Source organism: Microtus pennsylvanicus, chromosome 10 (genome assembly GCF_037038515.1).
Source record: "Microtus pennsylvanicus isolate mMicPen1 chromosome 10, mMicPen1.hap1, whole genome shotgun sequence".
Taxonomy (NCBI): Eukaryota; Metazoa; Chordata; class Mammalia; order Rodentia; family Cricetidae; genus Microtus; species Microtus pennsylvanicus.
Window position 1 is genome coordinate 4,905,511 of NC_134588.1, and position 72,089 is coordinate 4,977,599.

The following is a 72,089-nucleotide window of genomic DNA, read 5'->3' on the forward strand; positions in this document are numbered from 1 at the left end:
CAGTCATACACACATACAGAGAGAGGGAGACTACAGTCATACACACATACAGAGAGGGAGACTACAGTCATACACACATACAGAGAGGGAGACTACAGTCATACACACATACAGAGAGAGGGAGACTACAGTCATACACACATACAGAGAGGGAGACTACAGTCATACACACATACAGAGAGAGGGAGACTACAGTCATACACACATACAGAGATGGAGACTACATTCATATACACATACAGAGAGTGAGACTACAGTCATACACACATACAGAGAGAGGGAGACTACAGTCATACACACATACAGAGAGAGGGAGACTACAGTCATACACACATACAGAGAGGGAGACTACAGTCATACACACATACAGAGAGGGAGACTACAGTCATACACACATACAGAGAGGGAGACTACAGTCATACACACATACAGAGAGGGAGACTACAGTCATACACACATACAGAGAGAGGGAGACTACAGTCATACACACATACAGAGAGAGGGAGACTACAGTCATACACACATACAGAGAGGGAGACTACAGTCATACACACATGCAGAGAGAAAGACTACAGTCATACACAAATACAGAGAGGGAGACTACAGTCATAAACACATACAGAGAGGGAGACTACAGTCATGCACACATACAGAGAGAGGGAGACTACAGTCATACACACATACAGAGAGGGAGACTACAGTCATACACACATACAGAGAGAGGGAGACTATAGTCATACACATATACAGAGATGGAGACTACATTCATACACACATACAGAGAGGGAGACTATAGTCATACACACATACAGAGAGAGGGAGACTACAGTCATACACACATACAGAGAGGGAGACTACAGTCATACACACATACAGAGAGAGGGAGACTACAGTCATACACACATACAGAGAGGGAGACTACAGTCATACACACATACAGAGAGAGGGAGACTATAGTCATACACATATACAGAGATGGAGACTACATTCATACACACATACAGAGAGGGAGACTATAGTCATACACACATACAGAGAGAGGGAGACTACAGTCATACACACATACAGAGAGGGAGACTACAGTCATACACACATACAGAGAGAGGGAGACTACAGTCATACACACATACAGAGAGAGGGAGACTACAGTCATACACACATGCAGAGATAGGGAGACTACAGTCATACACACATACAGAGAGGGAGACTACAGTCATACACACATACAGAGAGAGGGAGACTACAGTCATACACACATACAGAGAGAGGGAGACTACAGTCATACACACATACAGAGAGGGAGACTACAGTCATACACACATACAGAGAGAGGGAGACTACAGTCATACACACATACAGAGAGAGGGAGACTACAGTCATACACACATACAGAGAGAGGGAGACTACAGTCATACACACATACAGAGAGAGAGACTACAGCCATACACACATACAGAGAGGGAGACCACAGGCACACACACATACTGAGAGGGAGACCACAGGCACACACACACGCAGAGAAGGGGGAGACTACAGTCATACACACATACAGAGAGGGAGACTACAGTCATACACACATACAGTGAGAGGGAGACTACAGTCATACACACATACAGAGAGGGAGACTACAGTCATACACACATACAGAGAGGGAGACTACAGTCATACACACATACAGAGAGAGGGAGACTACAGTCATACACACATACAGAGAGAAAGACTACAGTCATACACACATGCAGAGAGAAAGACTACAGTCATACACACATACAGAGAGGGAGACCACAGGCACACACACATACAGAGAGGGAGACCACAGGCACACACACATACAGAGAGGGAGACTACAGTCATACACACATACAGAGAGGGAGACCACAGGCACACACACATACAGAGAGGGAGACCACAGGCACACACACATACAGAGAGGGAGACCACAGGCACACACACACACAGAGAAGGGGGAGACTACAGGCATCCACACAGGCAGAGAAGGGAAGACTGCAGGCTATACACATGCAGAGGGAGAAGATTTCAGGTGTACACACACGCAGAGAGTGAGGAGATTACAGGCATATACACATGCAAAGCAGAAGATGACTGTGAGATAATATGCTTGTGCACCTTAAGAGTAAAAGCTATTAAAGAAAATGATCGGTACAAGTGGGCATCTGGGTAGCTGATGCTGCCCTATTCAAACAAAGGGAAGTGAGGAGGAGGAGCAAGCATGTGGGAGAGATTATTAATTCAATGTATGTCATATACACAGAAGTCCACAGAGATGCTGAGCACTGCAGAAACTCCAAAGGAACACCTGATGATAAATACGGTGGAGAGGTCATAAAAATCAGGGAGTTAGATCATACAAAAGGTCCCAGTAGTTCAATCACTGAAATATAGAAGAAGCTTCTGCAGCTCAATAGTAATAACAACCTGATTTTAATATGTGCTAATGACTTGAAAAGACATTTCTCCAAATTAGACACACAGATGCCAACAGGTATATGGAAAGTGTCTGACTTCACTAATCAGCAGAAAGTGTCAATCAAAGCCACAGTGGGAGAGCCGCACACCTGCTTGGACAACAAGTAGGTGTGAGGAAGTCGGGAAATTGGAAGCTGTGTGCATAGCTAGTGAGAATGTAAGATAGTGTCATCACGTGGGAACTGTGTTAAGGCATCTCAAAAGATAAAACAGAACTGCACGACCTAGCAATTCCACTTCTGAGTATAGATCTGAAATAACGCAAAGGTTTTCAACCCCAGTGTCCATTGCAGCCCTATCACAATAGCCAAGAAGCTCGGACAACTTGAAAGCTGGGGACAAAAAGAGCTTCAATACAGCCGTACAATATGCTGAGAAGGAGTAGCCAACCGTGTTACAGACTGTCGTAAACCCCTCTACAAGGAGGAATCCATGACTAGTACTGTGGTTGGGGCCAAGAATCTGTGGCTAGATGGATTATAGGCCCCAGGGGAGAACCTAGTGCTTCTCTTTTCTGTAAGTCAGCTTCTGATGACGTATCTCTATGCCCAGATTAGTGCTCATTAGTGAAGCTCTTCCTTTCCTGGCAGAGGGGGATTGACATGGTGCGGAGAATAAGAGACTGTGGAATCTGCAGCTCTAACTGTGATATCTAAATCACACTAGTACTCCAGGGCTTAGGCTTCACTGTGGACGACAAGGCAGAAAGAGTGTAAGGGCCAGGCATTGTGGATAATTACCAGGAAACTGTTTTCTGGACACAATATGGCAGTGACACCCATAAACACACAGTGGCTCTGACAGAATGCGTGAGATCGCTACAAGATCCAGCCAGAGTCCGGTCATGGGGGGGAAGGGGCTCGTGAAGTCCCAGCCCTGGCTGTAAGTTGTTGGCAGGAGATGGCTACAGGTGGAGGTGGAGACAGTTTTATTTAAGGCATGACACTCACCCACCTCTGGCAGGGCAACCACGCTCCAGTGGATGGACCCACATCCGGGATTATGTGGAAACAAAAACTGGACTCAACGTTTTTTGTTTCTTTTAAGGAAAAAAAGAAAGAAAGTAAATGTGAGCTTGGATCTGAAAGAAGATGGAGGAGTGGGAAATTAATATGATCAAAACACATTGTACTAAAATTTCAATGATTAACAATAAAAAAATATTTAAGACGCTCTCAGGATTTTTTTAAAGAAAGGAAATCCTACAGTGCGAATATCACTGAACAAATGACAAAATATAAGTGACAAACCAGCCCAGAAAGACAAATACAGCAGGATTTCACCACCTGCAAATCTAAAACAGCCGAATATAAGGAATCCACATGTGATTCAAAACTACGTGCAATTTCCATGCATAAATGAAAAGTTGGGATCAGCCTTATCAATATCGTGAAATCCTAGATAGTTCTTGTCAGGGGTTGAGGTGGAGGAGGAAAATGCTAAGCTGGTAACCAAGAGGCATGAAAGGTCAACTAGGAAAGAAGGATTCGATCGATAGATCCGCTGAGCAGCGCTGTACTGAGTCCGCGACACCGTACTGTTGCACCCTTGACAATGCTTGAAGATAGAGCTCATGTAGAGACTCGCATGGATTAAAACAGATGCCTAGTATAAAACTTCAAGACGTGTTACCATTTAAGAGAAGGAGCCGCACCATCCGTTTCTTATTTGAAAAAAATAAAAATGTCCTCACAGAAGCAGGGCAGACAGCATAAGGCACTGCAGAGCTGACAGACCTTGAAGGAATTAGGGCGGTTGCGTCAGTGGGCAGCCCATCCATAGCCTGACGAATGTCGCCATCTAGTGGAAGATGAGAAACTGGCAGGTGATGAATATTCTTCATAAGCATAGAGTTCGGGCTGCAACAAACCCTGTGGGGAGAAAACAGGCCACAGAGACAATTTCACAAGTTCCCGGGTTCTCAAATGATAAACTTTGATTAATACCTGGATCCCAAGTACCGGGTCATCGAAGAGGCTGTAAACCCGAAGCCGGCAGAACAGAACGGACTACAGCCTGGATGTGAGCTGTGGTGTCAGACTCCCCGGTGCTTTGTGAGTTAGCTCCTGGACCTCTGTGGCTCAAAGCCCTCCTGCCTTAGCCTGAGCCCCTCCCTTATTCATCCTGACGTCCACACAAATGTGCGGAAACAACCCTTTCTGTTGTGACCTAGCTGAGTAAACAGCCCCAAATAGTTCACATCAGACAAACCGCTTTTGCGGAAGCCGGTACAGCACAAAGGAGTATTTAAAAGCTTTCAGGTTCAATCCAGTGGTCACAGATAACCCTGGCTAAACCAATACAAAACCAAGTCATGAACCTACTAAAGGGACAGGTGGAGATGAAGGGGTGTGGTTGGTAGGGATGGGAAGGAGGTAAGAGTGGGTAATCAGAATACCTTACACGTCTGTGTGGAATTCTCAAATACAAATAAATGAAAAGCCTAGCCCAATTGCCATCAGAGAGGCTTCACCCAGCAGCTGATGGAAATAGATACAGACCCATAACCAAACATTAAAGGCAGGTCAGGGAATTTTTCAGAAGTGGGGGAGGAAGGACCGTAGCAGCCAGTGGAGTCAAGGACACCACAAGAACGTCCACAGTATCAGCTAACCTGGATGCACGGGGGCTCACAGGGACTGAAGCGACAACCAGGGAGCCTGAGGGGACTGACTGACCTCGGCCCTCTGCGTATGTGTTACAGATCTGTAGCTTGGTCTTCCTGTGGGACTCCTAACAATGGGAGCAGGGGCTGACTCTGACTCTTTGGCTGGCTTTTAGGACCCTGTTCCTCATACTGGGTTGGCTTGTTGGGTCTTAATACAAGGGGCCGTGCCAAGTCTTACTGTAACTTGATATGCTATATTTGATTGATTTCTACAGGACACCTGCCCTTTTCTAAGCAGAAACAGAGAAGTAGATGGGGGGAAGAGGGGGCAGAAGGAGGTTGGGGGGAAGGATTAGGAGGGGAGGAGGGGGGAAACTGCTGGGATGTAAAACTAATAGTAATTCATCATCAACCATTGATTAAAATTAAATAAATAAAAGTCCCTTCTTCCCAATAATTTAACATTTCCACCCTATTGCAGAGAATACTTTCTCAAACCAAAATTTCACTCTTTAAAAGAGTGAAGAGTACCAAAGAAATTTAAATTACAGATAAAGGAACACATACAGTGATAAAATATTTTATTGATTGACAATTGATTTGATTTTAGTGGTATAGTTCTACACCAAAAAAGAACATTTTTCAAAAATATTTTTTAAAACCAGCCTGCCTTTGTTTTCACAAGCGAAGTATGAAAAGCACTTAAATTAATCACCTAAATGTTAAAAAATGCACAAACATAAGCAGATGTTATTTAAATATCTTAAATATTATTTAAATATTTTTAAATAATATTTTTAAAATCTGTCTCTAAATAAGTCACTATCATCTTTTAAATGAAATATTAATTTTTAAAAAGTCTCTAGAAGTCCTCTTCAAAGTCACACCACATTTATTTCAAACTTTGAACTTGTTGAAAAGATCGTCTGGAGTCTCTGTGTGCTCAGGGCAAATCCTACCCAGCAGTCCTGCAGCTGATTGTTTCCCTAAGAGAGAAAAAGCCAAGTGAATTATCTTTCTGAGGGGCTGCGGCCTGACAACACTGTGCAGGCAGAGGACGTAAGCCAGGAGCCCCAGAAACACCAGTAAGACCTGCATGCCTGTAACTGCGGGCAGTGGGAAGTGGTGAAGCAGGACACCCTCTTCCTCTTCTAATCTCCTCACACTCACTCACATGTGTGCACACTACGGACCCCCATACAGAAATCACACACACACACACACACACACACACACACACACAAAGAAATTTTTGTGAGCAGGGTCTCACTGTGTAACCTTGGCTACCATGGAACTCACAATATAGAACAAGCTGGTCTCAAAATCCTGGGGCTCCACCTGCCCCTGCCTCCTGAATGCTGAAATTGACCATCACCACCACCATACATACATACATACATACATACATACATACTACATACATACATACATACAACTTTAGGATCTTTTGATTTAAAAAATTGATCAAAATTAATCAGTTAAAGAACATAAAGTATATCAAGAGCTTTCTCATACATTGAGATATTTCCAAAACAAGCTACAGAATTTGAAAAGCGTCTTCTACACATTTGAGGAATTTGTGTTTCTTAATCACACCTCATTTAGTGTGGTGATATTTTGTTTGTAATCTAACAAATAAAGCTTGCCTGGAGATCAGAATGCAGAGCTAAGCCACTAGTTAGCCACAGAGGCCAAGCAGTGGTGGTCCCAGCACTTGTGAAACAGAGGCAGATGGATTTCTGTGAGTTCAAAGTCACCCTGGGCTACACTAGATTGATCCAGTCTCAAAGAGAAACAGAGCCAGTGGTGGTGGCTCACAGCTTTAATCTCAGTACTTGCGAGTCACTTGCCTTTAATCCTAGCACTAGGGAGGTGGAGACAGGAAGGGATACCACTGAGCAAGAGAGGAATGTAAGGCAGGAGGCTGGGCTGCAGTGTGGGGACTGGGTACAGGTAAAAGCCACTCTCTAGTGTCTGGCTGCTCTGCTTCTCTGACCTCTCAGCTTTCACCCCCTAATATCTGCTCTGGGTTTTTATTATTAAGAACATTTATAATTTGTGCTACAATTTAGTTTTCATTAACCATTGTTAATAATATCTTTTTGCCTGTCCACTCTGCTTTTGATAATGACAGTTACCTGATAGTACCTGGTAGGGGGAATCATTAAATGCTTTGGGGCATCTGACATGTGGCCCTCAGGCTAGAAATGAGGCCTGATGCATTTTGTTTGCAGTGAGGATGAATGGCTTTTAGACAATTACAATCAAAATGTAAAGTATTTGCTCAACAAAACATAAGACCTTAGCATAATTATTAAGACCTGAGTCATTTTACAGCATAGTTCTGCAAAGTTTGAGACATTCCTAAAACCCAGTGGAAGATGGTTTCACTAAAACCCTGGAGCTATTTTTATAATCACACCTGCTATTTTGGTGGAATAAAACTGTGTGTGAACATGAATATGCATTTCCAAATGTTGGAAGGCATAATTTCTTCTAGTCTAACGCTGAAGTTATCAAACCCTCTGTATACGCTGGAGCCATAGAAGTATGTGATTTTATCTTCAACAGTGAACTTTTACTGATATGTCCCATTTTCTGGACATTCTAAACGCTTTATGAATCACATGGTTGGAAGCATCTTGAAATGATCTTTAAGTGACTCTATTTGTACCAGCTTGAGGTCCTCAGCTTTTATTCCAGTGGTGTCCCAACGATTACAGCCATTGCTACAAGGCTTCTGTGCAAACTTGGAATTATAAATGAGCTGATTCATTGTTTAAAAATAGTCATATGATCAGAGTTTTAAAGAAAAAAATCACATTTCCCAGGAAGTTGCTTAGGGAGCCCTTCTGCAGCTTTATGGGCAAAATTGTGAAGCCAAAAGAGACTCTTGTGGTTCTTCAAAAAGTTTGTGTCTCTGGCTTCACATGATCAGTGATTTTAGTAAGTCTGCTTTGTGTGGTGTTATGTTCTTGTAGCTTTAGAGTGCTAAGTCTTGCACATGTTAGTCAAATACTCTACCGCTGAGATATACTTATATGGGAAACTTCTGTATAAACTACATGTTAATTCTCAATGTGTTAAATGAAAATTATTGTGGTGATTTGAATAGGAATGGCCCCCATAAGCTCATAGATTTGAATCCTTGGTCACTAGGGAGTAGCACTATTTTAAATGATTGGAAGTGTGACCTTGTTAAAGGAAGTGTGTCACTAGGAGTGGGCTTTGAGGTTTCACTGCTGCCTTTGGCACCAAGTGTAGACCTATTAGCTCCCATGCCTGCTTGCATGCCACCATGCTCCTCCCCATCGTGAGGATAATGAACTAAATTTTTGAATCTGCAAGCAAGACCCAATTAAACACTTCCTTTTCACAAGAGTTGCTATGATCAACTCATGATCATATGCTCTTCCTTCTTGTGCTTCCTGCACATCCCTGAGGCCTGATGGGCATCTCAGACTCAGCCAGTTCTCAAAAGGTCCTTCACACTGAGCAGGGACCTCAAAGACTCAAGTCACATGCTGACTCCTGTCACCAGCCTCAACAGGATTGTGACCTTCATGGCTTATTGCTATCTCACCACAACTTTGACAGAATGGAACACAATAAACTTTTATCCTATGTGCTAATGGATAAATTAATTATCCATATTCATCCTTGGCAGTCTGGCTTGGTGGTTTAACAGTTATGTGGTTGAGCAGCTTCCTAATAGATGTTCTCTTGGATCTTTAACTTCACTGAGTGACAAAATTATTATCATTGAACATAGTGTGCTTAAAACTATTAGATATAGAAGTATGAGTCTCATACCCTGCTAACTATTGGTTCTCACCTAAATAAGTTTTGATAAGGAATAGAACGCTCAGGATAGTTTCTTGTGCAGTAGCTTAAGCAGGCTGACTCTCACACCAGTGATTTTGCAATGATGCCTCCCCAAGGATGGTAAAACCTGTTCACTACATGGAAAAACACTGACCCAATTACCCTGCCCATTGAGTTCTATCTTTCCCATAAGTCAGCAAAGAAGATGAATTAAGAGCCGCAGAAAAGAGCTCATCCTAACTTCCCATGTCCTGCCCTCAAGTAACTGGTCCAATTTAGCAATAACAAACAGGCTTTTGACAAAGGAAAACTGCCTGTTTGCTTGTGTGCCTTACACAAGTACCTCAGCTCTAAGGACACACTCTTGGTTCTTAAGCAAGAAACTCACTTTGAGCAAAAGGCCTTACTAAGGGATGATGGCGTTAGAAAAAGCAATGACTTCTTTTGAACCACAGGTTGAGCAAGTTAGATGAAGGGATAAAAATCAAGCCATTTAGATAGGTCTCAACTGGTCATCACAGCAAATAGGTTGCTGATTGCAACAGTCTCTAATGCTATCAGTGCCCCGTGTGCATAGAGATCTACCCTGTGCTCCTCATTAGTCCTCTGTCTTCAAGGTATGCTTGCCCCCCAAGCACAGGCTATTCCACCTCACCTTATACTCCCCAGACATGCTTACTTCTAGCTAAGCCCATTTTATGTAAAATTTTTTAATTAAAAGTAAATGGTTGAATTGGTGGATATGATGTCAGCTATTATAATTGGTGACATTGATTATGATACAACACTTTCATTACTTTGACCAGTTTTGCTGAATAATAAACAGGTTGTTGCCAGCCTACAAGTGCCTTTCTGTGAATTCAAAAGAGGGAAATCTTTGTTTAAAAGATACAGATCAAAACATGAGAATTAGACACAAGCTTGCTTTCAGCCTCCTTTACCCTTTTTTCTAGAGGATCCACTTTTACAGGGATCATCCTACACAACTGTATGCAGTGGCTCCCACATGAGAAAAAGCACAAAGGAAGAAGGAAAGACTGGTACCTACAGGTGAAGAAACAGATCTGTGCTCATAAATGGGCAGATAAAACAAGTGTGTAGCAGCTGCCAAGAGTTAACTGCAATCCCTTGACTTCCCCCTACCTCAACAACCATTTGGGGCTTACTGGAGAAAAGTCTTTTAACCACTAATGTATGGTTCTAGAACTGGCATAGGGAATCCTTATCATAGGTGCCCAACTTCCTTCTAAAGTGTGAAGGGGTCTCTACAGTAACCAGGCTTCTTCATCTTGGGGACCAGGGACATGCCTAGTATCAAGACTGAATGCTTTGGAAGATGGAGAGGACAGATGTGGGGCTTATATTGGCTCTGTGGTGTACTGGTACCAAGAGGAGCATCAGAGATCACTAAGATAAAAGTCCTTTCCTGTTAAAGTTAAAGCCTTCCTTTTCTTTTTAAACAGAAAAGGGGAAATGGTGTAGGAGGTCCTTCTGTTTGTGTTGCTCTCATTGGTTAATCAATAAAAAAACTCCTTGGCCTAATAGGGCAGAACTTAGGTAGGCAGAAAAGACAGAACTGAATTCTGGGAGGAAAAAAGCAGAGATAGAGAGACTCTTTGGAGACACCAGGTCAGACATGCTGAATCTTTCCTAATAAGCCACGACCTTGTGGTGATATACAGATTATTAGAAATGGGTTAAATCAAGGTGTGAGAGTTAGCCAATAAGAGGCTAAAAGTAATGGGCCAAGCAGTGTTTAAATGTATACAGTTTCTGTGTGATTATTTTGCTGTAAGATAACAGGGCAGCCGGGAGGACAAGCAGCCTGCTCCTCCTGCTACACCTTCCCTCGTCTACATAAAAACCTGAACCCATAACAAAGTGTGTGGTCAGATGTTACAGCCATGTGACAGCCCAGCAAATGTGATTTTTTTTCTCACCAGATCAGTTTCCAGGATAAGCTATCTATGTGTTCCCAAGGCTTGCTGCAATAGATATGAACCCTTCAAGATGCAGTGAGAGTTGCAGGCTTAGAGGTCATTTGACTTCCAGAGGTTCAAAACTACATTACCTTTTTAAAGGTGCTTAACTTTGCTTAACATAAGCTTTCAAGAGGCTTCAACCATTGATTACTGTTTTGTAGAGCAGTGTCTCTTTCCCAGACCTAGAGCTCCTCTAGACAAGCTTTCGAGAACTCTGAACAAATTCTCTGATACACCAGAGAAGCCTTTTTTAGATACAAGAAACAAACAAGAGCACTGAAGCATGGATTCTATTTACAATCCAGCTTCTATTTTCCATCACTCAGAACTGCACTTCAATAGTTATTACTTGCTACAGATGTGGGGCACATAAAGGGCTTACTTAAGACACAGGGTGGGTGTTTGATGGCTGCGAAAGATTCCTAGGAGTGGAAGTTCTGGAACAAACTGTGTCCTTTTCATTGCTAGTGGAGAAGTCCAGATCCTGAGAGGAGCACAGTCACTTGGTGTAAACACTTTATTCTCCTTTTATAAAACTCTCTCCAAAACACAGGAAACCACTGTCAAGGCAGCGGGTGGTGACAGACACAAATTCAACAGTGGGGAGACACTGATGATAAAGAAGGAGTTTCTGGTCCAGGAGTGGAAACTAATAGAGGAAAACTTTAATCTGATGCAAATTGTAATTAGCACAGGCTGCATACAGTCTCTGAGGGCAGGATGAAACTTCTGGCAGTTGTCACATTGAAATATTTGAAAAATCTGCTTACTTAAATATAATTATTTTATTTTTATATGTATTCAATGGTTTTCTATTGAGTTTAAACATAAACAGAGTGAAGAATATCTGTCTTCAAAGGTTTTTTTCACCAAGGAAAAGGTTTATTATCAAATCCTAGTGATTAAAAGTATGGATTGTGGAATGAGAGCCTTGGAGTTTTAGTCCTGATGGGAAAATTTGCTTTCCAGATGTTCTCAGTGGGTTTCCATCTCATTCCAGATGTTCTCAGTGGGTTTCCATCTCATTCCAGTCCTCTTCCTCTCACGCAGGCTGTCTGAATTATAATATACATCTAACTTTACTATAGTATACATCTTTCTTAGCAGAAAGCCTAGCTCTTAATTACTCCAGGAATAAACAGTGATGATAGACATCATGGCTGCAAAAGCAGTGTCTATAAATAAAAATATAATAACAATAACAAACAATAGATAAGCGCTGGTTAAAAAAATGGAAAATTGTCCAAATACCAAAGCTGCATGTTTGTAATGTCTGTGGCTCAATAGGCTGGCCCTCAAGTGTCATATGCATTATTCATGTGATTTATATGCTTTATATGTTACATCTACAAACAGATGCCAACACTGTATACAAAAGGAGAGCTCACAAATCAGGTCAAGGAGAGTGGAGAATTAGTTGAAGTTTGTTAAAAGGCCCAAGCAGCAGAGACTGGCATGCAGGCCAAAGCAGTGGATGCAGGATACTCCAAGCATGAAACAGTGAAGCCCACACTGAGAGCATATCACCCCACTACAATTAAATCAAGTAGGTTTTTTGGGGCCTGGCCTGCAGAGTGGTAGGCCTTTTATTGGCGAAGTCCACGGGCAAACGGGGAGCCTGGTCCTATCCCTGAAGACCCTCCTGAGTGGGGAGAGTGTTCTTGGTCCACAGCAGAGCGGGGGACATTCCCCAACCCCCTTGACCCTCCCCCCGTTAGTCTGCAAGGGCTGGTACCCTCTGCTGGGGCTGCTCCTCCTCTGCTGTGACCTCTCTCTCCCTGGCCCATCCTAGCTTGCTCCCAGGGGCCTCCTTCACTCCCCCTCCCTTCTGCGGGGCCGCGCGCGCGGGATCACCCAGTTTAGCCTGTTCAGGCTCTGGGTTGGGAGCTTGGGGCAGAGGGCAGCAGGAGTTTCTCTGTTTTGGTGGCTGGCCTGCAGAGTGGTAGGCCTTTTGTTGGCGACGTTCCTGGCTAACGGCCTGGTCCTGGTCCTGAAGAGCCTTCTGAGTGGTGAGAGGGATCATAGCCCGTGGAGGGAGCCAGGAAATGGAGCGAGGGCATTTTGTAAGCGGGGCCCCTGGCCAGCAGGGAAACCTGATCCTGTTTTAAAAGACCCATTAGATAGCATCATTAGATAGCATCGATAGGAGGAGATGGGCAAGCACCAAGGCAAGAATTCACCCAACAATCTGAAAAACAACATGAAAACACCAGAACCCAATGATCTTACAACAGAAGGACTTGAACACCCTAGCACAGAAGAAGAGGAAAAAATTGACTTTATGAAAGCAATAGAGTCCCTTAAACAACATGTAAAAAACTCCCTTTATATATAGAAATGGATAAAAAGTATAACAAAAAGTTTGAAGAAATGAGTAAATACGTAAATGATACCCTGGGAAACCAAGAAAAAACAATCAAACAGGTAATGGAAACAGTTCAAGAATTGAAAACTGAAATGGAACCAAGGAAGAAAACACAAACTGAGGACCAGCTGGATATGGAAAATCTAGGTCAATGAGCAGAGACTACAGAAACAAGCATAATCAATAGAATACAAGAGATAGAAGAAAGAATCTCAGATTCTGAAGACACCATAGAGAAAATAAATGCACTGATCAAAGAAAACAGCAAAGCCAACAAATTCTCATCACAAAACATTCAGGAAATATGGGACACAATAAAAAGACCAAACCTAAGAATAATAGGGATAGAAGAAGGAGAAGAATCACAGCTCAAAGGCCCAGAAAATATTTTTTAACAAAATTATGGAAGAAAACTTTCCCAGCATAAAAAAAGATATTCCTTTGAATAGTCAAGAAGCATACAGAACACCAAGCAGACTGGATCAAAAAAATCCCCTTGCCATATAATAATCAAAACACAAAATATACAGATTAAAGAAAGAATATTAAGAGCTGCAAAGGAAAAAGGGCAAGTAACTTATAAAGGTAAACCGATCAGACTTCCACCTGACTTCTCTATGGAAACCATGAAAGCCAGAAGGTCCTGAATAGAGGTACTGGAGAAACTAAGAGACCATGGATGCAAACCCAAACTACTATACCCAGCCAAGCTATCGTTCACTATCAATGGAGAAAACAAGACATTCCAGGATAAGAACAAATTTAAACAATACGTAGCCACAAATCCAGCCTTACAGAAAGTAATAGAAGGAAAATCACAACCCAAGGAATCCAACATTGCCAACACTGCCTACAATAACTCAGGCATCTAGCGACCCTTCACCAGCACAAAGAAGGGAGACACACAAACTCTACTACCAAAAACAATAAGAATAACCGGAGTAAACAACCAATGGTCATTAATATCACTTAATATTAATGGTCTCAATTCACCTATAAAAAGGCACAGGCTAAGATATTGGATATGAAAACAGGATCCAACATTCTGCTGTTTGCAAGAAACACATCTCAGCCACAAAGACAGGCATCTACTCAGAGTAAAGGGTTGGGAAAAGGTCTTTCAAGCAAATGGTCCTAAGAAAAAAGCAGGTGTGGCCATACTAATTTCTAACAAAACTGACTTCAAACTAAAATCAATCAGAAGAGATCAAGATGGACACTTTATACTCATAACAGGAACAATTCATCAGGATGAAGTCTCAATCCTGAATATCTACGCCCCTAATATAAAAGCACCCACTTATGTAAAAGAAATACTACTAAAACTCAAAACAGACATCAAACCACACACACTAGTAGTAGGAGACTTCAACACACCTCTCTCACCAATGGACAGGTCAATCAGACAGAAACCTAATAGAGAATTAAGAGAATTGTTGGAGGTAATGAAGCAAATGGACTTAACAGACATCTATAGAACATTCCACCCAAATAGGAAAGAATATACCTTCTTCTCTGCAGCTCATGGAACCTTCTCAAAAATTGACCACATACTCGGACACAAAGGAAACCTCCACAGATACAAAAAATAATCAGTGTCCACCTGTGTCTTATCAGATCACCACGGATTAAAGTTAGAAGGCAACAACAACGCTACAAACTCGTGGAAACTGAACAGTCAACTACTGAACCACACCTGGGTCAAGAAAAAAATTAAAGTCTCCCTTGCATTTAATGAAAATAAAGAGTTTGGGCAAACAGACAGACTGGGCAACACACTATGACATACCAAAGCTTCTGTGGAGTGATGCTTTGTGGTTACTGCTTTTAATTTTTATTTTTTACAGTTTTACTTTTTGTTTTCTTTTGTGGGGGAGATTGCAAAGGCAGAGGGCATACATGGAGAGATGGGAAAGATGGGTGGGATCTCAAAGGCAGAGGGCATACATGGAGAGATGGGAAAGATGGGTGGGATCTCAAAGGCAGAGGGCATACATGGAGAGATGGGAAGATGGGTGGGATTGCAGAGGGCATACACAGAGAGATGGGAAGATGAGTGGGATCACAGAGTTCATACATGGAGAGATGGGAAAGATGGGTGGGATCACAGAGGTAGAGAGCATACACAGAGAGATGGAGAGATGGGTGGGATCTCAAAGGCAGAGGGCATACATAGAGAGATGGGAAAGATGGGTGGGATCTCAAAGGCAGAGGGCATACATGGAGAGATGGGGAAATGAGTGGGATTGGGGTGCATGACACAAGATTCACAAAGAATCAATAAAAAGTTTTAAAAATAAAAATTGAGTGATTTGTTGGTGAATAAGAATATTAACAGAATATTAGCAAATACATCCTAGTTCTCCTCACCCCTTAGAAGTGCCAGTGTCCTCTTCAACCCCATTCCCTAGAGGAAACCCTTCACGTCCTAAGCTAAAGTTTCCCCTGCCACTGTCATGTGTCATATGGACAATTCCAGAAATGAACAAGCTTAGGAGCCTACATCACCATCCCTCACAGCTGGGTCTGACTGAAACTTGACTGACAGGGAAAGGCAGTGGGATGGGCCTAGCTCCCACGCTTTGCCACCACACAATTCCGTCCTCTCTACTCCACATGCAACTATAGGGCCATGAGGGAAGCCTTGCTTGATTGGAACCTCTGCGATCTGATATTCGGAACGAGAGGAGCCAAATGTTAGTTCATCAGCACGGCTCCCTCATGGGACTCTAAAGACCATTTAATCTGACTGGGCCCCACACCCCCACAGGAAGGTCCTCCTCCAAGTACAATCTGCCAAAATAAATTGTAGGCCTCTTTATAGATGATGGCAAGCAGACATCCTTCATCCTCTACTAGAATTCCAAACCTTTCTTCTTTCTCTGCCTTGGGATGCTCTCACTGCATCTGTCTTTTAGCAAGTGCCCCAGTAGTGTTGCCCTGGCCCCGTAGGCATGATGAGGTGGATAATACTCCTAAGGAGGAGTGAGAGATTGGTCTTCAAGCCATTGTAAGTACTAATTAACCAGACCAAAATATATTCTCCCAGTAATGAGAACAAAAAGATCCTCTAGAGGGCAGAAGTTCCCCATGATTGGGAAGGACCAGTGTAGAGGATCCCAGGGAAGCACTGACCAAAACAATCAATGTTTTTCAAATTCCTTCCTGGAGACACTGGAAGCTGCCTGAGCCATTGGCCAGGAAGCACCACCCTCTCTCTCCTCTTCCCACTCATTCATCTTTCCCAGAATCATCCTATATTTTATTTGTAGGTTGGGAGGGGGAAATGAACAAGAGTGGTGCTCTTGTACAAGGAGTCATTTTCCTTTTATGAAGTGGGTGTGTTTGGATATTTATTGCAAAAGAAAACACATTCATTTTGTGTGTATTGTGAGGGTGTTGACTATTAGGTTCAAGTACATTATAAGTAATTAGAAAGAAATGGATATGGCGTTGAGAAAAATGCATCAACTAAAGAAACATCATAACCTTATGGGTTTCAGTAAAGTTACGTTTTGGGGAAGGAGCGGAAGAGAAAAGGCAGGAGAGAAGATGCAGGTCCTCCTGGGAGGCTGTGATTTCAAATAACTTGTAAGTGCTTGAATGTTGCTGACACCTTCCTGGTTTTGTCTTTGTTGGAATAACAGAGTGCAAGAGCCAATGGCCAGGGAGAAAGAATAGTATGACTTATTTGTATTCATTTTAGTACACATTAGCGACCTTCCAAAAGATATTTACATGTATAAACAAAATGAAGAAGACAGTAACTCTAAGCCAATAGAGAAAGAACAAGGCACACAATTCAATAATACTTTATTGTCAATAGCACAGAAAAAAAGTCACCACTGAACCTTCAGAAGAAAAAAATTATTTACAATAAACGGCAATGAATTGGAAAAGGAGAGGCATATAAGAAAAACCACAGCAAATATTTCCTTCTGGGGGTGAGTTAAAACATTAGGTTGGGTTGCAACATAACTAATTTATCAGAACCATTAATAAACTATGTGTGTAGATTACAAACTGTTATCCAACAGCCAGATTTTAAAAAAAAGAAACATATTCCAACACATGATGAGTACTTAAATAGTTTTGCTTGTGTTTTCTGGAGGTTTGGGATCCCTTCCTTTTCCCACTACCACATTAGACAAAAAAAAGAAAGTTCCTTAAACAGCCACAAACTCTCTTATCATCAAGAGAATCCCCCTGGAGATCTTAAGACACTGGTGTTGGAGGTGTGAAGAACCTTGTGATCTGGCTAGAAGCCCTGCCAGCAGTCATACCACCCAAATGACCAGATGGGGCAACTAGGAGAAACAAAAGCCAATTTTTATAAAAGCTAAGGTTCCCCCTAGGGTCTTACTCTTCAGCTAAAATGGGCCCAGAACTTTATCCAATACTCCAAAGATCTAGAATGCTCTGCAAAGTGTTTCCATGAGCTGACAACTTATTCACTTTTCAGAAATATTGATCATTTGTGAACTATCCTTATGTACTTGTTTTGTGTGAATAACCTATGCTTTTTAGCAAAAATATTAAAGTATTAATATTCCAGACCCTATTTTTGGAGTTCCATAATATATAGTATTTACAACATGCCATCTTTCTAAAATCTCCCATTAAGATCCTGAAAAAACTTTCTCAGGGTTTAATATGAAGACTTCCAGAACCACAGCATAGTGACAGGGTACTCTCGTGGGCCCCATACTCTAGAGTTCCCAAGGCTTTAAAATGGTGGAAATGTATGGAACATTCTTCATCTCAGTGAAGAAAGGCAAAGTTCTGAGGATAATGTCCTCCACGTCATCCTTACAGGAATTTCTTTGTGGAAGACTACATTTTTGTGAGTGGTTCTAGATCTTTGACAAATGAAAAACACACATTCTTTGCTAAGGTGATTCCCTTTCATTACAAACATGTGCCATTTTCTTTGACAAAGAAAAATAAGGAGGAATTGGAAAAGAAGTGTCTGTTAGTATGAAGGCTACACATGACAAGTACCAGCTGCTTCCTGATTCCGCAAAATTAACAATTTATTGTATAGAAAGTGATTGTCTGCATACAAAGTTTACAGAGATCTGCAACTCCAGACAAGTTACCTGAGACTTAGCGGGACCCTGCCACTTAAGGAGAACAGAATTTGCCAAAGAAAATGATGTTTCGTGTTTTGTTGTGTCTAATGATATAGATAAATGGGTGGTCAGCATTGAATTCATCCTTGTGCTGTAAGATTCGGGATCCTGGCACCTCAATGGACTCGCCACCATCTTCGGTTATTTCTAGGCATACCCTGTGAATCACATTTGATAGGGTCACTCCCTTGGTCTCTGACATGCCAGAGAAATCAGATGTGTTTTCATCGAAGAGACTTTTCAGACCCAGCCTTTCCAGACTAGCCTTGGGATCAATCATCTTTTCCACCTTAAACTTTGGGAGAGAGAGTTTGACTTTGGCGTTGGCCATGGTGCTGGGGTTGGTCCACTGCAACAGTGTGTCTGGGTTGAGCTGCTTTTCAATCTGAAGGACAAAATAGGAAAGAATTTTATTTACTTCTGATTGGAAAGAAAGATAAAGGAAGGAAGATCTACCTTGATTAAAAACAGAAAGTATTACTGTACGACCAGCTTTAAACAATCTAAATCAACTTTGGCTTGGAGATGGCCCAGCAAGTTCCTCATATAGGATCCACCAGCCACCCAGACGTCTCCTCCCCACCCTACAGGAAGGCTCTCTTTTGCTTAAATTATAGAGCAGTTTTGTTTGTTTTTTTATTGCAGAAACAGACACATAGATTATGATGTTACATACAACACAGTAAAATGAATATAAAATTAGAAGTTTTTGTATAGATCCGCTGACTATTTATTATACTTTCTTTACAAAAGAGTTTGCATTATTTATGATCTAGGCATACCACCAAAGTTAATTAAAAGCTATTCCTTTTCTCTTTATGATGGGAACTCAGACTAGCTCTGATCTGCTCCTTAGATTGCAGGTGATGAATACAACCATTTCAACTGGTTGAAAAGATAGATATGCAATGAAGCATAAAATAAGTTAGTCATAAAATTCTTCATGGAACAAATGAAGTCAAATGGCTCCTTGCCCTTCCCACAAGTGCCACTGAGAATGACAGTTCCCTGCTACTAGTGTTACTCTCCTGGTGCAGATAACAGCCAAGGGCATGGCAAAGTCACAAGCTGGTGTGCATGCATTTTCAATAGGGAAGGAGTAATTTAGTCTTCTATTAGTATCCAACAGCTACTTCTCATTAATATTCTCACTTTCACTTGGTACAAATTAATAGGACCAAAAAAATCACTATAATTAACTAGTTTTGCAACTAGTGAGCTAAGGGGCTTATTGATCTGTCCATTTACCACATGAAGTACAGGCCAAGAGCTCTTTTTCCTCTTGAACTCAAACTCTTTATCTTCATGTCATTGACTGATCATGTGGCCATTAGCTACTCGCTTCTGTGACTTCCTCCTTCCTCATTAATAAACAAGAACATGATAATGGCTTCTACTTCGTAGGAATGTTATACAAATTAAATGAGAAAATTATTGAAAGACTTTAGTAGAAACCTTGGCCCATAGATGACAAACAATTGTTGGCTGTTTTCACTTTAAAGAAGAAAAGAACCAGACTGGACCTCAAACCCCTTGAAGATGACTGGGCTAGGATGTGTGGGGAGGGCCGTGCCTGCTCCTCCCTCCTCTCACTTGTTCTCCTGTCTAAGTGCCCAGATGCCTCCTGACCTTTTCTAGGCCTGTGGACTCATCCTCCACATCCTTGGGTAGCACAATGAGCATACTGAGATGCTTATTCTGGAAGGGAAGTTCTATGATCTTAGCGTTGATCTCATCAATGTTGCCCAAACAGAACGTGGCCTCTAGATTCATCATTTGTACTGTTTTGGTGTCTGTCTGTTAGAAGAGAAAGTTTTAAAAGGGTTAATGTTCAATTTATAAAAAAATACATATATATGCATATAAACATATCTATACAAACATAGACAGATTTACATGATGGAGATAGAAATAGAGACAGGAATGATAATAGAGATAGAAATATACCAACTTCTCTTATGCTTTTGGATCACTGTAGCTTAAGCACAGACAAGGGAATCCACACTGCTTGCATGCTTGCATCCTGTGATGACTTTATGACTTCATTTGAAAGTTATTCATGTACTTTACTATCCCATGTGCTCCACATGATAAAAAACTATATTATATTTACACACATAAAAAGGAAAATAGCACAATTTTACTTACATCAAAATACAAGGAATTAATATGAATACGGGAGCAGGCACCTGTAACCCAGCACTCTGTAGGCAGAGGCAGAAGAACCAGGAATTGAAGGCAAGCCTGAGCTACATCGGAAATTCAAAGCCAGTTTGAGCTACATAGAAATACCTTGTCTCAGAATCACACGGACTGAAGATATCGCTCAGGACTTTAGCATTTGCCTACCATGTGCAAAGCTGTGGGTTCAATACCCTAGCAATGTGCGTGCGTGTGTGCACACGCGTGAGCACACACATACACACACACACACACAAAGATAGAGGAAAAAGGAGAAAGAAAAATGTATAAAATTATTTTCAAACTTTTTCTAATATGTATATGAAAAAAAAATTCCTTAGTTAGATTTGGGTTCAACCCCCAAGATAATTCATTAAATAAATGGAAGTATTACAAAATCTGGGGAAAACAATCTAAACCCCAAACCACTTCTTGTCTCAAGCTTTTAAGTACATAACTTGTAGATGTGTACAGAATTTCTCAGAATAAACATCACATTAAGCTCTTACTATAACTTCACCAGTATAGTCTAGCCCTTAAAGGAAACATCAAGGTACATTAGAAACAGTTTAATACCATCACTCAAAACACTCAGTGATTTACAAATGTGGTTAAAAGGACTCAGGAGAGAAGTAATAGGACCTGTATTCAAAAGCAGTGTGCTACCCCATGCAGACAGAGTCAAGTCTAACCGCATGTTGGCAGATACTGAACTACCATGACATCACCCCTAGAACTGCTCAGGGGCTAGGTTTCCAGGCTCTGGTGTCACCAGGCTTTACGACTTCATAGCAAGAAAGAAGGGAGAACACACATTCTCTCTCTCCATTTAGAAACATGCTTTAGCCATTTCACAAATATAAAACCACAGATCCTAATAAGATCAAAGCCCAAGTCCCAGTTCCACCCACTGGCATTCCATGAGTGACCCCAGGGAATCCACAAGAGACCCCCTGAGCCACATGCTCTAGGGCCCATTGCTGACCATCAACCAAATGAGCCATGTCACCCTAACATGACTGGTAGTGGGGTGACCCCACACCCCTGTGAGGGCAGAGGCTGTAAAGTATATGCCGCTCCAGCTCTCAATGGCAGACAGCCTCAAGCATGCCCAGAGCCATGCCAAAGCCTATGTGTGAACTTGCAATGTCTGAGGTGTCTAAAGAGTAACCGCTGTCACCAACACACGTCTGGTGGACAGCCAGCCCTGTACCTAGCAGTCAGTTAAGTCCACTGCAGTCAAAGAACTCAGGAGAGAAAGTGTGAGAAGAATCCCCTGCCCCCTCCTCAACCAGCACCCTGGGAGACTCTGGATCCATAGGAGCAGCTTCTCCCTCCCCAGCACCCTGGGAGACTCTGGGTTCCTCAGGGGCACTAACAGTACTTCTCCCTCCCTAAGAACTATGTGATCACGGACTGTTGTGTTTTATCTGACACTAATTTAGAGCTGAGGATGTGGGTCAGTATGTCAAATGCTTACCTATCATGCACAGAGCTCTGGTTTGAATCCCTGGCAATACATGTACCCACTGTGGAGGTGAGTGGCTCTAATCCTGGCATTGGAGAGGTAGACAGGAGAGTCAGAGGCCAGAGTCAACTGTGGAGGTGAGTGGCTCTAATCCTGGCATCGGAGAGGTAGAGACAGGAGAGTCAGAGGCCAGAGTCAACTGTGGAGGTGAGTGGCTCTAATCCTGGCATCGGAGAGGTAGACAGGAGAGTCAGAGGCCAGAGTCAACTGTGGAGGTGAGTGGCTCTAATCCTGGCATCGGAGAGGTAGAGACAGGAGAGTCAGAGGCCAGAGTCAACTGTGGAGGTGAGTGGCTCTAATCCTGGCATTGGAGAGGTAGAGACAGGAGAGTCAGAAGGCCAGAGTCAACTGTGGAGGTGAGTGGCTCTAATCCTGGCATCGGAGAGGTAGACAGGAGAGTCAGAAGGCCAGAGTCAACTGTGGAGGTGAGTGGCTCTAATCCTGGCATTGGAGAGGTAGAGACAGGAGAGTCAGAGGCCAGAGTCAACTGTGGAGGTGAGTGGCTATAATCCTGGCATCGGAGAGGTAGACAGGAGAGTCAGAAGGCCAGAGTCATTTGAGGATATGTTATATGCTGGAATCTAGTCTGGGTTACATAAGACTGTCTCAAAATTTGGGGTGCTGGTCTTTGAAAATTGATTGATTATTCATCCAAAAGTTTGCAGAGTGCTTAATGTAAGAAACTGTAAACACCGAGGTGAGAAAGGCACCGTCCTTACCCTTATAAAGTTCAGCCACTAACTGAGCAAATAGGAAAGCAAATTTGTCTTAAGAAAAAAATATTTGATGTGAGAGGGATACCCCTCTCACATAAACTCCATGAGGGAACGGGGCAATTACAGAAGCCACTCTAGCTAACCCAGGCCAAGTTGGTATGTGAAAAGGATTTTCTCCTTGATTCTAGCATTAAGAACCTGAGAACCAGACAGGGCTCAGGGGAAAACCTACTACTATTATTCTGCTGAAGGAACATGGCAATAAAATGACTCCTAACAACACCCGGCTATACACATAGCTAAGAGCAGCAGCATCAGAGAACTTTCTTCTTTCAGTAGATGGTAACTAACAAAAAAAAAAAAAAATCCACACTGGACTGTGTGCACAGGGTGAGGGACTTCACAGAGCCCAATTCTAAAAGGAATGTATGTATCTGACTCCTCCCTCAAGGCTCAGAGATCTATGTAGAAGAGGAGGCAGGAAGACTATAAAAGGCAGAGGTGGTGGATGACATCAAGGAATCAGCATTTCTCAAACACAGCAGGACTGATACACGCATGAATTTACGAAGGCTGGGACAGCATGCACAAGACCTGTGACAGTTGGAGCTAGATGGAATCCCTGCACTGAGAAGAGGAAGTAGACACCAAGTCCCACCCTAACCAAAAAGTTCTTTGCCATGGATACCTGCTGGGAAAGGGGAACTCCATTTTCTCCAATGGAGTGTCCCTGGGTTTGTTTATCACCCACACTCTAGGGAAGGCCCATGCTCAAGAGCAGTCGACCAGCACAGACACTACATGGCATTATAGTACATGCACACATGTGGAAGTTAGAACAACAGACGAAAGTTGTCTCTCTTTTTATACCATGTGGATTTGAGGAACCGAACACAAGCCATGAGGGTTGGAAGTAAGTTCCTTTATCTGCTGAGGCATTTTGCTGGCCCAAATATTCATACAAGTCACATTCCTCATACAAAACCAAATCACACACAAATCTCTGAGGTTCCCCAGGATCTTTCAAGATTTTTCTAGTCTTGATTCTTTGGTTTAATATATTTTAAAATGGTCCTTTGTTTACAGATATTAGTTTTTATGCATCCACCTCAATAGCATAAATGATACTGCCCCCCAAAAAATGAGCTTCTAATCCTTTTTGTAATGACTCCTGGGAATAGATGAGTCATGCTATGCTTTGTTCTTCATAATCAACCAGGGCCTCAAAGCATATTATAAATGCTCTAGGCTGGGCTGGGGAGTGGAAGGCTGGGCTGGATGGGAGGAATGGGGTTGGGGCTGCGCTGGGGCTGGGCTGGGGATGGGCTCTACCAAAAGGGGAAAGGAGGAAGGGGTAAGAGATGAATATTAAACCGTGGTTTTTATCACCAGATATGTAAGAAAATGAGATAAAAGTGAGGTGACTGAGTCAGGAGCACAATTCCTAACTGGTCTAACTTTCCTGATAACCCAAAGGCCTCTAACGTGGTTTCTTTGCTTCCTTCCCTTCCTTCCCTCCTTGATTTCAGGAAGTTTTCACATCCACGCTGAGTCCCTGAGCCCTGCTCTGCTGCCACGATTTGAAACCCATTTCCTGCTTCATGCTGTGCATACCTTGTTGACTCTGAACGGACATTCTTTTGTTTCTGATTCAGAAAATTTTTTCATCCACTTTCCAACAAAGTAGGCGGCATTAACCATGAGGATTTTGGTCTGGTCGCTTATACTGTTCTCCGACAAAATGTTCTCAAAATGGCCTGCAAATTATTGTAGAAACCACACATCACGGTTATTCATCGAAGTAGCCTGCTACTGCATGCTTGTTCACTGACTGGATGCCCATCACTCCTTAGCATCACACCTGGAAGGACTGGTAGCCAAGGCTGTCCACTTGAGGTCATCTTTTCTGCCCTCCTCCCCTTCCAGACCAGACATCTCAGAGAGATCTAGGACTGGAAATAAGCCCTTTCTGACTCAGCTTGTACTCCTGCGCTGACTGAGTAGACACCCGCTTTTCACCAGGCCATGTCCACACCTCCACGTATATCACCTCACTGTTTTCCATTTACAGTTGAGGAACCTGAGGTTCAGAAGGGGTCAAGGGCTGCTCTACTGTGCTCAGCTAAGGCTACATCTTCACTCTACGATTCTATGCTCCTTTCCCCAGCTCACTCCTTGGAGGCAGCTGATGGACTGGAGATCAGTTGTAACACTCACAAGTGCAATCACGTCATAATTACCTCAGGCCTTAAGTCCTCCACAGCCCACAGAGCACAACCACGAAACCCCCTTAAGAAAAACACTGCTCTGGTTTGAATGGCACCTGGCATTTTTGCAAAGCACTGTCACTTCCCTAATTTTCATGCTGTGGTCATGCCCAGTGTCCATTTTAAGGAACCGTGCACAGGGTCAGTGTTCTGCCAGCACTGCCTTAAGATGCTAACTAATGAGTGTATAACATACAGCCTGCATTTTCTTTCATGCTCTAGGCCCTTCAACCTGAGTCCAGTCCTGCCGATGCCACCTATGTCGGCTACGTGATGACTTTATTAAAGAAATCCAAAGAGCTAATAAAAATCCAGGTGCCAGCTGACACCTTGCTTCTGTCTCCAAATTCAGAATTCCCCCTAAGTCCCACCATCTCCAGTCAGAAACTGTAAATTTATTGAGATGCCAGGATAGAAAGCTTAGACAGTTTATAAACAAAGCTGCAACAGCGATTTTAAGCCAAAGCTTCTTTCTGCTTATAATGTTCAAAATTGTATTAAACCTGGTGCTGTTTACATCAGCTTTTCCTTCCCATGTAAGGCTAAAGAGATTTTATTTCAGTAACATATATGTGTGTATGCAATATATATATCAACATGCATATATGTTTATGACTACCATATAGTGTATATACACACCATCTATTTGGAGGCCTCACAGCAATCACGTGTGAATTTTATTAAGATATGCCACATTTGACTGTTCTGTAAATTGCAGCTCCATATCTAAACGTGTTGACCATCTATATGTGGTACCTGGATTCGAATCTGGCTTCTAAATGACTCCAGAGTTCCTGTTCTTCCCATGTTGTTAGAGGTGGACATCATTCATGAGGCAGCACTCAAATGGGATGCCATGCTGGTCTCTGACAGTTCTCAAAAGTTCTCACCCCAGCAGCTATCCCTCGGCAGCCGTCAGTGACCGCCAGTCCTTCAAAATTACTTTCTACCTCCCAACAGGCCCCCCTCAACAAACAAATCTCTAGGAAAGGAGAAACAGTCACTGACTGCAATCCAAACCATCTGAGTTCCGATTCTTCCTTGGCAAGTGAGACAACTGACAGGAACTTTTAATGGGGGCGGTGAAGTCAATCCAGAAAGAGGGCTGAAAGGAAGCAGGAATGGACTTGAATGCGGGCAGCCTGAGAACGTGTGAGATTAAGGACAAACTTCCACTCTGGTTGCTAGGTTTGCTTTGTTCTAGATTTGCATTTGCCTAAGACTTTTTGGATTTTTTTTTCATTTTTGGTAAAGTTGTAAAAATTTTTAGTTGGAAGTAGATTCAAGGATTATCTTCCCAATTCAAGACTTTAAAACCTGACTTTGTGACTTGCCAAAAGCCATAGTATAAAGCTGGGCCCCTACCAAGGCATGTGGCAGCTTGTCAGAGAGCAAAGCAAAGCACGCTAAAGAAAAAAAGGCATATAATTTGCCAAGTTATGAGCTGATACAAGAAATGCCAGAAACTGGAGTTGTTGACATGACTTGATGGGCAAAGAACTTAGCTTGCGCACTAAAATTACCCGAAGAAGCTTCCAGATGTTTAATACTTTTAGGCTTGAAGCAAGCATTGTTAATCAGGGAGACCTCTTTGCTCAGCTGTTTACAGAACATTAAAGGGTACTTGCCATCTGTGAGCTCCTTAACAGAGCTGTTAATTTGACCTTTCGTTTCTTCCAGTTTATCTTTGAAGTCGACAGTTTCCAATTCTTTTGCATATGGCCTTTTTGTAGAACTGATAAATTCCTGAAAAACATCCAATTCACAGAATCACAAAGCTCTTAGCATCTGTAGGTGGAGCTAATGCTAAGAAATGAATTCCTTAAATATCTATTACTATGCATATATTTTCAAAAATTGGTCACACCATATGAAGCCTCATGTAGAAATAAGTATTTTCTTTGTATTAGATGTTTTATGTATTCAGTTATAAGACATAACAATTATTAAATTATCAATTGATTATCAGGTCTGTCAAAAACAAAAGAAACACTATATTAAATATGTATAGTTAAAGTATAAATCTCAATATTTCAAAAATATTTACTTATATTATTACATACATAGTAAAAATATGCAGTTGTGATTTTAAACTAATATATGCCTCAGACACTTAAGGTTTGAACTTTTAGTTCTCAATTTCTGGTGCTATTTTGAGACTTCCTATAAACTTTGAGAAATACAGCCTAACTGGAAAAAAAAAGGTCACTGAGGTCCTTGGAGATAATATTCTCACTGTCACTTCCTGTCACTCTCTACTCCCTGTTCCTTCATGATGTGAGCAGCTGTCTTCCGATACCTGCTCCTACTGACATTTCTGCCCAAACAGCCATGGACTTTGGAAACTTAGAGCCAAAATAATTTTTTCTTCCATTAATTTGCCTCTAGAAAGTATTTTATTACTGCAACAAGAACAAATAATGAATACAACATATATATATATATATATATATATATATGATGTATGTCAAAAATAAGAATCAGAAATGAAAACAATGAGCAAAAACCCTTATCTCCACTAAAATAAATGAATATTCTTTAGAGTCCTGACACTCAAAATATGGTCCAAAGATCAGAAGTCAAGCATCACCTAAGAGCTTGTTAGAATGAGCTCTCCGGCCCCTTGACTGACTAAGACTACGCATTTTAGCATGATTTCCATGAGTTGCACATTGAAATGTGAAGTATGGGACTGTGGAGAACATAGTGCTGTGTCTAACTCTAATTCTTGTTTAAAATGCAAATCCTAGCCACACTGATCTTGATACAAGAGATAGGAGGCCATGAACATAGGCTTTCAACAAATACTTGAAAGGTTTAAATTCAGGGGCCACTCCTCAGGGTACCAGCTGGTAAATTTGCAGGTATTTCGTGGTAGGAGAATCAATGAAAAACAGAGAAAAAGGAAGAGACGGGGAAAGGAGAAAAGAAGGGGAGGGAGGGAGGGGAAGGGAAGAAATAGAGGGAAGAAAAGGAAAGGAAAGAGAAGGGCAAGGAGAAAGAAAAAGGGAGAAAATGTCAAGGAAAAGGAGGGGATAGAAAGGGAAAAGAGAAAAGAAAAGAAATGAAGGAAAGGATGGGGAGAAAGGAAGGGAAGAGAAGAAAAGAAAAGTTTTGTAGAAATGATTCTAAATACAGAAGGGAAGTCCAAGCAAGCTAACAGAGTTGGATGCCGTGTCACTCTGTTCTTGGATTCCTTCAGAGTAACAACAGTCTCACCCAACTAACTTAGCTCCACTTAGCTAAAAGTCAACCGTGGAGTGGTGGGAGCAGCCAGCACTCCTAAGAACATCAAAAGACTGCAAGTGAAGAGCCCCCACTGTCATTGCCAATGACAAGTCTTTAAACATCACTTGGGGAGTTTTTAACATGCTCCCATACTCAGATGAAATGCACATCTCAATTTTCTTTCATTTCCCAGGCGACAGCTGGAATAAAAATAGTTGTGCATATGTGTCTTCGTGCCATAAGGGTAAACTCACAACAATATCTAATAACTTATTTCTCAACTGTCTCTCACAAAAGCAAGCATGGAATGCAGAACGCTGCCATGCCATAGTGGGACATTTGGCTTGGCAATCTAGAAGCTTGAAATTGTGACCAGAGAAACAAAAGCTAAGTCAGTTCTACATTACCAGAGAAGGGAAAGTCCTATAATCGAGAATGTTAGTTATGAGTTAGAATAGAGATCTTAAAAATATTGCGCTACACTCTAGGATCTAACAGGAGGGGATCACAGTGTTCTTCATATGACTGCTTCAAGAAATGCCTTGGCTTAAATGGCTACGGCAGCTTTGTACAACGTCTTTCTGAGTGGCCTAGGAAAATAGTACGGGCTCACATCTGATGACAACGAGTCATTTATGTTGGTTATTTTCTACTGATTCTAAATGCTATCTGGACAAATTTAAAAAAAGAGTTGGGGAGTTTAAGACAACCTCAAGCAGTGTGTGCCCTCACTGTTTAAGGAGAGAGTTTCTTGCAAGTCATTTTGAGTCCTTATGAAGATCTGTTTACTAGATAGTTGGTCCTTCCATGATCCCTTCTTTCCAAAGGAACTGAGGGTGGGGAAGGATTGGTTAAAGTTCATAGGAAAAGGGGACAAGGTTCTCTGTATTCCAAGCCAGAAGTGACTGCTGTTTCATCCCGCATCATCTGCAGTAAGGTCGCTTTCGTTTTCTAAGCTTTAAACCATAGCTGGCCTATGAAAGGAGGTGTCCTGGAACAAGCTGTGGGCCCACAAAGTGACATGCCTTTCCTGGGATGGAGCACAACCAAGCTGTGAAAAACCACTTACTGTAGAAGGGTTCAGAGATTTGTCTATGTAAAGTCGCTTGATTAGCTTCAAAGAGTAAAAGGAACTGAGCTTATTTACATCCGAAGTGACTGTTTGAAACCCAAAGGGTACATCTTTGACGTTCTCAAAATGAAGAACCTGTTTAAAAGAAAAAAAAAAAGAGCATTCCATTATCAAAAAATAAAATAAAACAAAACATTGTTCTGGGAGTTGAGGAGATAAAGTGTTTGCACTGCAAGAATGAGGACCTGAACCAGATCCCAAGATCCCACGTTCTAAGAGAGAGAGAGAAACAGAGACAGAGAGACAGAGACAGAGATGGAGAGACAGAAAGAATGAAAGAGAAGAGAAAGGTAGGAAGGGAGGGAGGAAGGAAGAAGGAAGGAATCCGGGCATCAGTAGCTCCTCAGTAAGGTATGAGGCATAAAGAGCACCTCCCTGGCTCTCTGTCTGTGTCCGGCTCAGGTCTTGTGGTGCAGATAACCATAGCTGCTGGGAGCTGATGGGTGCTGTGACCCTGTCAGGCCCAGGAGTTTGCATCTCACAGCACTTCCCCACATCCTCCATGCCCTACGTTCTTACTGCCTCCGCTTCCACATTTCACAAGCCTTCGTGTTGTGAGGGAAAGAGAGGTCAAAAAAGATGGCCCATTGTGGCTGAGTGCTCATTCTCTTATTTCAGAACTTAGACCAGTTATGCATGTCAGTGTTGACTGCTGCCCATGGCAAAAAGGGGGCTTCTCCAGAACTCAGAAAATGCACAGCCACTGGCACATTTCCCGTGCCTCGGGGGATGACCTCTCACCTCTACACATATAGGCAGCACCAATTGGACTAAGCAGGTTGGCAGGGGGAAAAAGGCATGAAGCTTGGAAAAAGCCATGTTGGGGGGTTGAAGGGAGTTAGAAAAGTTAAATGAGGATGAACATTATCATTTCATTGTGTGTGTGTGTGTGTGTGTGTGTGTGTGTGTGTGTGTGTGTGTGTGCGTGCGTGTATTCCCAAGAATTAAGAAAAAATAATATTTAAAAAGACCAGAAGTTTTGGTAAAACCAGATATGTCACATGCACTGAAATACTTTTCCTTTGGTCGAGGAATGGACAGGCCCCATAGCCCTTCTGGAAAAAGGAATGAAAAGTAAAAAGTGGAGGCTGGGTTGGAGCATTTGGAGAGGAGTTCATAGCAGCTCTCCCTAGGACTCAAGTAGCTGCCTCTGCCTCTCTTGGTCTCTCATCCTAACCTGGGCAACATTTATGAGTCATGATTTTATGGATACTTGTGATTTTAAATACCGATGAGCTTGTGAAAAGAAAGGGTTTTTTTTAACCTTACATCAATCTACATAAAAAAATAATAGAATGGGATTGGAATTACTGTACTGTCTAAGAGATTGTGAGGCCTCAAAACAGCAATCAAGAAAATCAACTCATTTAAGAACTTTACCAAGCTAATCAAGCACAGCCCCAAAGAAACTCTGAAACATCTATATAATTACGTATATATTTACATGGGAAAATTTGCTTTAGTCCATGCCTCTCAAATGAGATAACCAAACCCCCAGTGTTCTAAAACATATGTGCATGCCATTTATTTTATCTATCCCAACTTGGAGATGGATAATTTAAAATGTTACTTCTGAAATTGGAAATACTCTAGAGTAGAATGTGATTGAGCTCATATCTTAATATTAAGTTCTAAATAAATTGTCTGTTGAGAGCAGTTCTTGTTCTCTGAATGTAGGGCAGGGGGCAGGGGACAGATTTTTCCCATTTACCAAGAGTGTGTGCAGTGGAGTATTAACAAGTCATGGACTGATCTTCAGAAATGTCAGGTGAGGGATGTCATGTGACTTGCTGACAGTCACTGGGAAATGGAACATCTGTCAGACCCCCATATTCTACATCCTAACCTGCTACCCGTTCTAAATATAGATCATGCTACCCATAAGTGAAGTTCACATTTAGAAGAGACTAAGGGAGCCTTGGAGATGTCTACATGTCTTTTATCTTAGGCCCTGACTATGAATTCTAGTAACTATCCCCATTCAAAATCAAAACAAGGTTTGGGTGGCTTACCTGTTCAATTTCATTTGCTGTGTCACCTTTGGCACCTACTTGAGCAAGTGACAGGGAAGTAGAGAGACATATTGGAGAGAAGAGAATGTTTCCCGTGGGCTCCTTTTCACATAGCTGTTTGAACAAGTCAACAGCGAAAGCAGAATTTGCCAGTCTCAGGGAGTCCATCGTGGGCCTGGAACCAAGCACAAAACTTAATTTCCAACATAAAATGTGTTCTCAGCTACATCCTGCCAACAGCAGTAAGAAATCTACTTCAGTGAAGCAATGATCTAGGGCAGGAGACAAGAAGAAACTTTCGGTAAATTCCCAAAGAACGGCAGACATGAAGAAACTCGGGGCAAATGTCTGGAGGTGCATGATGTCTTCTGTGTGTGCTGTTCTCACTGTGGCCAGCATCTGATGCCCAGCCCTGGTGCCACTTCCTCAGCAAGCAGTCAGAGCAACTGATGCCATTAGAAAAACTCAGTCCGCTTATTTCAGTTACTTTTTTGGTTAAATTAGACAAAATATCTATTTGTATATCAAAAAGTAATTGTAACAGTTTTATGATGTTCTATTTAATAAGTGTATAATTTTGTTCTCAAAAATACACTAGATTCCTAAATTTTTTCTTTTTGGTTTTTCAAGGCAGTGCTTCTCTGTGTAGCTTTGGAGATTGTCCTGGAACTCGCTCAGTAGACTAGGATGACCTCAAACACACAGAGATCTGCCTGACTCTGCCTCCCAATGCTGGGATTAAAGGCGTACACCACCACTGCCCAGCAAATTCCTAATTCTTAATATCTATGAATTTAGCTTTGTTTGGAAGGAGGGTCTCTGCAGTTTAAATTAGTTAAAATGAGGTCATACTGGAGTCAGGTGGAGGCTAATCCAATGTGACAAGTGTCTTTCTGAGAATAGGAAAGAAAATATAGATACGGAGACACAGAAATGAAAGATAACCTGTATACATACAGGGAGAGCAAACTGCTACATAGCTTAGACAGGATGTGTATGCTGAGGTCAGAGAGACAGTTTTAGTTCCCAGGGTCAAAGGCTTCCTTAGCCAGGACCCATAAATGTCTTAGAGTCAAGTACAAGGACAGAATCACAATTTTCATCTTAGACCTAAACAGATTACAGATGCAAAGACAAGAGAATAAATCAAAAAGTGGATTCCGGGTTCAAATAGATCATAATATTCCTGAGAATCTGAAAATCACAGTTATTAGCAAAAGAAAGCCAAAGTTGAGCCCACTGGTGACCACCAGTCACATTCCCTGACCTCCTGACCTCCCCCACTGGTGACCACCAACCACCCTCTGCCCCCCTCTTCTCACTCGCTCGCGCGCGCGCGCGCGCGCACACACACACACACACACACACACACACACACACACACACACCCTGCACTGGTGACCACCAGCCATTCTCCCTGACATTGCCCTTCTGCTTATGCCTATGGTAAGTATAGCAAGAGCAGACAGACTTGTGTGCCTATTACAAATCTATCACAAGGCACCAAAAACTTGTGGTGAGCGTTTATGCGTTTTTAAAAAGCCATTAGTCCTGTTCCTGCTCTCGGGTGGGACCATGACATCGTCACCCTGCATAAAGGCTGACCAGTGTGAAGTGAACGGAAATCAGCAGAATCCCCTGCTGTGTGTCTGTGGAGGGCTTGGAGCCATCTGCCCACCACGGGGAGCATATGAGAGACTTGGAGAACAGAATTCAGGCTTCCTCTAGCAGCATGTTTAACCCTGACAATTCTGAGTTGAGCACAACCACAGCTTAACCTGAGTTGTGTGGGAAATGAGGAACTGTGTCCTCACCAAACAAAGAAACCTAAAGTCAGATCCCCGCAAACTGTTCAATACTTCCTCCAGGAAGCATGTCAGAGTGTAAGGAGACATTCACTCTGCCGTTCCTTAGTTCCAGCATGCTGAGATCCATTCAGCCTAAATAACTGTGTGCATAGACTCACTCAACTTTCAATGAGTCTAGTTACAATATTAATACAAGTGCTGTATTACAGTGTGAGGCTTGGATCCAGGTTGTGGTTGGAAGCTATAAATGCATGCACACTTGACACATGGCATGGCTCCCATCAGCACAGAGAACCTTCCTCTGCATGGTGGGCTTTGAAGTCCAAACCCACATGTCTGCCTGACAACTGGCTCCTTGTTCAGAAAATCCTCCTTGGCTGTGAAGAAAGGGAGCAGTCTCTACAGCGCCACCATCCGATGCAGCCCAAAGGTATCAGTGCAAGGTCTGCATATGTATGGAGAGCGTTGTAGTGGTGTGATGGTTCATCTTCACTGTGAACTAGTGTAATTTAGAGCCCCATGGAAGCAAATCTCTGCACATGCCTGTGAGGTAGTCTCCAGGGTAATTACGATAAAGGACCACTCTAACCACGGGTGGCATTATTCTAGGGGCCAGGGTCCCAGACTGAATGGGAAACAGAAAGCAAGCTGGGCACAAGCGTCAGTCATGCTGTTTCCTGACTGTGGATTCACAGTGCGACTAGTCCCCCACTCGTCCCACCCCTGTCCCCTCCCTGTCACGAGGGACTGTGTCTTCTGCAACTGACAGACAAAGGAAGCACACCCTGCCTTCAGCTGTTCGCCTCACATATGTTGTCACAGCGAAAAGAAAAGTGGCACACCGCCACCAGTTAGGAAATCAAATAATTATCTAATGAAAATCACACCAGTGGCTGTGCAATTGGTCCTGAGTGACCTGAGAAACAATGCAAAGCTGCTGTCCTCTGAGGGAGCTGGAGAGACGACAGAGTACACCAACTGGCGACTCCCTGTGTGGTAAGACTACGAATTTAAGCAAATCTCAGACATGTGGACAGTAACACCCAGAAAAAAGTGTGAAGTTCCTACATAGGTCGTTTTGCACACGCAAATTCTATTTTAAAACGTGTAAATTTCAAATCCAGATGAATAAGCCCCATACAATAAGTTTACATGACTAAAAATTTGCATTCGAAATGCTAAAACCATTTCAATTGTTTCCACCTTTTCATCGCCTCTGTACAGGATTGTCTTCTTCGATTTTCATGAAAATCCAAGAATCAGTCTTTTTAAAAATACTATTCAGGCTGGAGAGATGGCTCAGTCATTAAAGGTTGGGCTCACAACCCAAGTTTTTTTTTTTTTAAACTCAAGAACAATGGCAATGGGTTTTTGATCCTACTGCAAGTACTGGCTTTGTGGGAGCCTAGGCAGTTTGGATGCTCACCTTACTAGACCTGGATGGAGGTGGGTGGTCCTTGGACTTCCCACAGGGCAGGGAACCCTGATAGCTCTATGGGCTGACAAGGGAGGGGAACTTGATTAGGGGAGGGGGAGGGAAATGGGAGGCAGTGGCAGGGAAGAGACAGAAATCTTTAATAAATAAATAAACGGAAAAAAAAATTTAAAAAAACATTATTCTATTTGATTCTAACCCAGAAAAAAACCTTCACCTTTCATACCCACATTGGAGTAACTTTCATCTTGACAGGAGAAAGTCGGATGACTCCACAAGCAGTAACACAAATACAGTTTTCAAGAATTTATAGCCCTTTGGCTAAGGGTGAACCCCTACCTAGTGAAACAACACCAGCCTGGTCAGTCCTGAAAGCATAAGCATCCGAGCAGCACTGAGGACTATTCGGTAGGCTGTACTTAGATGTTTATGTGTTTATAAAAATACGGGACAATAATAATCACAGAAAAAGAGGTTGTGAATTTGAGGGGCTGGCAGGGGTGGGACAGAGGAGGAGAGGAAAACGGTGTGATTAGGTTTTATCTTAATTAGTTTTTTCAGTCGTTAAGGAAAATGAGAACTGAAAGTCAAGAGCCTTGTTTCTGCAGTTCTGTGGTGAGGTATTGTACAATCATAAACCTTTATCGTGAGATAAGATCTACCCTGGCCCCACCTCTTCATTTAGAGAACGAGTGAAGATGGAGAGATTCTCCCAGGCCTCCCACACAGGGAATGAGTTGTTACTAGGCCAATCCTAGAATTCATTCCTTCAGGATCCCAGCCCAGCTCCTCCCCACCACACCGCCTCACCTTCTTTCTTCATAATTGGGTTTTTGCTCACATTTAACTTTTTCTGAAGTTTCTCAAGTTCAAAAAATACTGTATTCTTAATGATCCCCTTCAAAGATACCAAGATTTCCTCTGTGTGTAGAAGGGATGTTGTTTTTGTTTGGGTCTTGTGGTTGTTTCTTCGGTTGCTTGATTTTCCTACTTGAGGGAATTCTGGCTCGTTTTGCATTTGATGTTTCAAGCTCTCTATGTTTTGATTATTTCATTCTATAAGCTGTAAGCACCTAACTCAAGCCAGGCAGAAGTAGGCATTAAGAATCCCAAGATGGGGGCTGGAAAGATGACTCAGTGGTTAAGAGCACTGGTTGCTCTTCTAGAGGACCAGGGTGGCTCACAACCATCTGTGATTCCAGTTCCAGAAGATCTAATGGCCTCTGTGGGCACTGCATTTATGTGGTACACAGGCATACATGCAGGCAAAACACATAAAATGAAAACAATTGAAAAAAAAAACAAAGGCATCCCAAGGTGCATACATCCTAGCTTCTGCCTCCACCAAGCATCAGATAGTGCCCAAGTGTGATGATAGCAAGTATCAGTTACCATGGGAACCCTGAGAAGCACCTCACCCCTAACGGAAATCTCAGAGACACTTCAGAGAAGCACTGACAACAAAGTGAGTCACCCTAAAAGGATAAGATGGACTTAATCAGACAAAAGGAGACCAGAGACAACTGAAGCAAATGAGCAGAATAACACTTAGCTGTAGGTGTGAGGATATAAGAAGGTTTAGAAAGCAGTAAGGATTTATGTAAAGCAGGGTTAGTAGATCCTTTTCTAAGGTCCATGACCTCACTGGTCCTAGAAGCTGGCTGGGTTTCCAGGACCAGGCATAGCTTCTCTCCTCTTGAGTGGGCCGTATGTCCAATTAGACAACTGTTGGTTGTCACTAGACGTGAGTGCCACCGACTGCACCTTTTGCACACCTTGCCATGGTGGTAATTGTCGCAGTTCATAGGTGTTACAGCTGGGTAGGGTTGTTTAACAGCTTCCCTCCCTTGGCAGCTTGCATAGTATTTCTGGAGCCATGGAAGCTAGACCGCAGGAAAGAGACTTTCAGGTCAGACCCAGCTAGAGTCTTCTGAGTCCTGTGTCTTAAGTGTGTAGTGCCTGCAGCAATAGGGATCCATTCTCAACCCTCCTAGGCAACAAAGGGCTATGCCAATTATCTATATTGTTCTGGAAATTGCTTGGCCTACACTGGCCAACCCTCTGAAAGGGTTCTTGTGTCTGGCACTGGACTTTTTGTCCTTTTTGTTAGTTTGTGGTTCTTATAGGGAGCATTGGCAGCCCAAGAGGTTTAACTTCCTTTAAAATAGAGAGATGATTCATAAACAGACAGAACGTAGGTGGTAGATAAATGATAGATAGATAGATAGATAGATAGATAGATAGATAGATAGATAGATTACCTTATATGCTCTGTATATAATTTTAAGTAAATAAAAAATAATATAATTCCTTGAGGCCTATCAAATAACCTTGGTATTATTTGTCCCTTGTCTCTCTTTTCTGTATTAATCTTCATCTTTCCTCCCTACTACAGCCTCCTCCTCATTATTCTCTCTCATCAAAAAAAAAAATCTTCTCTTAGAGCAAATGGAGGGTATACCACAGAAAACCACAACTGGATATAAGGTAGAGATCGACAGACTTAACCCAGCACCAACAGACATCTACAACACATCCATGACTCAGGGAACATTTTGGAAGAAGGGATGGAAAAATTTTAAGTTTCAAAATACCAGGAAATCTATTGTGAAACAGTCTTTCCTAGAAATGGCTGCATAAACAGGACCAGAACAATGGCAATATCAATGGATACATTTTCATGGAAGAGTGGAAAGTCTGAGGGCCCAACACCTAGACACAGAACTAGAAGCAACTCTGGATGGCTGGGAGAAGAACTCATCCTTCCCAGCGATGAGCCCCTTATTGACTGTTCAACGTTGAATGCTCAGCTTGTAACCATACGAGCAAAACAACAAAAACAGATTCAGCAGGCTCTATTTAAATATATCTGCACACACACACACACAACACACGTAAAGGGCTATAACACATACAATCAAAGAAATAGCGGCTATCACCTTGTTGAGGAAATGGGGAGAATTAAGGAGGAATAACTAGGAGGGGCTGCAGGGAGGCAAGGGAAGAGATATGATGTAATTCATTCTATTTCAATTAAAAACAAAATAAAATAAATGAATGGAGCCATATGCACTAGGATGAGAGAGGAGAACTCACTTCTCTGGACGAATAGTTTATGATGCCCCCTTTGCAAAGATTTCCCAAGGGTGTAAAGCATCCAAGCCAGTGATCTTCAAATGTGCTCATCTTGAAGCTGTCTGGAGAGATAAAGCTCCCTGCAGGAAGGAGATTATGCACCCGACTTTTCCTGAGACTGTCTTAGCATATGGCTGTTGTCCTGCATGCCCACAGTCAAATGATATAGGTCATCCTATCTATACACTGTCTTCCACGCTCATTTGATTCACACACATGTGTACATACACACGTGTACACACACATGTGGAGAGAGGGGGGGGCGGACTACGTGCATACTTTTTCTTCATTTCTTAATAACTAATTTTTTGCCAGGCCTGAGAGCTCATACTGTAATACCAAGAAGGCTGAGGCAGAAGGATTGCCATGGGTTGTGAGTTTATAAGAGTCTGTCCTACATAGTATATGCCATCTCGGGGGGTGGGGGGTGTACATAGGGAGATCCTGTCTAAAGAAGAAAATGCAGTTTTCCACACCAGAGTATTACAACTATCCTTTAGCCTGATTTGCCTCATTGCACAGACAGGAGAGTTGGTGAAGAACCTCTCTTAGGTATTATTTATCTACTCACCCATTGCTGAATTGAAGGCTGAACCTTATGCATACCAGGCAAATGCTCTACCACTGAGCTATGACCCCCGTCCATTTTTTTAATCTTTTAATTTAAAATACGGTTTTCCTACGTTACCCAGTCTGACCTTAAATTCCCTCTCACCCAAGTGGGCCTTTAATTTGGCCATTCTCCTGCCTCAGCCTCTCAGGAGGCTAGGATCACAGGCTTCTGCCACCAAGCCCATCCCTCTTGGAGCTTTGATATGACTGGTCCTTGGGCAATAATTTGACCTGAAGCATAAGAACAGAACACTGCCTCTATGGTTCACTTTCTGACTCGAGGAGGAGAAAACAGTACCAGATTAAGAAAAAGTATGAGACTCTCTAGCTTCCTTATGTGACGCCGCACTATGAGAACTGAATGAAGTGATTGGGTCAAAAAGTGCCTTCATGTCAGGAAAGTAGAGTGCAGGCCTAGGTAATGAGGACAATCTGTCATTTCCAACCTCGGAGGAGCCCGCCAATCTTAACTGCTGGCCCACTACATGGCTGCCAGACAATGCCAGACTAACCCTGCCACACCTGGATGACCCAACCTGCTGAGACTGCATGCTCCAAAGTCAAACCCAGAGCGACTGAAGCTCATCCTGAGGGCGTTAGGAGGCAGGGGTGCGAAGCTGCTGACTCACTTGCTAGAGTCCTGTTCTGCTAGGCTTTCTCCTCTCCACCCATCCGGGAGCTCATCAAGGCCTGCACTTACTTTAAGGTGACTGATGCTTGTAACACAATTTTGTTAAAGATTCTCTTGAGATGGAAAAGATAAAGGAAAGTTTTTACCAGAACTTATGTCATAAAACATGCCTGACTGTCAGTCTGAAGCCTTCTGCTGTGTGACTGTAGACATCACTTTACCGCTGAACCTTTCTTCAGCCTGAGTAGCTGAGCAAAAATTGGTCAAGGTCCCCGAGTTCTGAGATCCGGTTTTGGCAAATGAAATTGCCAAAATTGCATTAAATCAAGTTTTCAGTATGAAATGTTTGAACGAAACCATAAAACTTCTGTATTATTATCATTATTGTTACCCATGAGGAAGAGACAGCACATCTCAAAGTTCAGAAATTTATGTGAAAATACACGATTTTTTTTTCAAGTTTGCTGAATCTAATAGGACCGAGAGAGAATGATTCTGCCCAGAACACAGTTGTCAGACAAGGAACACTGATCTAACGTGTAAAATGACAAAGCAGTCTTCATTTCGACCCCACACGGCTCACTAGGAAGGTTGCCCCCAATTCTCTTCCTCTCAACTTTCTCTAGGCCTTAAATACCACACCCTGCATCACAAATCCGCCCTGTATTCCACGGTAGGTCTGGAAACAATCTCAGTCTCCCCAAAATCACTGCTGCTCCCCACACCATCATCACCCAAACTTCGTGTCCTTTGCTTTCTTCATATTCTGAGCATAGGTGGCTATGTGGAGTGGAGATGGTTCTCCCAGAGCCACGCACAAACAACGCCTTAGGAGCTGGGACTGCAACCCATCACACTGAAGGCCGGCTACCCTTGATGAAATCTGTTCACTTTCTTCACCGTTTGGAGTCAATCCCCTAACTATTTCATTACTTGTCCTGAAGAGGGAAGTCACCAGCCCTGTTGCCCCACTATGCTTACCTTGAGCAGCTGGTATCCTGGGAAATGCTTTGCAAGGGAAACAGGAGGAGGTAGGCTCTCAGTGGCAGTGAAAGCAGTGCTCTGGGGCCTGGGGAGCTGGCTCACCTGCGGCCACGCCCTCGCCTCCCACTCCGGCCACGCCCACAGCTCACTCTTACTCATAACTCTTGGCAGCCTGAACAAAATTGGAAGACGTGATTCAGGCCGAACTTGCTGTTGCAGTCTGCACAGCTTCAGATGGCCTGCGACAAGCTCGGGCAGGAAGAGTCTGTAGGTGGAGCCAGCCCTGAACTAAGTGAAAACCTGTAAGACAGAATAAAGGCAGGCCTACCTGCCGAGCCAGCAACAGAAGGTGAATGGAGGAAAGTAAGAATAGAATGGGTGGTGATAGAAAAAACTTCTACGAACTCCTAACTTGACCTCCATCTTTTCCACGTAGAGTGCCGCTGCTCGTTCTCAAAACATGCATAGCGTTGCAGACAAAACATGCAATATCAAATTGATTAGCAGAAATAGTTTGATAGAATTGCAAAGTAGCTGTGTCCCAGTAGAGGACACAGCCTTGCTCTGAAACGTTTGGGGGAAGCCTGATTTCACAAATCCAGGTCTCCTGCAGCTCCTTGACATGTGGGATACGTTCTTTTCCTACCCTGCTTTCTGGGAGGCACCCAAAAGTGAGCCAGCTGTTTTTCCGGAGCTATCACCTACGCTCCTTAATCTTAGGGTAGTTTGTCTCACCATAACCTTCTCCTTCACCATCCTCCACAATGACTACTAGAATTTGAAAGATAAGGGTCAGCCTCACTCATTCCTTGGCATCTCCAGGATTTGTTATAAGCAGTTAATGAAGGATTGTTGACTGACTGAAGGAAGGTGACTTGATAGCTTCTCCTCTCCCTTATCCTGAGTCTTGTTATAATCAGAATCAAACTCATGAATGAAAATGAGTTCAACTCTGAAAGCACCATCCCGGGCCTCAGTGTAGCATATAAAGTAAGATCATAAAGACAGGGAAATGGCCAATGCACCTCATAAAATACCCCAATGTCTAGCTGTAGTGGGCAAATGTGGATTCGAGGGCAAAGTCATAAGTTTGCAAACTGTCTCAACCACTTATTGTTGGAGAAATCCTAAGCAAAGTGTTTAATCTCGCTAGCCCTAGATTCTTCAGTTGTAAAGTGAAATATACAACATTAACATACATGTGGAGACTTTAGTAGCGCTTTGCTTGTTTCTCAGAATAAGCGCAGTGGCCCAAAACCTGGAACGGGATATCAACAGCTAATTCACCACACTATTTGTTCAACACTGGACTGTTCTCTCCTTGTTACTGCGATCCGAAGATCTTAAGAGATCTGAAATCTGAAATCTTAGTGTCTGGTCGGCTGCCCTTTTCATGTCTTAATTCCCTCTGCTACATTCTTGTTAGCTCTTTGCCCATCCTGGAGGGAACTAATTCCACTGGAGGAGTTCAGCAGCTCCTGGGGAGCCTGAGCACAGCCTGGCTCTGATGGTTTGAAAGCTAGAGGGGCCACATACTTAGGGATGTGCTGTGCTCCCTGTCCCCAAGGGGCTTACAAATAACACAGTAGGGAGAGAAGACACGAGTGAGTTAGAGCATCTGATGGCACACATTAACACATAGTAAGCTTGGCGTGTGACTGCACACTCAAGTGTAGTTCACAGATGAGCACAACTCTTTCTGTTTTACAGTTGATGCTGGAGAGGCATCAAAGCAGGGCTCTTGGGCTTCAGAGGACCAGGAAGGTCTGGAAACAAGGAAGGAGCAGGGCATAATTAGACTGCAGAAGACAAATTAGATGGGCCTGGCAGCAAATGGCTAAACAGAGCTCTCCCGGACAAGATCGCTCACTTGCTGAAGTGCTCTGGACAATGTATCTGAGTGTCCGTGTCTTCTAGTTAAAGCTGATGTTCAGGGTAACAGCGCAACAAGCACAATTACTGACTGAGGAAAAGGTGATTTCCCTTCATGAGTAGAAATGAAAATCTGGGTTTTATTTGACTGGAAAGAACTATTTCCGTGGGATATCTTTCTCTGTGGTGGCCATACATTTAAATATTATTATATTCCCCATTAGAAGACATGAAGCTGAAAGGTGGGGAGGGATAGAGTTCTACAAGTATCTCATATGTGTAAACTCACACATTTTCAAACTAGTCTCTAGAAAACACAACAGATCAATTACGGGAGAGAACGGCCTAGAGAGAATTCCTGCCATTGGCATGGCAGTTCCTATTGTGTCCCATCTCTCCCATGGGTCCCTCTTGGTAGGAGCCTTTGGTTGATGAAATATGTCTCTCTTTTTGGTAGTGAGCCTAGAATGGGTCTGCACCAGGTCCTCTGATATATACTGTGGTTCTTTAGCTTGGGTTTTGGGGGGACTCCTAATAGTGGGGGTGCCTCTGACTCTTTTACCTGCTCACAGGACCTTATTTCCTACTACTGGGTTGCCTCGTCCAGCCTTGATATGCGGGTATATGCCCAGTCTTATTGCATCTTGTTATGTCGAGTTTGTTTGATATCCTTAGGAGGCCTGCTCTTTTCTGAAAGGAAACAGAGGAACAGTGAATCTGAGGGAGAGGAGAAGTTAAGAGGGACTGGGGGCAGTAAAATGAGGGGAAACTATGGCCAGGGTGTAATATATGAGAGAAGAATAAATATAATAAAGTAAATAAAAACTAAGCCCTTTTCAAGTGTGTCAGACCTGATTAAGTCTCTAGGGCATCGAGACACCAAGAAGAAGACCCAGATATGGCTCTTAAGAACGCTGTAGCTTGGTTTTCAATGTCAAGTCTGACATCTATGATAATTATTATAGTGTGAAAATACACAGCCTGGAGGGAAATCCTGGAAAGGACAATGTTGTCAGTTAGAGGAATGGGAGTGTTAAAAAAATCCTATATTTTAATAGCAACATAAAACCATTTATATGAAAACAGAAGACAGAAAGAGAGGGGAAAACTAGAGGGGTGTGGGAAGGAGAGGGGATGACGGTGAATACGGCCCCAGCACACACACTCTTGGGAGGCCGTCTTCAGGAAACCCAGCACTGTGTTTTGGGAAAGGGTTGCAGTTCCGTTCTTATTACAATGGTTAACCCTTTGCCATGCGGCCTCATGAAAATCCAACTCTTGAGCAGTTTTAGTATTCTTAGCTCTTAATAAAATTTGAACCTGTAAAGAATAAAACAAACAAACAGAACAAAAATCAAATTTGACAGTTTTCCATATACCATACCATACTCCATAACCCTATACTATATGATTAAGTCAGTGTGCACTGGCATGTGCTTCCCGCTGTTAAAATGTAACAGGGTTCACTGTTCCCGAGAACTCTGAATGGTCTCTGGCACGGTGGGTGTGGGATTAATGAGTAGGAAATCGCCTCTTTGTGGAAGGGTATGCTGCATAGACACAACTATTTCAAACAAAAATGAATCCTACCATAAATTTGAAATCAGGTATTCCCTTAAACCTTTCCCTCAGTTCTCTTTATAGATTCTTAAGGCCACCTCATCTTATTCATCCAACCATGTTCCATTTCTTTAAGGAAGTTCGGTGGGAAAGGATATAATTGTAGAAAAAGTTATTTGCTCTATAACTGCCCAAACAATCCCTAATGGTGTCTGTCTTGTAAAACACACCATCATTTTACAGACCATGTGCATCAAAACAGTGGGTGGGCTTTGGGGTGGCGGGAAGAACTATGGCGTAAAGAATGAATTATCTATTCTTAACGCACTTTCATCAGACGGCAATTTCCTTTAGTTCAACAAAAGTAGTCTGTGGACCAAATATTTAATAACCTTGGTGACTGTTTTGTTGGTGGTTTTTCTTGCCTGGGTTTAAACATTACAGACATTATGACGGGATTACATACACAGCGTTCTGGTGAGGAATGACTAGACACACCCAGCCACTCCCAGCAGCAACTCAAAGGAGCTTTGTTAGGACATGATCTCAGTGTGCTTCTCTCTCTCTCTCTCTCTCTCTCTCTCTCTCTCTCTCTCTCTCTCTCTCTCTCATCTGTCTGTCTGTCTCTCTCATCTGTCTCTCTCTCTCCTCTCTTCCTTTCCTCTGTCTTTCCCCCTCCTTTTCTTTTCCTCACTCTCTCTCTCTTTTCCAAGAAAAGATGTTTCAGCCTTACGTTCTTAAGCACTCTACCGAGACACCCATAAACCATCAAGTGTTTGAACTCCACTGGTAAATATGATTCCCATTGGTTCCTATGACCTCTGCCCAGCAGGAAAGAGGAATGGTGTTAGCCTTACACTTTCCAACAGTTCACAGGAAGTTTACAAGGCTCATGCCTACTCACAGAGGACTATTATCTCTCTTTTTCATGAGAAGAAACTGAGCCAAGTAAGAAAAGGAAATAGTAATTGTCATGAAGTTTATGACTAAGACAGAAAAATATATCTATAATACACATACACACTCACCTAGTTGGTTTTTATTTTTGTTTTATTTGTTACACTTTTTGAAATGGATCTCATATAATTCAGGTTGACTGGGACATTCTATGTAACAGAGGTTGGTCTTGAACTCCTGATTATCCTGCCTTTACCTACTGGCTGCTGGGTTTACCAACATATGCTGCTCTGTTTGACTAAGCTTTAGATCTCTAACTAATACATCCATACTCCATTGTGGGCAGTGATTTTTTTTTCCTTGCTGCATGAAGTATCTGCTCCACTGTGAGAATCCAAGTTCTGTGCTGTTTCTACTAACAAGTCCTAGGTTTTTCCTGGGAGAATAAATCTTACTTTGTAGCGAGTCCCAGAAAAAAATAAATGTGTGAAATTTTTCACTAAGATTCATACATAAAACACAAACTGAAAATGGATAAAACAACAGCTAACTCAGCTCCTAAGCTTGACCTCCAGCTTCTCCCATCCTGCAATGAAAGCACAGGGAAGCAAGATTTGCCTCAAAAGGACCCATGGCCATCATTAAGTTTACTAAGTTCAATGCAAAAGGTGTTTCTAAGTGATGAAAGGGCCACTCCCAGTGCCCTGTGTGAGAACATATTAATAAGGACTTTTATACATACCTTTCAAGAGCTTCTTGCATAAGATTTTTTGTTATATTTGTTTTGTTTTGCTTTGCTTATTGAGACAGGGTCTCTAGATGTAGCCCTGACTGTCCTAGAACTCACTATGTAGACCAGGCTGGCTTCCAACGCACAAAGATCTGTCTCCCTCTGCCTCCGAAGTGCTGGAATTAAAGGTGTGAGCCACCACTCCAGGCTTAGAAGGTTTATTTTTATAAAATTATCTAGATAAAGAGGAAAGCAGCACAGTGTGCCTGAGTAACTCCTTCCATGTCACAATATAGGGAAAGGTAGAAATACATTGAAACCAGCACATCCAAACGAACACACAATGCTCTGTTGTGCAATTCTCTGGTCATTAATCTTAGATTTAAGGTGTCTATTTCTTTATTAATTGAAAGAAGGCCATTTTATTTTAAGGATCATTTCTTACCATGTGATGAAAGGATCAATTTTATGAGATAGAAAGTATAGAATTTCACAGATCTCAGAACTCTGATCTCGGTAGCTGGAAAAGAAAGACATTTTTACAAAACATCAAAGGAATTTGTATCTAGAGAAGGTGTGAATCTACTTAGCTCAGACATATGTCTCCAGGAGAGACTTTTAGGTTAGAACTCTAAACCCTGGCTCTCCCTCCTGTCCAACACCCTCAATTTCCTCCATCCAGAGGGATTTTTTTACTTGCTCGAACTACAAGTGCTGAGGTCAGACACTTTGCTGGGCCCCATTCTGTAATTCTGTCCTCTAATTCATGTGTGTTGGAGTCCAGTCCCTTCCTAAACCAAAACCACATGAAAGGGAGGGCCCAGAGTTTATGTGTTCTTAGGGCCTGGCTATACAGTGTCCTCAGAAAGGTTCATATTTGACATCCTTGTTGAAAGATGGATTCTGATGGCTCTGAGGCTCCTTCCTCCTCAGTGGAGCATCTAATAGTCACAGACGAATAGACTGCTGAGCTGGGAAGTAAGAACTGATTGAAGGCAACGGAGTGTGGGTGCATGCAATAAGTTTGTCTTGCTTTCCTCCTCCTCTTTTTCCCCTCTCTTCTCTCTCTCTCTCTCTCTCTCTCTCTCTCTCTCTCTCTCTCTCTCTCTCTCTCTCTCTCTCTCTCTCTCTCTGTCTCCACACCTCCTTTGTCTTAATATTCTATCTCTCTATATGCCAAATCATTTTAGACTGAAATCATAAGAGAAAAATATTTCTTTCCTTGGTAGAAGAGCTGGTTCAAGTGGTTAAGCAAACTGGCTGCTCTTCCAGAGGACCGGGTTTGATTCCTAGCACCTAAATGGCAGCTCACAAGCACCTGTATCTCTACCTCCAAGGAATCCAACTTCTTCTTCTGATCTTCATGTGTCCCAGGCATGCCTATGGCTCGTAGACGTCCATGCATGCAAGACTTCATGCACATGTTCTAACATTTTAAAAGAAGAAAGAAAGGAAAATTTTTAAAAAGGTTTCTTGCCTTCAAGGCCAACCTGAGCTACATAGTGGGTTCTAGACCAACCTGGACTACAATACAAGCTCCTTCCTCAAAAAAAAAACAAAAACTAAAAACCAAAAATACTTAGGTAGTGAAGGAGAATAGAGGACATGACACTAAAAATATTGTGGAAATCTACTACTGTGCACACTTCCTAAAAAAGAAAAAAAAAGGCACTTAAGTTAATAATACATATAGATATATATATATTAAGTTAGTGCATATATATTACATATTAAATTAATATGGATATATACATAAATATGTACGTTTATATATAGATTATATTAAAAAGGCAAAATGGAGCTACAGTGGGGATAACTGTGCTTCTACTAGCCACCAGAGTCTAACCAATAAAATTCCCAGTGCCAAGGAAGAGTTACTTATTTTGGAGTCACTAACCAGAGAAGTACCAAAGACTTCCAAAAATCACAGATCTCTGCCATTTCTCTTTGCTCTTGATTACCTTCCAGGACTTGATGGTAAGCTCCTGTTGTTGCAGAAACCACATACACAAGCCATTCAGTATGGTAGATCAAGTTGGTACTGACCTGAAAGCTTCATACTGACTGGGTCACTTTCATAGTTCTGGGTGATGCTGTGAAAAATACTGTTGTGCTTTCCAGTCGCTTTAAGGGACAAGCCACGCCCACTCCCATTACCTCTGCCGTTCCCATCACCATCTCGCACCTCCCTTTTCTGCTTCCTTGGCATACGCACGTGTTCTCTCTCTGTCTCTCTCTCTTTTTATCTCCTCTCTCTCTCTCTCTCTCTCTCTCTCTCTCTCTCTCTCTCTCTCTCTCACCTTCTCTCCCTCTCTCCCTCAATAAATGCTTTTATGGCTACTTTCTGTGTCCATGGGTCTGCTCACAACTGCCGCGCATTGGGAATTCTGCTGCGTGGCTTCCCGCTGATGGGAACTCTACCACCGCTCGGGTGCCGGACTCTGGAGCCTGCGCCCAGCACCACTGGGGACCCGCCGGATCTTGCTGCTGCTCTGTGAGCCCACCGGACAGGGTGAGGGGAAGCCCTGCATTTTTAAGAATAACAAATGGTGCCGTGACTCAGATGATTCGTGTACCCCAGACTTCCACCTGGGCCGGAGTTCCAGCTTTAGGCACCATCCGGGACTCCGAGCTCCCTCTCGGGGCAAAATCAGGACCCGAGGACCTTCTCTACAACGACCCACATGTTCCATCTGCCTGGACACGGCTCCTCCAAACAACACTGGCTTCTAATCGTGAGTGTCTCTATTTCGGCCAGCTTAACCATCTCTTTTAACCCAAGGGATAGACCGTTGAGCTCCCAGCAACCCTTTGTGGTTTCTAGGGATGGGGGGATCTCCAACCACGGGCCTTCGGGGCCTCCATTGTTCCTTTCGCTGGCATTCAATTCAGCTTGGCTCCTGTGCAAAGCCCGTGCCTGGGATGGCGTGGCCTTAGCCAGCCCCTCAGCTCACCCATGCCTGGAGGCCCGGGGTCTCCAGTTCTCCCTCTTCTTTCTGATCTTTTTCTGTCCTCTTTACGTACGGGCTCATTATGGTATGAGCACCTCGGCTGCAATGGGCGGCCTTCTAGCCTGACTGTGTCCCCCCTGTCCGGGACTTGGTCTCCCATCAGAGGCTAGGGTCAGTTCAGTCAGGCTATTAACACTGCCCTCTGGTTACTCAGACTCCTGTGTCCAGAGTTTGCCAGTGTTCGTGGCATCTTCTGGGTGCCTCTTGCGGGCATTTTCACGGCCTTGACCCTGGGAGCCAAGCCATCCAGACCTATCACTCCGGCCTCATGCTTTAATACCTTACATTTATCCGTCTCTATTCAAATAAATGGCCCCATTAAAACTATAGACGGCCATTTTGGGGTTCCGCCTTTTGCCCTTCCCCTCTGCGGCTTTTGTTATGGCATGGCGGCTCTCCAACAGAGCAGACTACACGTGGTGGTCGCCATCTTGGCTGAAGGCCAGGTCATGTGACCACACTCTCCGGATTTTACTGCTTTCATTTCAGACTTCAAAACCATTATCGGTCCCGCCACTAACCTTATATTACAAACAGTTTTTTGCACTCAACTGCTCAGAGATCTGGAGAATGTGATATTTAAATATTTAATTATTAAAAAACTTTTCGCAACAACAACAACAAAAAAAGAGACAGGTTGGCTCCTAGCAGCAGCAATCTGCTCCCTCCAAAGAAGACAGAAGACAGACACATACAGAACAAAAATCCTTCTGCATTTCGCTTTGACTGCAGAGCGCTGACCATTGGGAAAAACTGCCTTTCGTCTAAACTAAAGACCTCCAGATGTGGACGAAATCGCTGGAATTGACAGCCTAGCTGCTCAGGCCAAGGTAGGCCTGTCTTCCTACAGATTTCTTAGCCCACAGGGTCTTCTGGAGCCTGCATTAATCAGCAAAGGTCAAGTGCAACCTTCAACAACCATGGGGGATCCAAAAGGAGTAGCTCTGGGTGCCAACCAAGTAAGTTCTCTGTCATTTTTAAATCAGTAACTCAAGTAAAATCTTATTCTTCTCAAAGATCTCTGACAGTTTGACAGCTGAGAGGCTTTGCCTGGTTGAGGTTTTGCAAAGTGACCTCACCAAACAAATTTCAAATCAAATTTATCTCTTATGCCACAGTCATTATATGTCTAAAACTTCTGTTTTCACAAACCCAAGGAGTTCTCGTGAGTTCCAGGGAGCCGAATTAAGAAATCCATCTTAAACAGGTCAGATACCCCCTCAATTCCCTGGTCCTAAAATTTTTTTCCTTAATTTAACTTTGTTTTTGTTCTGCCAATACCTTAGGGACACCAGACAATTCCCATGCCACAGACACCGGTCAAAGGCAAAGTGACCAGCTATGACAGGATGTGACCAGCACCCAGCCTTCTCTTGCGCCCCGCCCCAAAGACGAAGCCCACAATCAGCCGGGAGCAGTCTTGAGAGTTCCTTTGGGCTGTGGTGTCTGGTCTCCTGCTTTTTATTATAAGGAAGACCTGGGAATGTTGTGCTTTCCCATCACATTAAGGGACAAGCCACGCCCACTCCCATTACCTCTGACCTTCCCATCACCATCTCGCACCTCCCTTTTCTGCTTCCTTGGAGTGTGCACGTGTTCTCTCTGTCTCTCTCTCTCTCTTTTTATCTCCCCCCCCTCTCCTTCTCTCCCTCTCTCCCTCAATAAATGCTTTTATGGCTACTTTCTGTGTCCATGGGTCTGCTCACAACTGCCGCGCATTGGGAATTCTGCTGCGTGGCTTCCCGCTGATGGGAACTCTACCACCGCTCGGGTGCCGGACTCTGGAGCCGGCACCGCTGGGGACCCGCCAGAGCTTGCTGCTGCTCTTTGAGCCCGCCGGGTGGGGAGGGGGACCCAGCATTTTAAGAATAACAAATACTAGAGGAGAGAAGTAATCAATTTTAGCTAGCTGTGAAACCTTCAAGCTACAAGAATGACTTGCCTGTCAAGACATGCCCATTGATATAATAGTGGCACAAAGGTCATGGTATTTATCAACCATTTTCTGATTGGATTTAAGTCCCATTCTACACAATGAAACATATATCTAGTATGCTTACCAAGCCAAGAACTTATGGCTAGACAGGTCATAGGCCCGAGAGGGGAATCTTCTACTGTTATTCTGCTATATGTATGGATTATTAATCTAATGACTTATCATTATACCCATAGATCAATTCATGCCCATACCCTTATCTGAGAAGACTCTGTTTTCAGTCACAGAAACCCACAGCTGGCCAAGGTGCAGAGAATTGTAGACTGCAGAATGTCCAGCCACAAATGAAACATCCATATTACACACCCTTCTAGAGTTCAGAAATCATTGATGAAGAGAAGATGGAAAAATATAAGAGACAGAGGCAGTAGGCGAATACAAGCAAACTGTGTTCTGTGTTGCACTATGAACTCACATTGATTTCAAAAGCATTTGCATGGCCTTTGCAAGTCCAAGACAGAGCAAATCTCAGCATGAAGATGGGTTTCGGATGCAAAGTCTCCCCTCTAGCCATGGAGCTAGAGGCACCCACTAGCTGCGAAGGGAAGGAAAGAACGTTCTCTCCAAGAGTTGACCACATTTGGGTGCGAAATCTTACATCTAAGAATATTGGGCAGCAGAAACTGGCGTTGGTGTTTTTGTTTGTTTTATTTTGTTTGTTTGTGGATTTTTGTTTTGTTTAAGTACACAAAGCTGGGTAGGGAAAAGTGGAGAGATATGGGAGGAGCTGGGGCTAAGACTGAACTTAATCAAACACATTGTTCAAAACTCTCAAAGAATTCAAAATAATGCTTAAATTATTTTAAGTGTTTAGTCACAGAAATAAAAAGCTTACCAACACACGTATATCTGTACTCCCTTTCCTAGAACTCACACAGTAAACTTTAAATAAACTTCTTAGATCTCTAAAGGACCACAGGACGAAATACCTAGCACAGACTGAGTCTCCTTCATCTAAAATTCTTAAAACCAAAATCTTTTTAATTTTATGGTTTCTTTTCAAAATTTTATATTCCCGTATAAAGAATGGGTTATCTTGGGACTAGAACCCAAGTTTAAACATAGAATTCATATATTTTCATGAACAGCTTATACAACAAGCCTGAAGGTAATTTTGTGTAATATTTTAGTGTATGCCTTTTAACTTAATCCCATTTCCACTTATGGTATGTCAACATTCAAAATTTTTCAGATTTGAGGCATTTCAGATATTGAATTTTCAGGTTTGGGTGCTCAAGCTACAGTGGAAACCAGTAAATTATGGAGCTATGGCCTGGTGGAGACAGAGATTGTTATGAAAGGCAGTAGGTCCCCAAAGAGGAAGCGTTATTTTAATTGTGTGTGAGTGTGCATATACAAGCATGCATACATGTCCATGGGAACTCAGAAGAGGACACTGGATGGCCTGCTCCATCATACATGTCCATGGGAACTCAGAAGAGGACACTGGATGGCCTGCTCCATCATACATGTCCATGGAACTCAGAAGAGGACACTGGATGGCCTGCTCCATCATACATGTCCATGGAACTCAGAAGAGGACACTGGATGGCCTGCTCCATCATACATGTCCATGGAACTCAGAAGAGGACACTGGATGGCCTGCTCCATCATACATGTCCATGGAACTCAGAAGAGGACACTGGATGGCCTGCTCCATCATACATGTCCATGGGAACTCAGAAGAGGACACTGGATGGCCTGCTCCATCATACATGTCCATGGAACTCAGAAGAGGACACTGGATGGCCTGCTCCATCATACATGTCCATGGAACTCAGAAGAGGACACTGGATGGCCTGCTCCATCATACATGTCCATGGAACTCAGAAGAGGACACTGGATGGCCTGCTCCATCACACTCTGATTTTTCCTTAGAAAGAGGTCTCTGGCTGAACCCAAACCTTCTGTTTTGACTGAGTGGGTTGACCAGCTAAATTCTGGGATCTGCCTGTGTCTGGATCACAAAGGAAGATGGAGAGGGTGCAGGACAAAGGAGAAAGTGCATACAAACTCTTAGTCCTGAACCCAAACTTCCAGCAACTGCAATTGCAGAGGTTTTGGGTCAAGCCAAGACATAGAATTATTTACAAACTATCACATTTAAAAGCTCAGGCCACTGGAGTGTTCTGCGCTGCTCTAGGTTGCCCATAACTTTTGTTGATTCCAGCATGAGACTATCTGGTTCCCAATACCTCATTTAGTCTGTGCCCAATAAAAGAAAGACTAACTCACTTTGACTCAGCTTCTGCATTTGTAAAACCAGGAATTACATTAGCATCTCTCTATTACAGGGCAAGAATGAGGGACATCTGAAGTGCTTAGAACCCATTCTATGGAAATGTCAACAGACAGAAGTTATAGTGAGTTTCTGCTCTCTAAGGCTGTCGTGGAGTTACAAATCTCGGAAAGGCTCATCTTACTTCTTTAGGAGGCATAGAGAGGAAAAGGTCATTTGCTTTTAATTATGAAAAGAGAGATTCATCTGTAAAGCCTGGTTTAATATTACACATGAGCACATGCATACATACACAAGTATATGTGTATCTGTGTACACATGTACACATATTGTAGGAGAGGCCACTGATTCCCAAAGTTATCACACAGAAACTGTATTATTTAAAACACTGTTTGGCCAATGACTCTAGCATATTCCAAGCAAGCTCTTACATATTAAATTAAGCGATTTCTATTCATCTATGTATTGTCACGTGGCAGAGGCTTACTGGCAAGTTTCCAGCATCTGTCTCTGGTGGGGCTACATGGCTTCTCCCAGACTCTGTCTCCTTTCTCCCAGCATTCAGTTTCGTTTTCCCCTCCTAGCTCTACTCTGTCCTATCAGGTCAAGTCAGTTTCTTTATTAACCAATGGTATTCACAACATACAGAAAGGAATCCCACATCATACACATGCACACATACACATGCATGCATGCACACATACATACATGCACACGTGCACATGTGTACATGCATGCACATGGATACACATGTATACATGCATACATACACAATTCATGTGGCAGTTTTACTTTCTGACTTTAGGTCATGGTGTCTTATAAACAAAATGAGTAAGAATTAAAAGAAAACAGGATTGATATTTCAAGGAGAAGCAACCACATGGGGCCACGTTGATGTCCAAGGGCCACACTGTTGCTGAGGCCATGCCAATTTGAGTGGCTTGTGCTGCTACCTGGGACTATGGTGACATCTACACAGATACGTAGGGTCTAGGTGGCAACCTGTAGCCATACTGGAATCCCAGAGTTATGCCGTCACCAGGGCCATGCTAATTGAAGTGACCTGCACTGCTACATGGGACAATGGTGATGCCCAAGCCCCAAGCTACTATTTAGGGTTGTGTCTGGATTCATGACCCTACAACAACCAGGGTCTGAGTTAATGTCCATGGCTCCTGTTACTACTAAAGGCTATGCAGATGCCCGGGGTCTGGTCAATCACCTGAAACCATATTTGTGTCCGAGAGCCATACTAATCTGGGTGATATGCACTGCCACCAGGGCCATGATGACATCCAGGCCTGAACTTCTGCCAAGGGCCTTGTCTGGTTCTGTGTCACCAGAAGGGACCATAAGAACCATGTGTGCTAAAATATGGGGGCCGTGCTGAGTCAACCCCACCCTTCACTGACTGGCCGAGATAGCTGGCCCTGCCCCTCGCTCAAATGGGGTCTTCTCAGGGGCCAGGACTGATCAGCTCAGCTATCACACTGACCTGTGTCTTGAGCCTTTGGGTCGATCCACCCTAATGTCTATTCATCTGTGACCTGCTGGAGCTCCTGAAGGAACTGCTCCTGCAAAACGACAGCCACAGGATTCCTGTAACTCGGGGCAACCACAGCATATCTGAGAGGAGTGTTGATGAAGGGCCAGTGATGATGTGTGCCAGAGGCCGGAGGCCTTAAACCAGACCGATGACTCATTGCAATGAACATTTGAGGATGGGGCTGATTGGACAAAAGGGTACAAAGTGTGACACCCTGCAGCTCCCAGTGCCACTAGGATGAATGAAGAAGTGTTGGAGAGACAAGAAAGACAGAGGAGTGAGGTGGGGTTTTTTGTTTGTTTTGTTTAATTTTTAATTATTTGGGGGGGCTCTTCTTGAGGAGGAACACTGCAGGGGTGAGGGGCGGGAGTAAGAGATGAGCAGAATTGGGGTGGATGATGTGAAATTCCCAAAGCATCAATAAAGAATGGTGATACATATATAAAAAAGAAAATATTTCAAGGAGAATACCATATTTAATATTTCATATTATAATAATAGTCAAATGATGAATATTTATCATCACTGTCATTATAGTAACTTAGCATAATTATGGGACTTTGCAATCTGTAAGTTGTTACTATGTACCCGCCCTTTCGCCCAAAGCAGTAATATAAAATGTATTACCTTTCTCAAATCTCACAGTAACCTTTCAATTATAATTATGCAGCCACTTTACAAATGAGAAAAGTGATATTAGAGGGTTAGGGTGCAACTCAGTGGCAGATTATTTGCTGTGTGTTCAGGGCTCTAGGATCTATCCTCAGCACCAAAAGAAAGTGATATTAGAAATTCAGTAGCAAGTGGCTCACACAGAACTCAATAAAACTACGTGAGTCCTGCACCCACTTTCTCCATTTAAAGGTGGGGATTGATCTGGAGTCCCAACTGCTCAAGAATGAAAAAATATCAAAATTAGTTCCCTTGGTTGGCCTGAATCCCAGCACCCAGGAGACAGAGACAGGAGGCTCTCTGAGTTTGAGACCAACCTAGTCTGTATTGTTAATTACAGGACAGCCAGATTTGCCTAATAAAGACCCTGTCAAAAAAAAAAAGATAGTCTCCTTGAAATTCTTTGTCCACCTACCTCAGGAACTTCTTGTCATTCACCCAAAGTGAAGGCACCCAGCCCCTCTCAATGAACTCTCTCGCATGTTCCTCTTACAGAACAGAAATTCTCATGGCACCTGATATAACCTGGACCTTCAGTCATCCCCAACAGCTTGTGTGTTGCAGCTTAGCTTATAGCTTGGCTCTGTGGGGAAGTGGTGTCATATAAACAAGTGAGGCCTAGTGGGGAGTGTCTAGTCATCGGGGCTGTCCCTCGAATGGTCCATTTCTCTCCTTCATCTCACTGCATTTAAGCCATAGGCCAACAGATCCTTGACTGTACTCTCCAATGTATTTTTTTATTATTTCAAGGACTTGCTAAAATGACAGACAGCTGGCTGACATGACTTTCACATGGTTTATATCATTACCTATCCCAGTTATGTGTGCCTCAAGGATGGCATATTTGCTTTCCTTGCACAATGTGTGTGTGTGTGTTATTAGCTTATGTTGAGTTTTCATAATAGTGCATCTCATTGTGGATTTTCATGTCTACGGCATATTTTAGTCACGTTCATTCTCGGGCAATCCCACTAATCCCCGTGCTCTTCCCACCTTCTCTCTTTTACCTTTACCTTTTTTATTGATTGATTTTGATGATGCAGTGAGCATCATTAGAGCCCCTTGCAGAGTCCTGAGTTTCAGCCTGAGCATCAAGCACTGGAAGTTCACTAGAAAGACTCCAGAGGCATGCAGCAACCACTGAAGATCTGTAGCGTACTGGGAGCAAGTGAGTGCAGAAATATTTCTCCCTCTCAGCAACCATGAGATCTGTATGGATATTCAGGGAGGGTTGGGACCACGTGAGACCCTCCCTCTATCTGCCTGGAGGATCAGGGGGGTTCTTGGTCCCTTCTCACAACACCCATGGCAGGGTGTTGAAAAGCCCAATCTTCTGTAGATCTTGAATCAATAATCCTCTGCTGTGGTATTGAAAACAACAGTAACATCACACACAAAGACAATACTCTCTCCATCTTATGCCATTCCTTCCTCTTTAATTCTTTCTGCTCCATCTTCTGGCTGTTTCCTGAGTCTTGGAGGAGGAGATATTGAAATCCTCTTTATGTCTGACAGTCCCTTATGCACAGGCCTCTGATGAGTAATGACTCTCTGAACTTAACTGCTGTCCACTGCAAAAAGGAACATCTTTGCCCAAAGATGACCACAGCACTAACCTGTGACTATAAACAGAAGTAATTCCATGGGCACGCCTTGTCCATTTAGCAGAACAATATCAGTAAATTCTCTACTCAAGCCTAAAGTGTGTTTTTCACATAAGTACCTTTTGTCCAGATCTTTATGCTTAAGATATTGTTGACCTATTACCAAAACTTAGGAGGCCTGAAAGACGTTTGCAGTCAGGGGAGAAGCCTTAGGGCAATGGGGCAAGCCTCCGAGAGACTGGGGAGGAGAAGACTGTAGGATGACATTAGGATCACTCACCTCTTCCAGTTTACCGTCAGGATGATTAAAAGGATGCCTTTGAACAGCCAAGCCAAGCAGCCCCTACATCAAAATCGCCTTTAAATTGGAGGAAAAGGAAAAATAGGAAGAAGGGAATGTTGCTCCTCGTACACACAGGAAAGTGAGTGAGTATTGTTGCTGGCACCTGAATTAGGGATTAAATGAGTGTGAATCAGCCTAAGACTTCTCTAACCAGTTAGGTCAGACATGTGGGGTTTCCATTGTGAGGTAAGGGTCTGCAGTATGCAGAAGGTATTGGTTCTTCTCCAGATGGCTAAAGGAGATTGTTAGATAACTGAGGAGAATCCACTGTCAGAAGGCTTCTAAGTGTCCCCTCTTTGTCGCCCCTTGTGTTCATTTCTCCTCTCTCACATCACTAACAGCAGGGTTGTGCTGATGAGGCACGCTTACTCAAGGCCACACAATTACAGGGTGCTTCTACAATTAGTCTGGGTGGAGAACATCCATGTAATATATTCAAACTCTAAGATGGATGAAAGTATTTTAACTTAGAAAGTGTTTAACTTTTCTACAATGAAAACACAAGCCCAGAACCAGGTGTGAGGGAAGGCAGCTCCCAAGAAAGTGAAGCTCATATGTCCCAGGTCGCCAGTCACAGGAGACTTCTCAGTAGGAGCTGACTGCATTCAAAGTTTACTAGAAAAAGTATCTGCTTTGCATAAGAGGCATGTGACATCCACTGGGAACCTTTAATTTCCTGGGGGAAAGTGACTGCCATCCCCCATCTGCTTGGCATCAGTAACTGAGTCTGAAGACAAAAGAATTCACAACTACTCTGCCATATAACAGAGATGTGGGTATTTTTTATAGTCACCTGGCATTTTCCTCACCTACATGTGCCAGTCACCATGATGCCAAACACTTATCAATAGCAGTTGTGCCGTAATCTATAGTCAAGTTTCTGCCCACTGAATGATTCATGGTATCAAAACTGAGTCAGAGATTTCTAGCTCTCCTTTTCTCTGGCTCCCTGTGAACCAGCCTTCTTGATGTTGCAATCAAACATTAAACCAAGTATAAATCTCTATCACCTCTCCCAGGGTTGGCGCCCTTACACCTTGGGGCAAGTTACTCTCATGCTTTCTTCAGGTCTCCCCATTCTCTTATCTTTAGAATGAGGTTAATAATACCTACTTCTCAGGGAAAATGAGCCCATAATTAGACTGGATACATAGTCTGAAGATGAAAAGTAGTCTGTAGCTTTCGTGTCTGTTGTTCTGGTGATGAATTCTCCAGGTAAACTGGCATTTTCCTTGAAAAACCAAATAGAAGACTGTCCTGAAAGAGTGTCAGCAAATGAGCAAGCATCATCTGGGTTAGTATTTCATCTACAGCTACTGAAAAGTGTGTTTTTCTCACCAACTTACTGTTTTGAAAACTGATGCAAAGAGAAAAAGCAAACACACTTCTGTTTATTTGTTATGAATCTTAGATAACTAAATCATTGATAAATAAGGGCTTCCACATGACTAATAACACAAAGACTGAAGGAATAGAATCCCTAATTAACTACTGTATCTTGGGTTATGGTTGCTAAGAATTGTCATCATCACAAAAGGAAAACTGGTGAGACTTGCACATTTCCTAACAGACAGCAAACATACCACCTGTAAAGTGGTTTTCCCAAAGTGGTCAGAGCTGAATCTGAGCCTCTATGTCTAACTACAGATTTCAGGAGGTGAAGAGAGACCATAAAATGACACCACACAAATTCAAAATTTGGAAATCAGACTACAAGAAATACCTACAATAATTTCTTCAATGATTAAACTTCAAGGACAAAATAAGGTTGAGAGGAAACCTATAAATTCAAATGAATTTATGAGACATATCAAATAATCATAGATGTTTGCATCTTGTATCAAATAAGCTGTTGAATTAAATAAGGAGAAGGAGGAGGCAGAGGGGAGAAAGCCAGACTTGACCACTCATAGAATATGGATGCTATTAAGAAACTGGTGTAGGACCTGTGCTCAGCTATGTTCATAGCAGCATTGTCTGTCATAGCCAGAACCTGGAAACAACCTAAATGTCCTCAACCAAAGAATGGATAAGAAAAATGTGGTATATTTACACAATGGAGTACTACACAGCAGAAAAAAATAATGGCATCTTGAAATTTGCAGGCAAATAGATGGAGCTAGAAAACATCATATTGAGTGAAATAACCCAGACACAGAAAGACAAGTATCACATGTACTCACTCATAAGTGGTTTTTAAACGTAAAGCAAAGAAAATCAGCCCACAAATCACAATTGTAGAGAACTTAGACAACAAAAAAGGACACTAAGAGAGACATACATAGATCTAACTACATGGGAAATAGAAAAAGACAAGATCTCCTAAGTAAATTGGGATCATGGGGACCTTGGGAGAGAGTTGAATTGGAGGGGAGAGGCAGGGAAGGGAACAGAGAAAAATGCAGAGCTCAATAAAAATCAATGAAAAAATAAAGCTAAAATAAAAGGAAAAAAAAGAAACTAAAACTGGTGTGGGCTTTAGTGGTACAGTGCATGTCTAAGTGTTCAATCCCCAGCACTGTGAAATAGTACAAAGTGAAATGGTTATATCAGGTAACAGTTTCTTAAAACTCTCCTTATGTAGAGATAATCATTATGGCAGGAGATATAGATCGGGAGCAGAACACTTGCACTGCAAGAGCTGGTATTGAACCATCAGCACCGCAAAGAAAGAAGAGAGGACTGAGATTTTACATATAAAATAAGGCTATGATATAGCATTTGTTTCACTTTTGTATATTATTGAAATGTCCTATAATATATGTGTTTAAAACAAAGAACAAAAAGATATAAGTAAGGGAGTGTGATAGATTGGTCTCTTTTGAAATCAGATGTTTTATCAATAAAGCAAGGGCATCAGGGGTGAGGGTGTCCTCTTTTGAGAGGCCAGAGGGCAAGGAGAAGAAAACAGGTCTGAGCAGAGAAGGACTGGAGGCAGCTTACAGTAAGTTCATACTCTCCTAGACACTTTCAAATAAGTCCTAGAAAGGAAGTACGAGCCAGACTCATCCAGGAACTTCACCTCCCCCTCCTAGCTGTGAACTGGAGACTCTGCTCACTGCCCTGTCCCCACCTCTTCGCATGAGGTATGACTTGCAAAGAGACCTACTAGGGTTAGAAGAATGAACTGACTAGGGTAAGCAAGACATTAAAGCGCAGTTTAGCATCATAGCTACATGTGGTAACGTTTATCAATGGGTTTTTAATTCTCATCAGCTGATGCTCAACACCATTAATCATCAAGGAAACATAAAACAAAACCACAATGAGAAATTCCTTTGCATTATGAAGGCTGACTTTAAAGCAACAAGGTACACCGACTGGTGGCAGCAGTGTATAGGAAATGAAAATCTCATACATTGCTGATGGGAATGTAAAATGGTTTCATTGCTTTGGAAATCAATTTGGTGGTTTCATACCAAGAAAAACATTTACTTAGCATATGTTGTAACAGTTCTACACAAGAGGAATAAAAACATATGTCCACATGGAGATTTTCATAAAATATGCATAATCATTTCATGTGTAAAAGCAAAAGAGAAAAAGGAAACAGACCAAATGGCTATCAACAGACAACAGACAAATCATAGCATGTTCATATAACAGAATAGTATTCTACAATTGGCATAGTGGCATATGACCACAATCCAGTACTCAAGAGGTGAAGAGAAAATTATGAGTTTAAAACATACACAGTGAGAACATATCAAGGGAATGGGGAGGGTAGAGAAAGGGGATAGAAAAATGTAAATTGCCTATAAATAATAGCTCACAAGTATTTATTCTATTACTCACTATTATTATTAGTGTAAGCTCACACTAATCTATTATCCAATTCAATTTTCCCTTTTTTTTCCAAAGAGATCCCTGAACTTATATAATTTTCCCCCAATCCTGAACCCTATAACAGTTATAATCACCCCTTAAATGATGTCCCTAACCCTGAAGACAAACTTTGTTGGGAGACTGGACGTCGTCTTCTAGAATTACTTCCAGCTGTCATGGGAGCAATGTACTTTCTATGGTATTCTGTGAAAGTAAAATGATGGTTAAGTTTCAAGATTACTGACTGGTATAATTTCAAATAGTCTCTGAGTATTCGGTAGGGTTTTTCTGAGGTTCCTATTTAGAGTTCTTGCCAGAATGCTGTAAAAAAAAAAAAAAGTACACCATTTCAGCTAACCAAGTTGGAACCATCTTGAGCAGCTGGTACCCAAACCAGGTCTTATAGTAGCACTATCAGCATCATGACATCATATCAACCAGGTGGAGTTGTTGTTGTGGGGCCCTATCTTCTTCCTGGAAACTTCAAAGATTACTATAGGAAAATTCATTATTCATTGTGAAAAACTTAAACATTATTTATACAGATATATATTCAATGAAAGGTATTATGGTAGAGACAAAAATAGGTATAAAGAAAAGTAAAATTTTCTCTAAATTCTTTCATCTTTCTGTCCCATACCATGACTTATGACATGAGACAGAAACTCTGAATTTTTATTTTAACAACATGCTTGGATTTAGAGGATGAAGCCATTGTCCAACTTTAAAGCCAGCTTTGATTTTTTTTTATTAATTTTTATTGAGCTCTACATTTTCTCTGCTCCCCTCCCTGGCTCTCCCCTTTCCTTCAACTCTCTCCCAACATTCCCATGCTCCCAATTTACTCAATAGATCTTGTCTTTTTCTACTTCCCATGTAGATTAGATCTATGTATATCTCTCTTAGGGTCCTCATCATTGTCTAGGTTCTCTGTGATTGTGATTTGTAGGCTGGTTTTCTTTGCATTATGTTTAAAAACCACTTATAAGTGAGTACATATGATAAACAGAGAACTTTAAACAGAGGAATCTAAAATGACTGAAAGACACTTAAGGAAATTCTCAACATTCTTAGTCATCAGAAAAATGCAAGTCAAAACAACTCTGAGATTCCATCTTACACCTGTAAGAATGGCCAAGATTAAAAACACTGATGACAACTTATGCTGGAGAGGTTGTGAGGAAAAGAAAACACTCCTGCATTGTTGGTGGGAATGCAAGCTGGTACAGCCCCTTTGGATGTCAGTATGGCAATTTCTCAGAAAATTATGAACAACCTTTCTCAAGACCCAGTAATACCACTTTTGGGTATATATCAAAAGGATGCTCAATCGTGCCACAAGGACATGTGCTCAACCATGTTCATAGCAGCATTGTTTGTCATAGACAGAACCTGGAAACAACCTAAATGCTCCTTAAGTGAAAAATGGATAAGGAAAATGTGGTACATTTACAAAATGGAGTACTACACAGAGGAAAAAAATAATGACGTCTTGAAATTTGCAGACAAATGGATGGAGCTAGAAAACATCATTTTAAGTGAGGTAACCGAGACCTAGCTTTGATTTTTAAGTGAGTCATGACAATTATTCTAGTTAGTATTCGAGATTCTTACCCTCAGATGACATGTCCTCATAAGTGATAATTCTCTTTTCTTGGTGATCCTATCTGGATAATTATATTTCCCTCTTTAGGTATCTAGATGTCCAGGGTCTCTTGACTTTTTTGAAGATGAGTATTTTCCTGCAAAGACAAAAACAGAATCCTGCCCCAACCTTTATGAGGTTTCCTTGCCACCTGATTGGTTGTCACCTCTGTGGATGAGCTGTCATTTCTTTCTCAAGAGATTTCTCTTTTTCAAACCAAATCTTTATCAATTTTGATGGTATCCATAACTTTTATTCTCTTGTTGAAACAAGAGCAAACCCCATTCCCCAATGTAACACATCTCCTGGCTTTCATTGTGGGATCAACACATCCTTGAAATACACCGGCTGATTTAATTCAGAAGACTTTTCTATTATCCAATGTCTCTCTGCTGCTGCTGTCCCTTTCTCATTAGCATCAAGAAAATTCAAGGTCAATAAAGCATTATGTAAACTATTTCTGGGGGTATCTTCCATCCTTTTCCATTTGTTTAAGATATCTTTTATAGTTCTATATGATTTTTCTATAACTGCCTGACTTGTAGAGTTGTTTGATATACCTGTAATATGCTTTACATTATAATAAGCAAAAAACTGTTTCAATTTCTTAGACACATATGCTGGACCATTATCTGTCTTTACTTGTGCAGGTATATCCATGATGGCCATAACTTCTAATAAATGTATGATTTCTGAATCAGCCTTTTCTGAGCTCAAAGCAATTGACCATTGTATGGTGTACATATTTTAATTTTCCAAAATCTTCAAAGTCGAACACATCCACCCACCAGATTTCATTCCTTTGAGAAACCTTTAGGTTACTCCCTGCAGGTAACAATGTTTGGTTATAAAAAGAGCAAGTAGAACATCTCTTTATAATCTCCTTAGCTTGATTCATGTAATAGAAAACTCTTCTTTAAACCTTTGCTATTGACATGATGTTACTTACAAAATTCTGAGACCTTCAACACACTTCCAATCAATAACTGATTGATTTCTGCATTACATTGTGCTTGAGGACCTGGCAGATCTATATGGAATCGGGTGTGTATTATGTGTATGGAACAAAGCCTATTTCTGATTATATCTTGAACCTGTATGAATAATGAAGTCAATTCTGTATCATCTGGTATAAATTCAGCAGATTCAATATGCAAGGCAACTCTTTCTGCATATTGTAAATCAGTAACTATATTAAGAGGTTCTTTAAAAATCCCTTTGTACCATAAGAATAGCATATAATTCTGCCTTTTGGACAGAATAATAAGGGCTTTGTTCCATCTTGCTTAAATCTCTGATTTGTAACCTACCATTCCTGATTTATTTGCATCCGTATAGAATGTATAGGCTCCAGTTATTGGTGTGTCACGTACAATGCGGGGAAGAATCCAAGTTGTTCTCTTTATAAGGTTAATTCTATCACTCTTGGTATAATTGCTATTAATTTCCCCTAAAAAAAAGCACAAGCTCTTTGCCAAGGTTCATTGTCTTCCCATAATTTTTAATTTTATCAGTGCTAAAAGGCACTATAATTGCTGCAGCATCTATACATGCTAATTGACAAAGTCTCAATTTTCCTTTTATAATTAATTCAGAGACTTTTTCTACATAAGTTTTTAATTTTTTACTTGATTTATGTGGTTAAAAGATCCGTTCTAAGATAATATCTTTCCTTGTCATTAAATTCATGTAGGGGAAACTCCTGAAGGCACTATGACTAGAATGCAGTTAAGATTTGAATTTACCCTATCCACATGTGACTCACATAATTTTTCTTGTTTTTTTTTTGTTTTTGCTTTTTTTGGGTTTTTTTTTTTTGCTTTATAAATAATACCATACAAAATTTCCACCTCCTCCCATTTCCCTCGTACTCCCCCACTCACCCTTCCCCTCCCCCTCCAGTCCTAAGAGAGGGCAGTTCAAGGTCCTCCCTCCTCCATCCAGGCTTAGGAAGGTGTGCATCCAAATAGACTAGGATCCCAAAAAAGCCAGTACATGCAGTATAATCAAATGCCAGTGCCATTATCATTGGCTTCTCAGTCAGCCCCCATTGTCAGCCACATTCAGAAAGTGCAGTTTGATCACATGCTCATTCAGTTCCAGTCCAGCTGGCCTTGGTGAGCTGCCCTTAGATCAGTCACACTGTCTCAGTGAGTGGACGAACCCCTCACGGTCCTGACTTCCTTGCTCATCTTCTCCCTCCTTCTGCTCTTCAACTGGACCTTGAGAACTCAGATTATTGCTCTGATGAGGATCTCTGTCTCTATCTCCATCCATAGCCAGACGAAGATTCTATGGTGATATTCGAGATAATCATCAGTGTGATAGTGAGGCAAGGCCAGTTCAGGCACCTTCTGTACTGCTACCCAAGGACCTAGCTTGGGATATCCCCATGGACACCTGGGATCCTCTCTAAAGCCAAGGCTCTTGACAACCCTAAAATGGCTCTCTTAATGTAGATATCTTCTTCCCTGCTCCTATATCGGCCCTTCCTCCATCTCCACCCTCCAACTCCCCCAGGCTCTCCCCAATCTTTTCCTTCTCCCTTCTCTCTCCCTCTTTCCCCTTCTCCCGCTCCCACCTCCACCCCACCCTCACCCCCATGCTCCCAACTTTTGCCCAGGGATCTTGCTTGCTTCCCATTTCCAGGAGGATCTATGTATGTTTTTCTTTGGCTTCACCTTGTTATTTGGCTTCTCTAGGCTTGTGAACTATAGGCTTACTGTCCTTTGTTTATGGCTAGTCCGCCTTGAGTGAGTACATACCATATTCATCTATTTGGGTCTGGGTTATCTCACTCAGGATAGTGTTTTCTTTTTCCATCCATTTGCATGCAAAATTCAAGATGTTATTTTTTTACCGCTGAGTAGTACTCTAATGTGTATATATTCCACACTTTCTTTACCCATTCTTCCATTGAGGGCATCTAGGTTGTTTCCAGGTTCTAGCTATTACAAATAATGCTGCTATGAACATAGTTGAACAAATGCTTTTGTAGTATGATTGGGCATCTCTTGGGTGTATTCCCCAGAGTGGTATTGCTGGATCCTGAGGTAGGTTGACTCGCAATTTTTCTGAACAACTGCCACACTGATTTCCAAAGTGTTTGCACAAGTTTGCATTCCCACCAGCAATGGATGAGTGTTCCTGTTACTCCACAACCTCTCCAGCAAAGGCTATCAATGGTGTTTTTTTTTTTATTTTAACCATCCTGACAGGTGTAAGATGGTGTCTCAAAGTTGTTTTGATTTGCATTTCCCTGATAGCTAAGAAAATTGAACATGTCCTTAAGTATCTTTTGGCCATTTGAAATTCTTCTGTTGAGAATTCTCTGTTCAGTTCAGTATTCCATTTTTTAATTGGGTTATTTAGAATGTAAATGTCTAGTTTCTTGAGTTCTTTATATATTTTGGAGATCAGACCTTTGTTTAATGTGGGGTAGTATATACTCACTCATTAGTGGATTCTAGCCATAAACAAAAGACATTGAGCCTATAGTTCACGATCCTACAGAAGTAATAATGTGAACCCAAAGAAAAACATATATAGATCCTCCTGGAAATTGGAAGCAGACAAGATTACCAGACAAAAGTTGGGAGCATGGAGGTGAGGGTGGGGTGGGGGGAAGGGGAGAGGGAGAGAGAGAAGGGATAAGGGGGGTTGGGGAGAACTTGGGGGAGCGGGATGGTTGAGATAGAGGAAGAACGGATATGGGAGCAGGGAAGGAGATATCATAATTGAGGGAGTCATTTTAGGGTTGGCAAGAGGCTTGGCTCTGGAGGGGTTCCCAGGACTCCACGGAGATGACCCTGGGCAGTGGAGGAGAGGGTGCCTAAATTGGCCTTGCCCTGTAGTCAGACTGATGACTATCTTGAATATCACCATAGAACCTTCATCCGGCGATAGATGGAGATAGAGACAGAGACCCACATCAGAGCACTGGACTGAGCTCCCAAGGTCCAGTTGAAGAGCAGAAGGAGGGAGAAAATGAGCAAGGAAGTCGGGACCACAAGAGGTTGGTCCACCCACTGAGACAATGGGGCTGATCTAATGGGAGCTCTCCAAAGCCAGCTGGACTGGGACTGAATGAGCATGGGATCAAACTGGACCCTCTGAATGTGGCTGACAATTGGGGCAGACTGAGAAGCCAATGATAATGGCACTGGGTTTTGTCTCTATTGCATGTACTGGCTTTTGGGATTCTATTCTATTTGGATGCATACCTTCCTAAGCCTGGATGGAGGGAGGAGAAGGACCTTGGACTTCCCACAGGGCAGGGTATCCTGCCCTCTCTTAGGACTGGAGGGGAAGGGGGAAAGGGGGAGTGGAAGAGTGGGAGAGAAGTGGGAGGAGGGGAGGAAGTGAAATTTTGATTGGTATTATTTATAAAGTAATAAAAATTAAAATAAATAAATAAAATGTTCTGTTTTGTGACTTGCAGAGGGTTTTCGCCCACACAAACTTTGGTGCAGCTTCAGGAAACAGTTTAGTTTCCTGTAGTTGGCTGAAAGGATTTCTGTCTTAATCCTTGAGTCACTGGAGGAACGGGTGGGCATGGAATGTCAGTGCCCAATCATGGGCGAGGCTAGCCATTGGGTGTGCTCTATGAGTAACCATGAGTAGGCTTGCAGCTGTGTAAGCCACACCTAAGTACTCCATCAGCCAATGGCATCACAGGCAAGGGAAGGAAGGCTGACTAGACTGTTGCCATGGCCCTCCATGGAGGATACTACAAAAAGAACCAGGGAGGGGGGCACTGTAGTAATAAGGGTGGCGGGGCTGCGTCCCCAGCACCCTGGCTGCCTGGCTAGCTTATGCCCGAAATAACAACACACAAACTGTATTCATTTAATCACTGCTTGGCCCATTTCTATCTAGCCTCTTCTAGGCTAATTCTCACATATTAATTTAGCCCATTTCTAATCATCTGTGTAGAGCCCCTAGGTGCACTTACCGGGAAGATTCTAGCCTATGTCCATCCTGGGTCGGAGCTTCATCGCGTGTGTCTGCCTGGGAGCTGGGAGCATGGCGTCTCCCTGAGGCATCTGCTCCTGAGATGAGAGCTGTGGAGTCTGAGCTCACTTCCTCTTCCTCCCAGCGTTCTGCTCTGTTTACTCCTCCCACCTATCTTCTAACCAATGAGGGCCAAGCAGTTTCTTTTTATTTAACCAATGATCTTCCTCCATCAGGGCACTATATCAAATATTCTTTTTCCAATTTTACTAATGAATGAATTCTCACTGAGATGCAAGACATTTAATTGAAACAGGAGAAATGAGAGGTACTTGTCCTGGGAGACCCCTTCCAGGCAAGCACAGACTGGCTTTCATCACTGCAACCTCCAACCTACAAGTGGAAGTCACTAGTGTGGATGCGGGAGACCTAACTTCACTCTCTCCTCATAACCAACATTCCGCAGAAATCATCAAACCTGATTTTACCCACTGGCAAGTTGCATCCAATGCACTGATCATTCAACACATCACAAGCATATAACCTAGGCTACAACGAGAAACAATGTTTGAAACAGGTTTCAAGAGGGGTGCTGCTTTTTAAGGTATTTTGATGAGCAGCAAGCTTGTTTCTCCAGACGACTCTCAGCAGAAGATAGTAGGATGCACAGGAAAGGCATTTGGTCTCCAGAGACCTCAAGCACTACTCCGGAACATATCCTTACACCAATTAGCAACTGATTCCAGCCTGCATTTTTAAAATACCAAACTCATAGAATTATTACAAGGTTTTGATAAACACCTAAAATTTTGTGTAAACATGCATGCAATCAAGCGTCAACATTGTTGTTACCCGGGAGCTTCCCTGTCCTGGCTGCATGCCAGCATGTTTTCAGAGCAGTTAAGCAAATACACTGCCCAAGCTCTTACCTCCCTCAGAACCTTAGCTGGGATGGCATCCAGGCTTCAGTAGTTTTGAAAATGCTTCTGGGCAATTCTGAACAGCTGCCAGGGTTGAAAAGAGCCGGAGAGAAGAGGACTCAAACTGAGACCTGAAAATGGTTTCAATGTAGTCTCCCAGGATGACTGAGATGAGGATTCAGGGCAGGGCCCCACCCAATCTTACTGATTCACAATTTCTGGGAGGAACCCCAAAATCTCCATGAATAACTTTCTGAGGTAATTGGAATTTATTCTAAAATTTAAAAGTAGGGAGAAAGGGAGAAACGGTTGGAAATCAAAAGACAGGTTTCCGAAGGCCATGTCAGGGATGGTCCATCTTTATTAACACCTCTTTGTCATGTGCCCAGCTCAGGAGGACCAGTCACCATGCTTCCCACCAGTGCTACTTGGTTAAGTAGTTACATGCATGATACATGACCAAAAACCAGGATGTAGATGCTCATAAACCAACTTGATTTTCCCAATTCAACAGCCACAAAACAAGATGATGGAAACCCAGCACCCCATTCAATCAGGAAGAAATGTAAGTTAATAATGTCTCTCATCCTCCACCCCCTTTAAACTTCTTCCACAGCTTTGAGGAAGGAAAGGTCAAAGTTTGAAAGAAAGATTCTCATAATGTAAAAAAGTGAAAAAAATTTACTTCAAAGAGCACTGTCCAGAGGGCAGCAGGGGCTTTCAGAGTCCAGAGGGCAGGGCTGAGTTCAGATCAGAGGGCGGGGCTGAGTGTAACTGGGAGGTGAGAGCAGGTGGTGCGGAAAAAGGAGAATCCTGACACAGAAATGGCCCCTTCTGATTTTCAAAAAACAGCACGCAGGCTTCTTCAGATAAGACACTGTGCAGGACTGAGGGGAACTCTGTATGACAATCAGTCAAGACCCTCAGTGAGGTTGTCAACCCAACTCACCTTGTAAAGTTTCTCAAAGGTATTACAGTTCCAAAAATTCTATTTCGACGATGCCATCACTGTTCTCTTTTACTCAGGCTAAGAACCCAGGGTTTCAAATTTACTCCTGTGTTTCTATTTCTAAGAAAAAACTTATATAACCCCCAAGCTTCGCTCACTCTTGGGTAACTCAGAAATAACATGTGAGGTCTTAGGGTATATCTCTGTGGCAAAGCACTTGCCTAGAATGTTTGAGGCCTCGAGTCCATCCTCAGCACCACGAGAAGGCCACACATATGAGTAATGCAGTACTATTCTCCCAGTAACTGTGCTTCAGACAACACCTCTTCCATGTAGGTTATGACTATAACAACTGTCTGGCGTGGTTTCTGAGAAACTTGAAGGCCATTTTTCCAGTTGGTCCGCAGATCCCTGGGGAGGATAAAAAGACTCAACCTCTCTGATTTTCTAGTCTGTCTCCTTCGCTGCCATACATTTCTAGTCAGATTCCACTCAACTCTGCAAGGAACAGGTTAAGCATTTGATAAATGTGTTACCCAAAGCTCTAGCACAGGACACTTAACTTTCAGCCTCCTTCGAGTTGAAGATGCCTTCCTGCCAGGTGCCATGACAGTAAACACCACACACGAAAGGAAAAAGAAGAGGTGATGCGATTTCCTGGATGATCTCTACCTGTTCCCAGAAGACACGTGCATATCCTTCCCCCTAATTTTCTGAGAAGTCTCTTTGTTAGTCTTGATGCATCTATAAGCTATTTAAAGTTCTTGATAAAGAAGAGCTTTATCCATTTGATCCATTTGGACTTTAGTTTTGTGCATGGTGATATATATGGTTCTATTATCATTCTTCTACATGTTGATATCCAGTTATGCCAGAACCTTTTGTTAAATATACTTTCTTTTTTTCATTTAATATTTTTTGCTTCTTTGTCAAAAATCACGTGTTCGAAGGTGTGTGGATTAATATCCGGGTCTTTGATTAGGGATCAAAGACCTCAACATAAAGCCAGCCACACTGAACCTTATAGAAGAGAAAGTGGGAAGTACACTTGAATGCATTAGCACAGGAGACCACTTCCTAAATATAACCCCAGTAGCACAGACACTGAGAGAAACAATTAATAAGTGGTACCTTCTGAAACTGAAAAGCTCTGTAAAGCAAAGGACACAGTCAACAAGACAAAACGACAGCCTACAGAATGGGAAAAGATCATCACCAAATCTCACATCAGACTGAGATCTAATCTCCAAAATATACAAAGAACTCATGAAATTGGTCATCAATAGAACAAATAATCCAATATAAAGTGGAGTGCAGACCTAAACAGAGAACTCTCAACAGAGGAATATAAAATGGCTGAAAGACACTTAAGGAAATGTTCAACATCCTTAGAGAAATGCAAATCAAAAACTCTGAGATTCCATCTTACACTTGTAAGAATGGACAATATCAAAAACACTAGTGACAACTTATGCTGGAGAGGTTGTGGGGAAAAGAGAACACTTATGCACTGATGGATGTCAGTGTGGCAATTTCACAGAAAATTAATAAGCAACCTTCCTCAAGACCTAGGAATACCACTTTTAGGTATATATCCAAAGGATGCTCAATTGTGTCACAAGGACATGTGCTCAACTATGTTCACAGCAGCTTTGCTTGTCATAGCCAGAACCTGGAAACAACCTAAATGCCCTTTGACCTAAGAATGGATAAGAAAAATGTGGCACATTTACACAATGGAATACTACACAGCAGAAAAAAATGATGACATTTTGAATTTTGCAGGAAAATAGATGGAGCTAGACAACATAATTCTGAGTGAGGTAACCCAGACACAGAAAGACAATTATCATATGTACTCACTCTTAAGTGAGTTTTAAACATAAAGCAAAGAAAAACAGCCCACAAATCATAATCCCAGAGAACTTAGACAACAATGAGAACACTAAGAGAGACATATAGATCTAATCTACATGGGAAGTAGAAAAAGACAAGATCTCCTCAGTAAATTGGGAGTATGGGGACCTTTAGGGAGGGTTGAAGGGCAGGTGAGAAGCAGGGAGAAGAGCAGAGAAAAATGTAGAGCTCAATAAAAATCAATTAAAAAAAGAAGAGCTGATTTGTAAGTACAAGCTTCTGCACTTTTGCATTCTTTAGCCATTGAATAAAGCCTTCTTCCTCCAAACATTTGTTTAGGCATCGTTTTTTGTGTTGTTTTATTTGTTTGTTTGTTTGTTTGATTTTTACTTAATCAAAACCTGGGTTTAACAACATGTCCTTCTATTTTGTTATACGTAATGTTACTGTGATAAAGTCAAAACCTCCCTTTTTATTTAGACAGAAAAGAGAAGATGATGTGGATTTCCCTTTGTATGCTGTGAATATGTTTTATTACCATTGATTAATAAAGAATCTACTTCAACCTATGGCAGGACAGAATATAGCCAGTCTGGAAGAGATACAGGGAGAAAGTAGGTGGAGTCAAAGAGATGCCATGTAGCTGCCAAAGGAGGCAGATGCCATGTAGCAGCTCAAGAAGCAAAAAGTAACAAACCATGATCCTCCTAGTAAAATATAAATTAATAGAAATAGGTTAATTTAAGATGTACGAGTTAGTTAATTAAAATCCAGAGCTAATAGGCCAAATAATGTTGTAATTTTTTTTAAAAAAAAATGTTCTTGACCATCCCATTCTTAACAAGTCTCTTACATTCAATTTCTTCCTCCTTGTTCCTCTCTACCGTTTTTGTCTTTTTAAAGATTTTCATTATTATTTTTATTTGTGTGTATGTGTGTGTGTGTGTGTGTGTGTGTGTGTGTAAGTAAATTCCATATGTATGCGAATACCCACAGAGGCCAAAACAGGGCATCAGATCCCATGGAGCTGGAGTTCCAGGAAGATCAACATGGGTTGTGGAAACTGAACTCAGGGCCTCTGGAGGAGCGACCAGTGCCCTTAATGACTGAGCAATCATCCTAGTTACAGCATTCCACCGTTTCTTTTGAATCTTCTTGGTGTTGTCAATATTATTTTTATTGCCCTTATGTATATAAAAGGTTTATGCCACTATAAAGGTAATCTTTTTTATTGTTTTTATTAAGCTATATATTTTTCTTCATTCCTTTCCCTTCTTCCCACTAACCTTCTCCCTTCACCCATGATCCCCATGCTCCCAATTTTCTCAGGAGATCTTGTCTTTTTCTACTTCCCAAGTAGATTAAATCCATGTATGTCTCTCTTAGAGTCCTCTTTGTTGTC

At 42.3% G+C, this 72,089-nt stretch overlaps 1 protein-coding gene across 1 annotated transcript; it reads right to left on the reverse strand.

Moving 5' to 3' along the window:
• Positions 1–17,063: 17,063 nt before the first annotated feature.
• On the reverse strand, positions 17,064–40,173 carry Serpinb5 (serpin family B member 5). The gene is made up of 7 exons (XM_075987391.1): positions 40,066–40,173; positions 31,464–31,638; positions 29,389–29,526; positions 26,720–26,837; positions 24,439–24,581; positions 20,029–20,196; positions 17,064–18,784 (listed from the first exon to the last, which is right to left on the reverse strand). The coding sequence occupies exons 2-7, from the start codon at positions 31,629–31,631 to the stop codon at positions 18,392–18,394; spliced, it is 1,128 nt and encodes a 375-aa protein (XP_075843506.1). The 5' UTR covers positions 31,632–31,638; positions 40,066–40,173; the 3' UTR covers positions 17,064–18,391.
• Between the last annotated feature and the right edge of the window lie 31,916 nt (positions 40,174–72,089).

Coding starts and splice junctions, on each gene's coding strand:
- Serpinb5 (XM_075987391.1), bottom strand. CDS start 31,631: ATGGACTCCCTGAGACTGGCAAATTCTGCTTTCGCTGTTGACTTGTTC. Junction 29,527..31,463: donor CAGCAAATGAAATTGAACAG/GTAAGCCACCCA, acceptor TCTTTTAAACAG/GTTCTTCATTTTGAGAACGT. Junction 26,838..29,388: donor AATCTCTGAACCCTTCTACA/GTAAGTGGTTTT, acceptor GATGTTTTTCAG/GAATTTATCAGTTCTACAAA.